Source organism: Cryptomeria japonica, chromosome 4, assembly GCF_030272615.1.
Source record: "Cryptomeria japonica chromosome 4, Sugi_1.0, whole genome shotgun sequence".
Lineage (NCBI taxonomy): Eukaryota > Viridiplantae > Streptophyta > Pinopsida > Cupressales > Cupressaceae > Cryptomeria > Cryptomeria japonica.
The window spans coordinates 367,059,989-367,124,388 of NC_081408.1; the positions used below are offsets into that span (position 1 = coordinate 367,059,989).

Here is a 64,400-nt window from a genome sequence, read left to right on the forward strand (position 1 = left end):
CAAGACACATTCTGGGAATGGAGATTGTAAGAGATAGACAAAACAAAAAGCTTTGGCTAGGCCAGAGTAAGTATGTTGGTACTATTCTGAGAAGATTTAATATGCAAGATTCTAGACCATTGAGTGTTCCTGTTACAATGGGAACAAAGCTTTCTAGTTCACAGTGTCCTACATCCCTATTGGAGATGGAAGAGATGAGTCGAGTACCATACCAAAGTGCTATTGGAAGTTTGATGTATGCTATGGTTTGTACAAGACCAGATATTGCCCAAGCAGTGGGAGTACTTTCTCGTTACATGTCTAATCCAGGAAGAGCACATTGGGATGTAGTAAAAAGAGTTTTTAGATACTTGCAGGGTACCTCAGAGTACTCTATATGTTTTCATGGAATAGGAAATGAACATTCCTTGGATATTAGAGGCTTTGTGGATTCAGACTGGGCAGGTGATGTTGATAGAAGAAGATCCACCAGTGCATATGTGTTTACATTATTTGGTGGTGCAATTAGTTGAATGAGCAAGCGACAGGCTGTGGTCGCTTTGTCCACTACAGAGGCAGAGTATATGGCAGCTACTCATGCTTGCAAAGAAGCCATTTGGCTTAAGAGATTGTGTTCAGATATAGAGTTTAAACAGCGTGCAGTGACAATTTATAGTGACAGTCAGAGTGCAATCTGCCTAGCGAAGAACCCAACTTTTCATGCCAGGACCAAACACATTGATGTACAATATCATTTTGTGAGAGATATGGTTGAGGATGGCAGGGTGAAGCTGGAGAAGGTAGAAACTTTGGTGAACGTTGTTGATTCATTAACTAAGCCCATGAGCACAGAGAAGTTTAGATGGTGTTCGGAGTCTATGGGCCTCTTGGCCCCTGACTATTGAGTCCATGATAATATGGATCCCCTGACTCTTGCAAGGTATTCGACAAGTGGGAGAATGTTGAGATACATGTGTCTCAGTCTTGCAATTTTTAGTAAATTGTTCCAAATATAGTTGGGAGGTTTCCCATGTGTCAGTGCCTTGGAAAAAGGTATATGAGTTATCAAAAGATTCCCTGTCCATAGTATAATATAAGAGGGCCATTTTTAGAGATTATATGACACATTTCATGTTAGTTATGAGGGTCAAAAATAGGGGATAAGAGTTTGGACGTGAGTAACTATATTTAACCTGGTTTTCTTATCTTGGAAAAACAAATGTCAAGGGTGGGCAACATGTGTCATGGAGGTTTTGCCCATGGTATTGTAAAACCACAAATGGTTTCCAGGCTATAAAATTCCTATATAATGAGGGCTTGGAGAGGAGTTTGCATGATGGAGTTTGATTTGCAAGGCTGGGTGCTAGAAGGATGCTAGTGAAGTCTCTCCAAGCTTGAGTTGAGGTGATGCTCTTGTAAGAACTTGCATTGCAAGTGTATTGTAATCTCTTGTTGATTTGTTAATATACTATGCAGGTTTTAGAGTGTGGGGTTTTTCACCCATATGGGTTTTCCCCACGATAATCACTGTGTTATGTGTTTCTCGTTTTATTTCTATTATATTTGCTTCTTGTGATCTTTGTGATAGTTAAGTTGAAATTTGCAAAATCATCCTCTCAAGATTAGCGTAGGAAGCGTTTCCGCACACCTTCACTTCCTTATAATCATTAGGGGTCATATGGTGTCTTGTGACACCATAGGACCCCTTAAGAAACCAAATCATGTCGTTAGGGGTCATATTTACACCATAGGACCCCTTAAGACACAATATGACCCCTTAGGACACAATATGACCCAAAGTGACCCAATATGGTGTCATTAGGGGTCATATGGTGTCCTAAGAGGTCATAAGGGTTCATGGGACAACATATGACCCCTATGGACACCATATGACCCCTAACGACACCATAGGACCCCTTAAGACACCAAATCATGTCGTTAGGGATCATATTGTGTCCTACGACCCCATAAAACATAATATGACCCCTAATGTTATGATTTGGTGTCTTAAGGGGTCCTATGGTGTCGTTAGGGGTCATATGGTTTCCATAGCGGTCATATGGTGTCTTGGGACACCATAGGACCCCTTAAGACACAATATGACCCCTTAGGACATAATATGACCCAAAGCGACCCAATATGGTGTCATTAGGGGTCATATGGTGTCCTAAGAGGTCATAAGGGTTCATGGGACACCATATGACCCCTATGGACACCATATGACCCCTAACGACACCATCGGGCCCCTTAAGACACCAAATCATGTCGTTAATGGTCATATTGTATCTTACGGGGTCGTAGGACACAATATGACCCCTAACGACATGATTTTGTGTCTTAAGGGGTCCTATGGTGTTGTTAGGGGTCATATGGTGTCCATAGGGGTCATATGGTGTCCCATGAACCCTTATGACCTCTTAGGACACCATATGACCCCTAATGACACCATATTGGGTCGCTTTCGATCATATTGTGTCCTAAGGGGTCATATTGTGTCTTAAGGGGTCCTATGCTGTAAATATGACCCCTAACGACATGATTTGGTGTCTTAAGGGGTCCTATGGTGTCACAAGACACCATATGACCCCTAACGACAACATAGGACCCCTTAAGACACCAAATCATGTCATTAGGGGTCATACTGTGTCTTACGGCGTCGTAGGACACAATATGACCCCTAACGACATGATTTGGTGTCGTTAGGTGTCATATGGTGTCCATAAGGGTCATACAGTGTCTTGGGACACCATAGGACCTCTTAAGACACAATATGACCCCTTAGGACACAATATGACCCAAAGCGACCCAATATGGTTCCATTAGGGGTCATATAGTGTCCTAAGAGGTCATAAGGGTTCATGGGACACCATATGACCCCTATGGACACCATATGACCCCTAACAACACCATCGGACCACTTAAGACACCAAATCATATCGTTAGGGGTCATATTATGTCCTACAACCCCGTAAGACACAATATGACCCCAAATGTTATAATTTGGTGTCTTAAGGAGTCCTATGGTGTCGTTAGGCTTCATATGGTGTCCATAGGGGTCATATGGTGTCTTGGGACACAATAGGACCCCTTAAGACACAATATGACCCCTTAGGACACAATATGACCCAAAGCGACCCAATATGGTGTCATTAGCGGTCATATGGTGTCCTAAGAGGTCATAAGGGTTCATGGGAGACCATATGACCCCTATGGACACCATATGACCCCTAACGACACCATCAGACCCCTTAAGACACTAAATCGTGTCGTTAGGGGTCATATTGTGTCTTATGGGGTCGTAGGACATAATATGACCCCTAACGACACAATTTGGTGTCATAAGGGGTCTTATGGTGTCAAAAGACACCATATGACCCCTAACGACACAATTTGGTGTCTTAAGGGGTCTTATGGTGTCACAAGACACCATATGACCCCTAACGACACCATAGGATCCCTTAAGACACCAAATCATAACATTAGGGGTCATATTATGTCTTATGGGGTCGTAGGACATAATATGACCCCTAACGACATGATTTGGTGTCTTAAGGGGTCTGATGGTGTCGTTAGGGGTCATATGGTGTCCATAGGGGTCATATGGTGTCCCATGAACCCTTTATGACCTCTAAGGACACCATCAAACCCCTTAAGACACCAAATCATGTCGTTAGGGGTCATATTATGTCCTAAGGGGTCATAATGTGTCTTAATGGGTCCTATGGTGTCCCAAGACACCATATGACCTCTATGGACACCATATGACCCCTAACGACACCATAGGATCCCTTAAGACACCAAATCATAACATCAGGGGTCATATTGTGTCTTACGAGGTCGTAGGACACAATTGACATGATTTGGAGTCTTAAGGGGTCCTATGGTGTCGTTAGGGGTCATATGGTGTCCATCGGGGTCATATGGTGTCCCATGAACCCTTATTACCTCTTAGGACACCATATGACCCCTAATGACACCATATTGGGTCACTTTGGGTCATATTATGTCCTAAGGGGTCATATTGTGTCTTAAGGGGTCCTATGGTGTAAATATGACCCCTAACGACATGATTTAGTGTCTTAAGGGGTCCTATGGTGTCACAAGACACCATATGACCCCTAACGACACCATAGGACCCCTTAAGACAACAAATCATGTCGTTAGGGGTCATATTGTGTCTTACGGGGTCATAGGACACAATATGACCCCTAACGACATGATTTGGTGTCGTTAGGGGTCATATGGTGTCTATAGGGGTCATATGGTGTCTTGGGACACCATAGGACCCCTTAAGACACAATATGACCCCTTAGGACACAATATGACCCAAAGCAACCCAATATGGTGTCATTAGGGGTCATATGGTGTCATAAGAGGTCATAAGGGTTCATGGGACACCATATGACCCCTTAATGACACCATATTGGGTCGCTTTGGGTCATATTGTGTCCTTAGGGGTCATATTGTGTCTTAAGGGGTCCTATGGTGTCCCAAGACACCATATGACCCCCATGGACACCATATGACCCCTAACGACGCCAAATCATGTCGTTAGGGGTCATATCATGTCCTATGACCCCGTAAGACACAATATGACCCCTAACGACATGATTTGGTGTCTTAAGGGGTCCTATGGTGTCGTTAGGGGTCATATGGTGTCTTGTGACACCATAGGCCCCCTTAAGACACTAAATCATGTCGTTAGGGGTCATATTTACACCATAGGACCCCTTAAGACACAATATGACCCCTTAGGACATAATATGACCCAAAGCGACCCAATATGGTGTCATTAGGGGTCATATGGTGTCCTAAGAGGTCATAAGAATTCATGGGACACCATATGACCCCTATGGACACCATATGACCCCTAACGACACCATAGGACCCCTTAGGACTCCAAATCATGTCGTTAAGGGTCATATTATGTCTTACGGGGTCATAGGACACAATATGACCCCTAACGACATGATTTGGTGTTGTTAGGGGTCATATGGTGTCTAAGGACACAATATGACCCAAAGCGACCCAATATGGTGTCATTAGGGGTCATATGGTGTCATAAGAGGTCATAAGGGTTCATGGGTCATATGGTGTCCCATGAACCCTTATGACCTCTTATGACACCATATGACCCCTAATGACACCATATTGGGTTGCTTTGGGTCATATTGTGTCCTAAGGGGTCATATTGTGTCTTAAGGGGTCCTATGGTGTGCCAAGACACCATATGACCCCTATGGACACCAAATCATGTCGTTAGGGGTCATATTGTGTCCTATGACCCCGTAAGACACAATATGACCCCTAACGACATGATTTGGAGTCTTAAGGGGTTCTATAGTGTCGTTAGGGGTCAGATGGTGTCCATAGGGGTCATATGGTGTCCCATGAACCCTTATGACCTCTTAGGACACCATATGACCCCTAATGACACCATATTGGGTCGCTTTGGGTCATATTATGTCCTAAGGGGTCATATTGTGTCTTAAGGGGTCCTATGGTGTAAATATGACCCCTAACAACATGATTTAGTGTCTTATGGGGTACTATGGTGTCACAAGACACCATATGACCCCTAACGACACCATAGGACCCCTTAAGACACCAAATCATTTTGTTAGGGGTCATATTGTGTCTTACAGGGTCATAGGGCACAATATGACCCCTAACGACATGATTTGGTGTCGTTAGGGGTCATATGGTGTCCATAGGGGTCATATGGTGTCTTGGGACACCATAAGACCCCTTAAGACACAATATGACCCCTTAGGACACAATATGACCCAAAGCGACCCAATATGGTGTCATTAGGGGTCATATGGTGTCATAAGAGGTCATAAGGGTTCATGGGTCATATTGTGTCTTACGGGGTCGTAGGACACAATATGACCCCTAACGACATGATTTGGTGTCTTAAGGGGTCTGATGGTGTCATTAGGGGTCATATGGTGTCCATAGGGGTCATATGGTGTCCCATGAACCCTTATGACCTCTTAGGACACCATATGACCCCTAATGACACCATATTGGGTTGCTTTGGGTCATATTGTGTCCTAAGGGGTCATATTGTGTCTTAAGAGGTCCTATGGTGTCCCAAGACACCATATGACCCCTATGGACACCATATGACCCCTAACGGCACCATACGATCCCTTAAGATACCAAATCATAACATTAGGGTTCATATTGTGTCTTACAGGGTCGTAGGACACAATATGACCCCTAACGACATGATTTGGACTCTTAAGGGGTCCTATGGTGTCGTTAGGGGTCATATGGTGTCCCATGAACCCTTATGACCTCTCAGGACACCATATGACCCCTAATGACACCATATTGGGTCGCTTTGGGTCATATTATGTCCTAAGGGGTCATATTATGTCTTAAGGGGTCATATGGTGTAAATATGACCCCTAACAACATGATTTAGTGTCTTAAGGTGTCCTATGGTGTCACACGACACCATATGACCCCTAACGACACCATAGGACCCCTTAAGACACCAAATCATGTCGTTAGGGGTCATATGGTGTCCATAGGGGTCATATGGTGTCTTGGGACACCATAGGACCCCTTAAGACACAATATGACCCCGTAGGACACAATATGACCCAAAGCGACCCAATATGGTGTCATTAGGGGTCATATGGTGTCATAAGAGGTCATAAGGGTTCATGGGACACCATATGACCCCTATGGACACCGTATGACCCCTAACGACACCATAGGACCCCTTAAGACACCAAATCATGTCGTTAGGGGTCATATTGTGTCCTACGACCTCGTAGGACACAATATGACCCCTAACGACATGATTTGGTGTCTTAAGGGGTCCTATGCTGTCGTTAGGGGTCATATGGTGTCCTGTGACACCATAGGACCCCTTAAGACACCAAATCATGTCTCTCTCTGTCTCCTCCTCTCTCTCTCTCTCTCTAAAATATGACCAATGAAATCCGATATCCGATTTAATCAGATATCGGATTTCTTCCATGTGGCAGTTTAGTTCATAAATGGCGGCAATGGGAATTTTTTGGGGGGACCACATATTTTTGTACAAAAATCGGATAAAATCCAATATTCGATTTTATCCGATATCCGATGTTAGTACTAAAAACCAAGAAAAAAAGGGTTTGTGGGCCATTCTGTAGATTCCAACGGCCGACAACTTGGGTCCTATGTTTTCTGTCGAGGATCACGGGGTTTCAGATAGCTAGAGACAAATTTGTGCTTTTGGGAGATTCTTAAAGTGAAAACTTACATTGTCAATCACGAAGGAGCATATGTGTGGAGGGAAATGGGGAGTAGTAGTCGTCGGAAGTCTAAATGCAAAAGAAAACTTTCAAATGACCAAGTTGAAGTGTATAGAGAAAGAGATAGAGAATGTCATAGGAGAAGAAGACAAGGTATGTTAAATATTGCTAATGTTACTTCAATTGAAGAGGATATTGAAATTGAAAATGTGCCACAAGTTATTGAAAATGAAAATGTAAATTTTGAAAATGTTGAAAGTGATAATGAAAATGCTCAACATGTGGAAAATTTTGACATAGGAGGTGAAAATGTGGAAAACTTTAACTTTGAAGGTGGAATTGCCTCACCAAGTGAACCATATGTAACACTTAATTACTTTAGAAATGAAGACCCTCTCATGGATGAAAGACAAATTCCAAATCCAAGACCTTCAAGAACCCCAAAATGGTTATTTGAAATCGATGAGAACATTGTTGTGAATCTTGAAGGCAAGAGGTCAACAAGAACCGTTCGGTTGTGGGCTACAGAACTTTTCAACCAAAATTTTAGCAATAAGACATTGACCGAGCAATACCAACTCTTTGTTCAATTGCTAAAGATGATAAAGATGAGACCATTGCTAAACAAATTGAATATTCGTATGAACAAGAAGACGGAGAGAAATTCTATTATTGCAAAAAATCTATTTGACGCTCTCAATTCTATTGGAAAGAATACCAAAGAAAGAGATAAGAGAGCTGCTCGAAGAGTGATTACAACCTCCTTAGTAAGCCATCAATTGAGGAAGGCTCGTCAAATGAGACAAACTTGTGTTGATTTTAACATAAACCGTAAAACTTTGGATAGAGCACTTGCACGAAGACAAAGACTTGACGATCCACTTCAACAAGATACATGGGCATTTGGTGGGAGGCTTCCACGTGTTGATAGAAAGTTGACTGACAATGTGAAGGAAGAGATTCAGCAATTTTGGCACTCTAATCCTAGAGTGTCACCCAATGTACAGGACGTTTTGAAATTAAGAATCGACAACCGAGACCACACACCGCATCCCAAACATTTCTTGGAATCAAGCCAAACAATGTTGTACAAAATTTTTTGTGAATTACATCCAACTTTGCAAATATCACAAAGGGCCTTTGAATCTTTGAAACCATTTTATTGTGTTCCTCTTAAGATTCACAATACCTGTTGTTGCAAGTACCATGTGGAGTTTTCAATGTGCCATGAACTTTTATGTCATATTCGTTCTACGATGCATACTAATGAGATGTTGCAGGAGTGTGGTGCAGTGTTATTTCTAAGATCATCAAGAGACTTGCAAGATCTATTTTTATGCCCTAGAGATGATGGTTGCTATTTCTATAGAAATGATTGTTTGAATGAGAAGTGCTCAGAATGCGGTGGGTTGTCAAAGTTTGTTTCATGTTTTCATGAGGGCAACGAACACGAGTTTGGAAATAATTATGTTGAGAAAAAAATATACGAGACAGTGAAATATAATTTGAAGAGTGGAGGTGAAGGTTCTAGATGCGAATTAGTCTCAAGAGAAGTGAGTATTGCTGATTTTATTTTGGATTTTACGGAAAATCTTTTCTACAAGTATGCAAGGCACACCCATAGGTCTCAGTGGTTGGATCAACAGTTCAGGATGTGTAAGAACTCTTTCCCGATTGGCACTATTGTATCGATGGTTGATTTTGCAGAGAACTATACATTGCAACCACATAATGAGGTACAATCTCAGTACTACAATTTAGTCCAAATTGCTAGTTTTGTTCACATTACATATAGACATGCTCCTAATAGTATAGAAGAGGATAGGAAGATAATCAGGGAGTATCATTTTTATATGAGTGATGATAGATCACACTCCTCTGAGTATGTGCAACATTCTTTCGAGAATTTTTTTGAGTTCTTGCATGAGAAAGATATTGCAATTGATCGACATATAATATGGTCAGATAACTGTACGAGTCAATTCAAGAATGCCCGTATGTTTTATTGGTTGAGTAGAATGCATGTGGAGAGGCGTATATCTCATATTTGGTGTTTTTTTGAGGCAGGGCATGGGAAGGGAGAGCATGATGGAGCAAGTGCATGTTTGAAGAGAGCTCTAGTTAAGGAGCAATTGAGGATTTCAGGTGCAAATTTCTCTGATGCACATTCTATTGTTGATTGGTGTAGTTCAACATTGTCACATGGAGGTACTCTTGATTCAGTAGTGAGCAGATTCTTTTGGTTGGTTGAGGAGGGAACAATGGGAGATAGATTGGATTGTCAAACAATTAAAGATTCTTCAAAGATGCATTCATTTCTCAGCTCAGATGCAAGTACATGGACCATTTGGACACAAGCGTTGGCTTGTTTTTGTCAGAGTTGTCTTCAGTGTGATTGGGATCAATGTGAGTCAAGTGAGTGGACTGATACGTGGGTTCCCCACTATCTAACTCCTTTATCTCAAACAATATCCTTGTCAAACGATGACATGGAAAGTTCACTTGAGTATGATCGTCTATCAGATCTTGTACAGCCAGGACATGTTTTTGCAGTTGTTGCACCACAAGGGAATGAAGAGAGATCAGAATATTGGTTGACACGATGTGTACAGGGAAAACAAAAGCTAACACAACTAGTGACAGATGATGATGGGTTCACATATCCTACAGGTTCAGTTGTTGTTGTGGGAACTTGGTTGCGAACATACATGATTAGAAAGAATGGCATACCTACATTTGAAGACTATGAGAGACACAAAACCATTATAATGTATTCACACCTTATTATAGCTACAAATGTCAAGTTGTTCAAGCATCAAGCAAAACCGAAGACCAAAGAGCTATGGACAGTGACTACTGTTGATCATGAAGCAATACTGGATACTCTTAAACAAAGAGATGACCCTTCAAGCACACTTGAGTAGTAGGTCTTTAATGGTGCCTTATTTTTTTATCATGCATTTCATTTCAAACAATGATCATTAAACCTTAAAGTTCAAGTTTGTTACATGTATATTAAGGATGTGTTCAAAATGCAGGTCTATTGATGAACGTTTTTTTTGGGTAACACGGTTTTTGCATGCACATAGCGAGTACACTCGATATAATTGGAAGGGACGTATTTTTGCAACACCACTTATGTTCATCCATGCAATTTATGTGTAGACTAACAATTCTTAAAAATACAGGTTCATGCTAGCTCATTTGTCGTTGACAAGGCCCTCTCTTGGTGATGGTACATATTCCTTTGTGCATTAATGAGATTAAATTGTGGGTCTTGTTGTGTTTATTATCATGAAGATGATTCAAATGCATGTGGCCAGGACACATCTACAGTGGATCAAATTGTCATGACAGATGATCTATTGAATCAAACATTTGACATTGACTAGTCAAGGTGGTCATCGAACTTTCACTCAGGTAACCTTGTCTATTTTTATTCATTAATGGTTTATAAAATAAAGTCAGTTAGATTTTGGCAATTGAATAACATTCTTTCATTTTCAGACGCTGACATCAGATGCACCTAATATTCTCTCCACAATGGAGCATGGTGTTCTCTAGCAGTAGCATCTTTGATGCTTTTGACAGTAGTATGAGTCAGATTATTAAATTTCTATTTTGAAGCTTGAATATGGTAAGTTGTATGCATCTTGAAGTTGAATATGATATGTTGTATACATTTTGAAGTTGAACTTTGATTAGACTTTGTCAGCATTTGATGAATCATAAATGTCATTTCATTATTAATCTTGTGAGTGTGAGGTGTAGGAATAATAACTAATTGAGAACATCAATTCAAATCCATAATATAGAGGATACTAATTTATTTATTGCAGTTTAGTGCAGAACTTATTTATTTTTTCTAATAATGAAATAGGTACAACTATATTGAGATAAAATGAAGCTTTTCTCTCATATGAAGATGTGACATTGGCAAATTGGTCTATATTATAATATGCAAGACGTAAGTAAAATCAAAACGCTCTCATCAAATCCTTCCAAATTCTTTGTTAACTTGTGACTCATTACTGTATGCTGGGAGAGGGAGAGTGTGTGGCTTCAGGGTACAGTTTTGGACTTGAACCATATTGCATAAATCTCAAGGCTTCAACTTGATTATCATTAAAGGTTTCTGATTGTTTACGAAATATCCTTTCATATCCCTGCATGGATGTCACATGCGTAGGGTATGACTCCAAGCGTTCGATCGAGTGGGGGGGGGGGCAAAATAGGAGCATGCGTAGGGTAATAATGCTTAACTGGACATGTCAGAGCTGACGGTTCGTCATCACAATGAGCAGAAGGAGAAATCGGCCACGCGACAACATTCCATTGAGTGAGACTGATGATTTTTTCACCAACTGAAAAATTGTTGCCCTAATAAAACCGTAGGGCAACTTGAAAAACCGAGATAGGCTTTTGTAGGGACCCCTCTCGTGGCCCCGTAGGTTCAAATGGATCGTTCACAGGTGCCACGAATTCTGAGTTAGGGTCCATCAAAGTTTGACAATTTTGAGCACTTAGGGCGCTCAAGGGATGACGCCGGTAGGGTATGACCCCGAGCGTTCGATCGAGTGGGGGGGAAAAATAGGAGCATGCGTAGGGTAATAATGCCTAACTAGACATGTCAGAGCCGACGGTTCGTCATCACGACGAGCAAAAGGAGAAATCGGCCACGCAACAACATTCCATTGAGTGAGACTGACGATTTTTTCACCAACCAAAACATTGCTGCCCTAATAAAACCGTAGGACAACTTAAAAAACCGAGATAGGCTTTCGTAGGGACCCCTCTCGTGGCCCCGTAGGTTCAAATGGATCATTTGCAGGTGCCACAGATTCCGAGTTAGGGCTTGTCAAAGTTTGACAATTTTGAGCATTTAGGGCGCTCAAGGGACGACGTCGGTAGGGTATGACCCCGAGCATTCAATCGAGTGGGGGGGCAAAATAGGAGCATGCGTAGGGTAATAATGCCTAACTGGACATATCAGAGCTAACAATTCATCATCGCGACGAGCATAACGAGAAATCGCCCACGCGACAACATTCCATTGAGTGAGACTGACAATTTTTTCACCAACCGAAAAATTGTTGCCCTAATAAAACCGTAGGGCAACTTGAAAAACCGAGATAGGCTTTTGTAGGGACCCCTCTCGTGGCCCCGTAGGTTTAAACAGAACGTTCACAAGTGCCATGGATTATGAGTTAGGACCTATCAAAGTTTGACAATTTTGAGCACTTAGGGCGCTCAAGGGACGACGTCGGTAGGGTATGACCCCGAGCGTTCGATCGAGTGGGGGGGCAAAATAGGAGCATGCGTAGGGTAATAATGCCTAACTGGACATGTCGGAGCCGATGGTTCGTCATCGCGACAAGCAGAACGAGAAATCGGCCACGCGACAACATTCCATTGAGTGAGACTGACGATTTTTTCGCCAACCGAAAAATTGCTGCCCTAATAAAACCGTAGGGCAACTTGAAAAACCGAGATAGGCTTTTGTAGGGACCCCTCTCGTGGCCCCGTAGGTTTAAATGAAACATTCACAGGTGCCACGGATTCTGAGTTAGTGCCCGTCAAAGTTTGATAATTTTGAGCACTTAGGGCGCTCAAGGGACGACGCCGGTAGGGTATGACCCCGAGCGTTCGATCGAGTGGGGGGGAAAAATAGGAGCATGCATAGGGTAATAATGCCTAACTGGACATGTTGGAGCCGATGGTTTGTCATCACAACGAGCAGAAGGAGAAATCAGCCACGCGACAACATTCTATTGAGTGAGACTGACGATTTTTTTGCCAACCAAAAAATTGTTGCCCTAATAAAACCGTAGGGCAACTTGAAAAACTGAGATAGGCTTTCGTAGGGATCCCTCTCGTGGCCCCGTAGGTTCAAATGGATCATTCGCAGGTGCCATGGATTCCGAGTTAGGGCCCGTCAAAGTTTGACAATTTTGAGCACTTAGGGCACTCAAGGGACGACGTCGGTAGGGTATGACCCTGAGCGTTCAATCGAGTGGGGGGGAAAAATAGGAGCATGCGTAGGGTAATAATGCCTAATTGGACATGTCGAAGCCGATGGTTCATCATCGCGACGAGCAGAACGAGAAATCGGCCACGCGACAACATTCCATTGAGTGAGACTTACGATTTTTTCGCCAACCGAAAAATTGCTGCCCTAATAAAACTCCGAGCATTCGATCAAGGGGGGGGGGAAAATAGGACCATGCATAGGGTGATAATGAATTGTATCAAGTATTGTTCATTAAATGAATTGTATTGTATTGTTGATTAAATGAATTGTATTGTTCACGAAATGTATTGTTCATTGAATGAATTGTATTGTATTGTTGATTAAATGAATTGTATTGTTCATAAATTGTATTGTTCATTAAATGAATTGTATTGTATTGTTCATTAAATGAATTCTATTGTTCATTATAAAAACAACACTTACGATGAAATGAATTGTATTGTTCATTAAAGAGCCATTATTAACCATTGTTAATTATTGGAATGAAGATTAAAGATTTCCATGATAACACCACGCACAGATGAGCAACAATTTATATGATCGAATATCAACTTCTGTATATATAAAAATGTCAAATGATTACAAATGTATGTCCATACACAAATATGGCATAAATGCCAAGTGAAACAAAATGTATGTCTAAATACGTGAATGTATGTCCATATACAAAATATACATGCCAACTAGACATGTAAGCATCCCAAAACTATCTATAACATCCTAAGCTGCTGATGGATCATCAGAATCGATCCTCTTCGCCGCATTGCTCGGCTCTAAAGGATCCCGCACAAGAAAAACAAACCACGATTAATATTAGTTATATTATATAATTCACATTCGAAAAGTTAACATAAAAATGAACTATAATTGAACTATTCATGTTTACCTCATCTTCACGTTTTCTCTTCAGCTTTGCAGGACTCTTGATGTATGTCTTCAGTAGAGGAGGTATGTTTTGAATATTTTCATAAACAACCTACATATGTTCAAAAACATGGCATTGATACAAGTTAGCATATAATTGTCACTGATAATAACAAATTATATCTACTAATCAAAAAATAAAATAAACACACATCTACTCGAGGCATCTCTTCTTCTTCTTCAGGTATACTGGGTGTAGTCATCAAGGATGTGAAGCCAAGAATTCTCTGTATATATACACAACAAGTATATGAAACTATCAATCTATGTCTAGACATGTATAATCACTATAAGTTATTTAAACTATTCATTCAATCATATTTGCATTCAATTACCTTTCCCTTGTCTCCAACTGCACTACCAGATCCTAAATCACACTGCCCCGCACTCATGCTGCTTGTGCCCTACAAGAGTAAAATAAGATACACATGCAAGTTACTACATAATCTAATTAATACCAATATAAATGATGAGCATGTATGTACAATAAAATACAAACGACTAGGTGCAATAATATATGTACCGTCAAGCTATCAAGGCCAAATGAAATGGCCGACAAGGTGCCCTCCTGAATCTGTCTCAACTCATCCTCGGTCATCAACTGTTAAATAGACCATGTAAATAAAAATTAGTACTTAATATTATCTAATTTATAAATATTTAATTAAAATATAACATGAACTGTGAAAATACAAATCTTACCACTACATCATCAATGTATGATGACGGTGCCTCCTCACCTCTAGCATGTGAGGACTCCCCAGGGTATCCTCCAGTCTGTGTAATAACATCTGGTGCATCATGCATCTCATACACCTCATAATCTGCACTGTCCACAGGATGTTCGACGGCTGTCCTACTGGACCCAAGCATATGTGCCCACACATGACACAACTATGGGGCATGCATATGTGTGGAGCCGAGGATGACGTGTCAACGCCATCGGATGCATCGCTACCATCAAGAGTAGGCTGAGCTACTGACGCAACCTGAGAAACCAAAAGGCTACTCAAAGAGTGAATAGCCAATATGGTTCGTGAAGCCGCCTCACGAATGATATCAGGATGTTGCACTGCAGGTGGGGGATCAACAGGAGGAGGGGGGACATACGGGCCCTGGACTACTTTGACTGCCCCAGGTCTATTTTGGGGCATACCTAAACCTACACCCTGGAAAGGTTGGATGTCAAAGTAGTTCACATGTTTGTGTAAAACAAACTCAACATACAATTTTTTCATAAAATAGAAGGGGATATCAAGATTGTTGTTGGGTGGTTTGTCGAAAACCATCCACCAACGATCCCAAAAGTTTTTCACAATCCCATCATTTGTGCACCATTTAATAGAAAGTTTTGTTTTTTTGGGATCTATAGGTTGACCAGTACGGGGATTGACAAACAATGAGGCGATTTCGGCTTTGGATATCTCAAGATCCTTGATATCCTTATACGACAAGCCATCTGCATATTTTTCCCTCATAGAATCTCGCCACAAAAGGGCGGCATCGTGCTCCTCAGTCATGGTTTCCATACTTTTTATGATCGACGTGAGAGGATCAAACATTGGGTTTAGACGAGGGATCCTACAATATACTTTTGCAATCCCCCTCAATTCATTCAAATTTTGTGCAATCAAATCCTGAATTGAGGGGGGGTTTGGCAAATGAGGGTTTGGCTGTTGCAGTTGTTATTCGTCAATGTTTTCATTATTATCCCCCATTTTTAACCTAATTGAATGTAAACAATTAAATTTAGTTAACAAACTTAAACAATTAGGTATTTGATTTAAAAAACCTAGTTTCCATTAAAAAAACCATATTTTCAATGAAAAATCAAATAAACATTAACAAAAAATGAATGAAAATGATTCAAAACGATAAAATTCTTACCTCTGAATCTATCTTTTAGCAATTTTTTGTCAAAAAATCAGATATCGGATGGAGCGGATATCGGATTGTGATGAAATCGCGCGGCCCGTGAGTTAAAAATGACTCACGGGCTGCCACTGTCAAAATATTAAAGTCTCAGAAAATCGGATATCCGATTTTTATACTTAAATTATTTTTAAATAACATATATATAATATAATATAATATAATATAATATAATACGTATTGTATCATATTATATAATATAATATAATATAATATTATAATATTATATTATATTATATTATAATATTATATTATATTATATTATAATATTATATTATAATATTATATTATATTATAATATTATATTATAATATTATATTATATTATAATATTATATTATAATATTATATATTATATTATATTATATTATATTATATTATATTATATTATAATATAATATAATATTATATTATATATAATATAATATAATATTATATTATATATAATATAATATAATATTATATTATATATAATATAATATAATATTATATTATATTATATTATATTATATATAATATAATATTATATTATATTATATTATATTATATATAATATAATATTACATTATTATGTTATATATAATATAATATTACATTATTATGTTATATATTATATTATATTATATTATATGTAACATGTAATATATTTTTAAAATTAAAATTACAAATAAAAATCAAAATGGAAATAATATAATATAATATAATATATTATATATAATATTATATAATATTATATTATATTATATTATATAATATTATATAATATAATATTACATTATTATGTTATATATAATATATTTTTAAAATTAAAATTACAAATAAAAATCAAAACGGATTTTCGCGTTTTTAGGCGAGTGAAGAAGGCTATTTTTTTCGCATCGCCACTTTTTGACCCCCCTTGATCCTGCACTAACCCGTTAGGTTAGAATTCAATTAGAATTAAGGTTCAATTAGGGTTAGGGTTTAGTTTAGGGTTAGGTTCAATTATGCTTAGATTAGCATTCAAGTTGTAGGTAGTGTTTAATTTTAGGGTTATAGTTAAGTTTAGGGTTAGGTTATAGTTAGGACTAAATTATGGTAAGATTAGGTTTAGAATAAAGGTTAGGCTACAATCAGGGTTGTTATTGTAGGATAATGCTTGGGATAAGGATTGGTGTTCAATTATAATTAATGTGAGGGTTAGTATTACAATTCAATTGCAGTTTAATTAGTGTTAGTATTGAAATAGGGTTAGGGTTTAATTTATAGGTAGTCTAGGTTTAGGTTTCAATTATGGTAAGATTAGGTTTAGGGTTAAGGTTTGGCTAAATATTATGTCCATAAGCAAAGCATGAGGCTAAATTATAGTAATGTAACTTTGATTTTTTTTCAATTTAGAAATATTATAATTTTTTGTTTAAAATTTTGAAATATAGAAGTTGTTTTTATTAGAAACTAAGATTTGTATGTTTTTTTAATCAAAGTATAGACAAATCACATTTAAATGAAAAATTATATAATCTATAAAGAGAGAAAATGTGATATAAAATACTAAATTGTTTTTTTGAAATATTTGTGTTATGCAACTTTGTTTTTTAAAATTTAGAAACATTATATATCTATATGTGCATGTAAATTTGAGTCTTTTTCAATGTAGAAATATTATAATTTTATGTTTAAAATTTTGAAATATGAAAGTTACTTTTTATTTTTCTAAATTAGAAATTAAGATTATTTATTTGTTTTTTATCAAATCAATGGTATGGATCAATACAACTATACATATCTATTCTAAAAATAATCAAAATTAATTTTGTTAAACTTCAGTTTTTAAAACTAATAGACATTTCAAGTTGTCTGTTTTGTAGCATAGTAATTGTAAGAATGTGAAGCAATTATAGAGTTCAAATATAGAAACATCAAAAATATGGTTGAGATTTAGTAAAAGATTACATATAATAGAAATAAATGTTATTTTATTTATTTATTTTAAAGTAGAAAGATATTTTTGATATAATCTCAATTTATTTTAGTAGGAAGAAATCTTAAAAGTATCACAAATTAAATTATTTAATAGAAACTTTCTAATTTAGACAAAGATTTAGATTTTTTTTTCATTTGTAAGTTTGGAATGTAAGACAAAGATTTAGCAAATAATTGTGTAAAATATTGATATTTGACTTGAATATAATAATGACCACAATCTAAATACATATAAAATATGAGAGTGGCTTTAATGTCTGCACAAATGTGGGGCTTTTTATCAATACAAATCATATTTGTTGTGGTAGTTGGCTTACTATGGTGAAAATAAATTAGCACAGATTTGATATAACATAAAAAACTGGTAAGATTTCGTATTAGTGTCAATCTCACTTGGGTGTTTGATACATTTATTTGGGATGTTATTAATAAATGGATGGAAGCTGAATTTCCATGTGCTTTGAAGAAGAGATGTATATATTGCAGTAGATTCTTCACTATAGCCACTACGAGAGAGAGCAAACATGGAGAAAGATGTGGACAAACATAAAGCCAAATACTATGGCGAGCAATCTTTAACAGTTGTATTTTCCCTATGATTATGCACATAAGTGACTCTTTTGAAAACAAATTTGTTTGTCAGTTATAATGATTGAAAGTTAGTTACTCAGTAATGGCGTTAGTAGATATCAGATATTTCAGATTGTAGAACACTTATTTGTTCCTCATGGAAGGCGGTATTGACGAATCAACGAGTGGTGTTTGAAAAAAGCCCTGATTTAGATCACTATATAGAAGAATTAAGACTTTGTCCCCTCTTCCATACCTTATGAAAGTCTTGGATCTTTATGTGAGAAGCATGTCTGAGTGTGCATGGAGGACAAATTACAGTTGCCTCACTTCAGGTGGTTACAGTATGGTTGGCTTGCAATGAAGAGTAATTATTATAGATGATAAAAGATGGTAGATGATTATGAAATTTGCAAGAGATGTAATGTCTTTTAAGAACAAATGAAAGATTTTGGATCAAAATGAACAAAAAATTTAATGAGGAGACAAAAATTTAGTGAAATATATTCATCTAAGTTCTAAAAGAAAAGCAATGAAAAGGCAAAAGAAACACACAGTTCTGCCATGGATGGTGTGCTTGTTCTGGTAAACCTTGTCATGAACCCTGTCAAGAATGCCCATGGTATCCTCCAATAAAAAGTTTTCCTTATTGAAATCCATTTCTAAGTTCTGCTTGTCATCGAGAATATCGGTACAATAGTGGGTTACACTTTTTTGCCAACTTTGACATTGTAATATTCATTTTCAGCTTCAAAAAAAAAAAAAAAAACTTCAGATTAAACACTTATTACATCTAAACCATAAGATGATTATAGATGATGTGAGCTAGTGATTTGTGTCATTTTGTATGTAGATTCTAAAAATATTTTTTTGATAATTTTTGGAATCAATTTGCTTCCATTTTTCTATCTCCCTCAAAAACAAGTTTTTTTCAAAAAACAACATTTTTAAAGAGTGATACTCACTCTATATAGAATAATTTATTTATTTTTATAATAGAAATGAACTTGATTATTTCGAATTTGGTTTTGTAACATCCATATTTAGTGTTTACAATTGGTTTTGTAACATTATCTTCAATATTTCATATTTTATTAAGATTTGAAGTCGAGTTAACTGTAATTTTGACATATGTCCATTTGATATTACATCACTTGTTGTATATGTAACAAAAATCAATTTATTTATTTTTGTTGGAAAGAAGACTTCAATGCCTAGTGCGTAAATATTTTTCAGAATTTTTTGGGTGACGTTTATTATTTTTCCATAAACATTGAACAAAGAAGTTCATGTTCGGTGAAAACCCTACATTCATAAGAAATAAAATAAAATTATATTAATGAAATTAAATATATTAAAAATTATACTATTTGGAAAGCTTATAATAAGGGCTAAATACTTTAAAAAATAAAACTTCTAAATGAATTCATTTGACCCCCCAAAAGCTAATGTAAAATTGTTTTTTTATCAGCATTTGATAGATGCAAAGGAGACTCCATTGCAAGTATGATTTTGAAGTAGAGAGGTTCTATCCAAGAAATTTTGATCTAAGAGCCTTTGATATAACTCTCTTCAATTAATTACTTTTAATGGGACCTCTTAAAGCTTAAATCATTATATTTTCTTAAAAATGTATGATTTCAACAAAAATCAAGATGTACGAAAAAGTGGGAACCAGCATTGTGAGCTCACCCATATATATATATATATATAAAGAAACCCCAACTTGATAGTTCAAGAAAACGCTTCATAGATTCTATCTTTCGTGCGAGCTTTCGATTTGAACAATGAAGATAACAAGATATATAAGAGAGAGCAACTTACCTCTGGTTTGGAATTGCTTCTTTCCCCAATGATCGCACTCAATTCAATCGATTTCCTCAACAAAACGAAGAACAAGAGCAGAGCAAAACAAAAGGGTTTTGTGTGGGACTATAACCCAAGAAGATGAGTAGAAAAATATAATGCAGGAAATCCAACAAGCCTTCGTTATCATGCGTAGAATTGTTATCCTGTATAATTCTTAAAAACTGTATTTTAAAGAATCGTTCTCATACAATGCAATTGTTATCATGCGTTTATCTTGAGAAGCGTTTTAAAGAACTTGCATGCGAAACGTTTTTTAGAATTGTTTTAAAGAAAAATACAATACAATTCTAGGAATGTTGTTTTATAATTTATTAATTTCATTTCATTAGTAACTAGAGGAATGCGATACAATTTTTTTTTTTTACACTGTTACAAATGGGTGGGTGGCATTGTAGGTTATGCCTCTCGACGTAATTATAAAAAATTCATATCATAACATTAATATAATATAAATAATAATATTAAAATAATTTTAAAAATATATAAAAAGAATAAATAATAATAGTATTATAAGGTTGGGACCTAGCTTGATTGGCGAGAGCTTCTTGTGGTGATGCACGAAGTCACGAGGTCTAGTCTCCCCCCACCCCATGTGGTACTGAAGGGCGTGTCGCGCTAGCGTCACCGGTCATGGTGCTATACCCGATTCCTGTAGTCTAAATAATAATAATAACAACAGTATTATAATAAAAATATAATAATGTAATGTAAACATAATATAAGATAAATAATTATTTTAGTGTAACATAAGCTTATCACTTAGAATTGAATGATGAAGGAGGAATGATACTGCAGAGGTGCGTTGGTAAGCTAGGGCCTATTTTTTGTGTGTTCTTTTGTCATGGCATGGGTAGGGTTGGTTGTGGGTCGCAGGGGGTTGTTGAGTGTGGTTCGTGGTTATTGCATTGTGTTAGGTTGGTTGTTTGCAATTGCGGTGGCTGTGATTTGCAACGTCTAGCAAATTGTCTAATTGGTGTGGGGTTTTGTGTGTTTGGGAGATTGTTGTTAGCAGGGTTTGAAGTATATTTTGCGCCATTGAGGGGGGAGTTCATTTTTCTTGGTTTGGTTTGAAGCGCTTTTTTAGAGAAGTGTTGATTGGTTGGTTGTTCTCTTTTGGCGTTTCTCTTTTGCATGCAAGGGGATTTGAAGTGGGGTTCATGTGTAAGCTCTATGTCTTTTTATTTTTCCTTTGGGAGCCTTGCATGACAATGTCTAGAGGAGTTTTGGGAAATGAGAGCCTCCCCTTCAAGGATGTTGTGTTAGGAGGAAGTATGACTACAATTATGCATGAAAATCCTATTTTTGGCTTGCGCAAGGATGGGATGGGAGTTGATTATTCACAAACTGAGTGATTTAGGCCTATGAAGGTAAATGGGTGTTGTTCTTGTGATCCAACCCAATTTTGTTGAGGAGATTACTAATTTGACTAATCATTCTTTGATCTATAAGTTCACGGGGATTCGGGTGTCTTTTCCCTTTTTGGAATCATGGGCGCACCACACATGGGATCCAAAGGGGAAAATGAAAGTGTTGTTGGCTGCCAATAGTTAATTTTTGGTAATTTTTGTGTGCATGTCAGACAAAAATAAGGATTTTGCAGAGGGGTCTTATTTCTGCAATCAATTTGGCATCTATATTAAGCCTTGGCATGTTGGGTTTAACCCTACAAAAGAACTTTTGTCAAGGGTTCCACTCTAGGTGAGGCTTCCGTGGTTTCCATTGGAGTTTTGAAGAAATTATCTCTTCAATTTAGTTGGGGCAACAAACTATGGTTAAGAAGGTAATCATTTATGTCTATGTTGAAATTGATTTAAGAGTAAGTCTGTTACATGATTCCATGGAAATTCGTCTTGGATCCAACTCATAGATTCAACAATTAGATTATGAAACTCTTCCTTTTCGATGCCACATTTGTCATGAATATGGTCATCTGCAATGAGTGTGTCTGAAATCTAACCATGCAGGGATTGCTAATAATGGGTCTTCATGCCCATTACCTAAGAAGGATAAAGGAAAGGCTCCCATGGTGAACGATAAATAAGAATTTATTTCTATTAAAGCACAAAACAAGAGAATAGGTCAAAAGAGAACCCTTAAAGATATGCAATCTGATGAGGTGTTCAATAGGCTTGATGTCCTAGAGAATTTGGAATAGGTTTTTGAAGTGCTTGCAAGTATGCCTATTGGTGTGGCAGCATAGGGAATGGACCCAGTTGATACTAAGAAGGATGCTACACTTCAATTAGGTACTCAAGATGAAAGTGAATATGTGCATATGGATATAGATAATTATTTGTTGTCTTTTGGTGAGATAGAAGGAAATGGAAGTGAGGAAGTAATTGTTTCTTTAGGTCCTACTAGTTTAGTGATTAGCCTAGAGAAAGAACCTCTAGATGGCAGTAAAAGTAAGGTAACCTCTCCTATATTGGTCTTGCAACAAAAGGTTATTAAAAAAGATACTCCTAACAGACCTCCTGCAATAAAAGTTAGGAAGAAAGATCAAGAAAAGGTAAAGTTAATTGGTGAGACTTTGGTAGAGTTTGGCTTTGCAAATACCATTGATTCTCATTTCTCCCTTTCTCAAAAGTGATTGTTCTTGTTATCACTAAGGTTTGCACCCTAGCTAATCCTAAACTTAGCTAATCTGTGACACATGGGACTACCTCTAGGTTTTGGGTACCCTATTGTGGAAGCAGACGTCCAGAGAGGGTTGGTTCCCTTTCAAATTTATAAAAAAAAAATGATTTTACCTGAGGTAAAGGATAAGAAAATGCTTTTGAAACTGAAATTACTGATTGTTAAGGTGATGCACCAAATTAGTTTTCAGACCTATACCACTATTTTGGACAAACAATATGACCAACAACTTAAACAATAACATACACAACTCAAAATCCATGTGTTATTGCAACATTGTTTCATAACCAGGCTCAATAGGTTAAGGTGGTACTTAGAAGGAAGAAGAAATGTCTTCACAACTCAAACTCTAACCTTAACTGGTTAAACACAAGTTATAACCTATAATAACACATATTTTCTTAATAGAGGCAATAAAATAGGACAGAAAATCAAAGGGAAAACAACTTCACCATAAGAATACATCAACCATTTTAAATAATTTCCACAGTAGACAGTAATGAGAAGGTAAAAAACTTGATTTTTTATTGATCAAAAGAGTGCCTTACAATTATTGTACATGCTTGAAAGTTGAGTTACAATGTTGCTCCTCAACCTGGAAGAGCTCTGAAAGCTACAATGCAAGATGGAAGGAAGAAAAGAACTCTCCAAAAAAAAAAAGAAGAGGAGAATTATAACAAAAGAAATCCAATTACTGCTCCTCAAAATCAGGCACTCGACTGATTGTGAATTTGAAAATCAATTTGTTGGGCGAGCAGGCTGGAAAACTCCACAAAAGAGGGGTTGGAACTGAGGTTTACTAGCTGATAATTGTCTCAAAACTCCCCTTGGGTGATGACTAACCCTTGGGGATATTCAAATCAGGGTTTTGATGGCAGATTTTGTCTCATAATCCCCCTCAAATCTAGCCGACCCCCTTTTTGGATTTGAATGTTTGAGCATGCATTGATGACAAATCTTAATTTGAATTTCAAGTTTGAAACCCCTTGGTTTTACATAATGACTGATTTGAATTTAAAAATCAGCTATTACCAGATAACTTCACTATGACTGCATAAATCATTATCTCTACCAAAGACTGTGATTATACAAGTCGAGTTGATCTATACCCCTAGACATCATAATGTTATTCCTTCATAATCTCCTATGGTCGTATAACCGCAAGACCTTGTCCATTATTTGATGAATGGACTGTATTATGACTATTTCAAGAGTATCATAACTGCTCCTTGCTACTAATAGGTTGATCTCAGAGCTAGATCATTACTGTTTTGTTGAAGATGACTACCTATACTACCCAGAACATTGTCTCAATGATTATTAGAACTACTCGTATATCATCCTTCATAACTGAGAGCTCGTGTATCTTTTGTCTTTTGGAAACTTGACTGCTTCTATGCTCTTCCACTATCACTGTGTCAAATTTTTCTTTGAGTCTTCAACCTATGTGATGACTGTGCTTACAACATTTACTTTGTCTCTTGGATCATTGTAGCTTACTTTTGATGAACCTATTCATTTCACTGTCATCCCTATTTGCAAAAGACAACAGCTTGCGCTCTTTTTTCCCTTGGTTAGGCCAAAATACAATGCTCTATTCTATGACTATCTTTGGACTAGATTGTGATACCTTTGAATCTGTCTTGAATATGTTGTTTTCATATTTCATAGTCATGAATATTATGACTGCTTTGGAGTCCTCTTCCATGCCTATATCTTTAAAACCCTGCTCAGTGTTAGGTGATTGTGATCACTGTGTGCTTGGAATGTAACTACCTTGGTTTTGATTGTTGCTCAATGGTTGTGTCATGATTGTAAACTGCCAAATGCCCCTTCCCATGGTGTGAAATCTCCATGTGTTATATAGCCTTTGTGATTATTTGGCATCTATTGACTATCACTACCTAGCTCACTATTCTGTGACTGAATTTGAGCAACTTTAGACTGTCCCTTGACTGTGTCTTGACCTCAGGGCAGAAAAGTGTCCACCAATCATGGATATAAGTTTTCCCCCTATAGGTGCGTCTCAGACCTTGCAATGATGATTGAATAACTGTGTAGTTGTCACTGGATGCCTTTATGATCTGCTATCTGCTCTAAGATCCTTATCTACTCGTAGGGTATCTTGAAAGCTCTCAATCATTCGTTCACTGTCAATAATATTTTTGACTGCCATAAGGGTTGTTCTAAATGATGTCCGACCTTTTAAAATTCAAGAACTTTCATAAGCTTATATTGCCATGGGTGAGTGATATATTTTGAGACATGACAATACACTACTCCTTTCTGCATTGTGATGTTTTCATGACTTCATTAGTCAAACCTTCCTTGACTGCACTTTTCATGACTAGGATTGTCATCTACAGTATTGGTGAGATGAAATTTGAAGTACCATTACTGCTCTTTCTATGTGCCTATACCAACAAGATGTTCATTATGCCTTTCCTCCTTTTGGCTGCTCTTAAAGCTACTCACTACCCGTAGGGTGCTTTGTGCATTCTTTTAACAGTCATGGGACTGCATTCTTGAGATGTTCTCGAGAACCTTTAAGGTTGCTACTCATTATTGGCTGTGGTACCGGTGTCTCTGATATCATGGTATTTGAGTGCATTCTATATTCACTACAGTCATGATGACCTTCCTCCTATATGTCTTACATGTTGTCCAATGTTTTGTTGTGACTGCGTTTTGGCAGTGATTGAGTCTGCTCTATCGCTCTTTTCCTCTGTTCCAGATCTGATTCGATAGTGAACTCACTATTGGTGCTTTCTTGTTGTAGGTCTCTGCAACTACTCTTGGGCGGTAATCTTTGTTATTATCACTATTATATCTGCTCTTTCTTCTTGACAGTGATCTTCATTTGTTACTCAAGCCTATCCTTGAATGGTCGAGACCAATATGTCACTTTCCATAACTTTTCAATGTTTCTCTTCATCGTTGGAATGATGAGATACTCTTTATTTACTGTGGCTGCATCTATAATCTGAGACTGGAAGCATGCTTTCTATCTCTGTTAAACAGTGCATTACCTCCAATGGAACAACAACACTACCCTTTTGACACTGAATACAATATATATAGCAAGAGAGCTCCCTCTCCATCAAAAGAAGATTTGGTTGAAAATTTGATCCTTCCACAAATGAACAATAAACTCTTTTGAAAGAACAACATGATGCTTTGAAAGTAAGGCAGGGGTGCTATGGAGGGGCTTAAGCTCTATTTTTAAGGAAGAGGCGGTCCCATGGAGATTTTTGGGGGGGCCTACAAGATTATCTGGATTCTGATCCTAATAAATAGAAGCTCCTACTTTTTAGGCTTCCATTTTTAAGCAGGTGAAAAATGGGGTGGGGCTAGAAATTGCCCCACCAGCTTAGGAATTGTATTTGCCACTTGGCAATCAGATAAGAGTTGAGATGAATTTCACCAAACATTTTAGAGGGAAAATAGAAAAAAATGAATTATTTCATTTTTCACTGTTGCTCATGGGACCACTAGCTTCCTTCAATTTAGGAGCTTAAATTTTTAAGCAGAACTGTGTTACACATTTCATGGGACCACCCACTTTAAAAAAATTTCTAAAAATTATTTGCAGCACCCGCTCTATTTTTTAGGAAGCCCCCTTCCATAAGACCCCAACTTAATAAACCCTTTTCATATAACACACAAATATCCATAGCACAACCAAGGCATTTGGGTTGAACTTGAAAACCCTACCTCGTTATGCATCTTGACTGGAAGCTCTCCTTCAAGCCACTATTTTTTCTGAAAACGTGGCCCTTTTCCACCATATGTGAAGCTCCTATTGACAAGAATGTTACTCAAACTGTTGTTCTCGCTATATTTCTACTTCTGAACTTGGAGTTTTCTCCTTTTTATCTGATACCTGACTGAAAGTTCTCCCTTGGCGGGCATAGGAAACAAAATGAGAAGTAGGGCTTCAAAAATCAGTTATTTCCTCTTCATTCACGGGTTAGGGCAAACATTGAACTTTTGAATAATAGAACTTGAATTCTCCATTTTAATCCTAAGAATCCACACAACTCCCTAATCAAAACCAACTTATGGAAAACCTTCTTCACAAATTACAAAAGAAAGCACATTTTGGCATTTTAAGATGACTCCAAAAATTAATGAGATAAACAACGTTTCCCTATTTGTTACCAAGGACAAATCCCACAACTATAAATTTGCCACAAAGATGCCAGCTACCTAAGATTTAAAACCTCCAAATGACTCCAAAAATGCAATTAAGGCATGAGGCCTAAATTGGATAACAATTCTATCTTGGAATGTAAAGGGATTGAAAAACATTTCTAGATAAAAGGTTTATGGTAATGCTAAATAAGGCACCCAAAATTTGGGCTCAAAGTCATTGTCAATGCATTAGGGCTCGGGGCAACTCAGGGGTATAGCTTGCCTTTAGGACGCACGTAAGATTGTGCCTCTTTGGTGGATTTCTAGTATGTCTTCTATATCTATGGTTGTTGTAAGTTGTGAATCTGGTGAGAACTGTTTACTCCCTATGGTGTGGTTTCTCAGACTACCAGAAGTAAATAGAAATTAACAAGTACATGAAATAATAATACAAATGATAACGCATACCAGATGCACCAGTAAAATATATCTTTATTCACAAATGCAATTATTACAGAGAAGAGACCAAAGATGGTTGGCCAAGGATTACAATAGACCCGATTATATTGTACTACTTTCCTTGGCAGTACACACCACATTTAAAGAACCCGACGGTTGCCAAGAGGAACAGAACTGTCAACCAACCGACACATTAACTACCTAAGAGTGACAACCCACTTAATACAAATAATTAATACATTGGTAGATAACAAATATTATCAAACATAACAATAGGCATAATATGCCGACTACAAGAACATCACTTTCACTAATGTTTATGCTCCAACGGATATTGGCGAAAATTTTATTCTTTGGTCTCATAGCAGATATACTTGATCTCATGCCCTTTTCTTCCCCTGGATCATTGCAGGGGATTTTAATACAATCTCAAGTTTGGATGAAAAAAGAGGTGGCAATGCTATGCTTGATCTTTCTATAGAACTTTTAATGGATAATATTGAGTTCTTGAGGGTTGTGGATGTTAAGCCTACTAGTGGATTATTCACTTGGAATAATAAAAGATTTGGAGAGGAAGCTATAGCTGAGAGATTAAATATATCTCTGGTCTCTTGTTATTTGAAGGGTGAAAATTGGGTAATTAGCTCTAAGATTTTAGATTGGAAAGGGTTTTCTCATTGGCCAATCAAATTTAATGCTTCTCACTTTCATGTCTCAAAATATCCTTCCTTTAAGTTTCAACTCATGTGGCTTCAAGATACTTCCCTTCAGGACTATATGATGGTTTGGTAGCAAGAGGGAAAGCCTGCTTATGGCACAATAATGTACGGATTTGTTCAACGACTTCAATTAATCAAATACAAGATAAAAAGGTGAAATAGGCAGTGCTTTGGAAATATTTTAATGGCAAAGGTTAAGGCTCAAGCTTGGGTGGATGCCATTACTCTACAAATCAAATATCAAGCTCTTTTAGAGGATTTGTATAGAGAGGAGTCTATTGCTATGAAAGAACTGGAGGAATGGGAGCTTTGGGAGGAAATTTACTAGAAAAAAAAGTCAAAAATTGATTGGCTCCAAGAAGGGGACAGGAACACAAAGTTCTTCCACAACTTTGTGAAGGATAGAAAACATGGTGATTTTATCACTTATCTCATTTCCTTTGAGGGTGTCCCTCTCTCTTCCTATAGAAAATTTTCTCGGGAGGTCGTTAGATTCTTTGGGGCCTTGTTTGTTGAAAATTACCCTCTTGTCAGTATGGAAGAAGGTTTAGTGCTTGATTGTATTCCTTCTATTGTTTCTATTGAAATGAATGAGAACCTTTGTAGACCTATTTCTCTTAATGAAATTGAAGAAGCGGTATTTGGAATGAGAAAAGGTAAATCCCATGGTCAAGATGGTTTTCCTATAGAATTTTATCAAGAATTTTGGGAGATAAATAAATTTGACCTCTTGCGGGTGGTGGAGGAATCTTTTAGAAAGAAGCAGATGTTGAGGGCTATGAATGCTACTTTCCTATCTCTCGACCCATTGCTTTGTGTAATGTGATTTATAAAATACTCACTAAATTGATTGTAGATAGGCTTAAGCCATGGCTAACTAAATTGATTTATGAGGAGCAGGGAGGTTTTGTAGTCGAGAGACAAATTCTTGATGGGTTTATCATAGCAACAAACGTTATACATTCAATGGCAACTTCTAAGGAAAAGGCTATGTTTATTAAATTATACATGGCCAAATCTTATGATAGAATCAAATAGAGTTTCCTTTGTAAATTTCTTAAAGATTTTGGTTTTAGTAGTGAGTGGATTAATTGGGTGATGAGTTGTATTACTACTTCTTTTTTTGTTTCCATCAATAATGAGAGTATTGAGTTGTTTGGGGCTTCTAGAGGCTTAAGGCAAGGTGATCCTCTATCCCCATACTTGTTTATCAAATCTTGGGTAAGGCAAGGATTTATTCATGGTTGGAACTAGGGTAATGGTTTTCCTCCTTCTTCTCATCTTCAATTTGTAGATGACACGACTCTAATGAGAATTGCAAAAATCCTTGAGGCGACCAACTTAAGAAAGTTCCTGGATATTTATCCAGCTACTTCTAGATAAAATATTAATAAGAATAAGTCATTTATCTTATTTTTTAATATCCCTTTAACTATCCAAGCCAGGATTGCAAGGAAAGGTTTTAAATTAGTGTTCTTCCTTTTGTTTATCTTGGAATTCTTTTATTTGTTCGCCCACTAGCTAGGGGGTTTTGGCAAGACATTTTGGATAAACTCTACAAGAAGGTGAGTCTTTGGACTTATAGATGGCTTTCAACAGTTGGGAGAGTGATTCTCTTCAATCTTGTGGTTCAGGCTATCCCTATATATAGATGTTTTGTGCAGACTGCTCCTGTAAGTTTTATTAAGGAATTTGATGCACTCTCCAGTCAGTTTTTGTGTACTTGTAATTTTCTTTCTTCAAAGTGGGGTTTGGTTAAATGTGACTCTGTTCGTAGGTCAATACAGGAGGGGGGTCTAGGATCATGTTAAGAAGGTATGAATGGTTGAGGTTTGGCTGGTAAGATTTTTTGGAAATGGTGTACCAGTCAAGATCTTGGGCTAAAATTCTCAACATAAAGTATTTGTGAATTGTAGGGATGTTTCAAGATGCAATATGATTGGAAAACGATCTATGACTTGGAATACTCTTAAAAGAGGAGCACATATTGTTAAGCAAGGACTCTTTTGGATTTGTAATAAAGGAGTTGAAGATTTGTTCTAGTATGATTCTTGGGATGGATTTCCTCCCATTCTCTCTCAATTTCCATAGTTGCAGTCTATTTGTGATAGCTTTCTTGAAGATGGTTGAAGTAGAGTCGAGGATTTTAAAGTTATTTCAAGATTGGGATCAGGGGAAGTGGCTAGATGGAAAGAGCCACATGAATGGCCTCCTAGAGGATCAATGGATGCTTGGGAGGAACTGGCTAGGATTTTGGTAGGAAGGATGCGCAATTCTATGAGGAGTCAAGATGTCCTTGCTTGGGGTCTTGAACTAAAGGGAAGATTTATGGTAGCCTCAAGATATATGGAGTTAGACAGATTGACATACGGATTGCGGTTGTTCCTTGTTGAAATCAGGTGTGGAATTGGTTCTCCTAGCCCAAGTATAATTTCTTCTTGTGGTTAGTGGTTCAGAATAGATGCCTTACTTGGGAGAATCTTCAAAAAAGAAGATTTCAAGGACCTCCAGTGTGTTTTTTGTGTAATAATAATGATGAAAGTACTCCACATCTCTTTTTTTAGTGTGTTTTTTTCTAGAAAAAAAATGGCATTTTTGGTGGGGCGCTTGGAAACATGTTTGTGTCCATGTAAATTCTCTATTAGATTTTTGGAGTAGTCTAGGCAGAGCCCCATCTAAAACTTTCTTTCTTTAGGTAGCTTAAGACATTGGCCCCTCCTTTATTTTTAGCAATTGTGGTTAGAAAAAAATCACAAGATTTTTCAAGATAGGTGGATGTTGGTGCAACAAGTGTCGTAGAGAATTGTTAATATGTTGCAAGAAACATTGAAGGCAAAGTGTGATCTCTCTATAAATGTGGATCAAGGTGACATGCCTATTATCCAAAATCTAAACATTTTGAGTGGGGATAATAGAGATCCCCTTTTGTGGAGTCAACAAATCAAGGGTCGACATGTTAAAAAGAAGGTTCAACAAGTTTGTAAGTGGTCTCTTCCACCCCCAGGAGTCCTTAAGATTAATACTAATGGCTCTTCTTGAGGGAATTTGGGACATATAGGAATTGGAGGTATTGGAAGAGATAGTTTGGGAAATGTGATTTTCCTTTTTTTTTGTTTATAAGGGCGAGCTTTCTAGTAACCTTATGGAGGCTTTGGTTGTTTGTTATGCGCTTGAGTGGGGACGTGCTCTTGGTTGGAGCAAGGTCATTTGTGAATCTAACTCTCAAGTTGTTGTGGACATGTTAAATAAGCAAAGATTGGAGGATGTTAATTGGAATTTGGCAATGGTGGTTAGACAGATTCTAAGTTTGAAGAACTTTGTTGAGTCAATTAATTTTTGTTATGCTCCTAAGGAGTGGAATAAGGTGATTGACTATTTGGCAAAGTGAGTTTCTAAGAATATGGTTGGCTAGAATATTGGGGGAAGGGGTGATTTACCCCAAGATTGTGCTCAATCTTTTGATAAGATTTTTAAGGATGATATGGCGGGATAGTTGAGGACCTTTCTGGATCTCCTTTTGAATGGTGCTTCTTGATATTGTTTTGTTATTTCTGATTTAATAAATTTTTACCCCTTTTTCAAAATAAAATCTTATCACTTAGAATTTGGTATAATTATTAAAAAAAACTATTTTGATTAAGGATTATATATATCATTATTTCTACTAAATGATTAAAAAAAAATCAGTAAACAAATTTTACTTGTTTAATATTAATTATGGATAAAAAGATAATGAATTATTTAATCGTACTATGCAGTTGGATAATTCAACCTATGTCAATTTTCTTCTTTATAACTCCATCCCCATCTATTGCATAAAATATTAATATAGTAAAGTAAAGATATTTTACATAATATTTATTACTTATACATTTACAATTTATTTATAATATTAAAATAGGTTGTAAATATATTTAGGTGATCTAAACAATAATATATCCAAGGAAATAATTGAGAATTGTTTGGAATAGTTCTGTCTTACAAAAAGAGGTCAAACGTGACCATGCAATATTGCAATGTGTAGTAGTAGTGCAGTGATATAATAGATAGTACATGTGATCTTGATTGAATTCCATCTGTAACCTTAACTTAATAAGTAACATTAATTGAACCATAACTCAAAACTAACACTAATTGAACCATAACTCATACTTCGATTGCAATTGGTAGAAGCTAATCTCCACACAAAATGGCACTCCAACAAACCTCCCAAATTTGTAAAACACAACATTTTTCGTCAATTTTTTTGTGGTTTAACAATAATGGGGTTACAAAGCAAGAAGGTTTAACTCCTAAAATTTTGCAAAAATCTATTGTGTTTTGCAATTTTTGAAAATTGTACAGTGTGTTGTTTTGTGTGGAGTTTAGCCACTTCCATTAAAATTTTAGATGAACCCTACCACTAATACAACTTTATTCTTAACTAAAAACTAACTCTAATTTGATCGTAACCATAACTTTTATTCAAACACTAGTTCTAATTGAACACTAACCATAAATTTTAAAACTAACATTAATTGTAACTTAAAATGTGATCCTACTCTAATTCTTAATAAAATCCTAACCCTATATTAAGTTATCTCTCAATATACTTCACATATATTTCTTTAAAGATATTTATACCAGTAAATAGACTTTTGCAAGATTAAAAAGATGGTCCTTGATATCAATAGAAAGCAAATGTGATTGGTTTTCTACTACCCTATTACATAAATGGATGGAGGCTTTTGTAGAAGTAGATACGAAATTATGAATTATTTTTCCTTACCCATAGAAGGCCCAAATTTTCGCATGATTGGTTTTCCCACCAAACTTTTATCGAATTAAAAATAAATTGGAGTCTTTCCAACAATCATGGACAAAAAAATTTGTTGTTCATCATCTTCCTAGTGAGATTTGTAACAAATTGGAGAATATTTCTTCACATTTTGGCTGGAAACTTTCTCTATGTGAATTCTTCCAAGGATTGGTAGAATCCTTGTTAGTTCCTGCCTGCAGGGACTATAGCTGAGGCCTCAGTTAGTGATTAATGCTATGCTCATGAACCAATCAAAAATCATTGTTCTCAAATATTTTTACATTTACTAATGTTCAGCACCCGTGAACTTGCTTATTAGTTAAGCAAAATATTATGGATAAATTTTATGGCGTTTAACTATTGGTGTTGTTTGCGGTGTGCAGGGCTTCGCACAGTTCTCAACAGGAGAGAACGCACGACTCCAGAAGTAGGTGCAGGGCCGCCAAAATGGAACTTTGACAGAGCGCATAGAAAAACATGGATGACAAAAAGTGATTGCGGAGTGAAAGTAACAGTTGGCAAAATTACAAGACAAATTGCAGAGTATGGATTCGAATCACCTAGCTGTCGATAAGGGTTTTCATTCGGAAATGACGTGTTAGCTCACAGGCCTGGTATGATGGTTTCTGCTATGGATTTGTAGTCGCATTACTAAAATTTTCATCTCTGCTAAACTTTATTTCAGTTTTGCATATAGAAATGATGATATGATTGAGCTTTCCATTTTTTAAGGCTGCCAGCGGAGCATGGATACATGGCGATTAGGGTTTCAGTTTTGGCATTATTAAATTCCATAGGCTGCGATTATTATATTTTTTGGGAGCCTTAAATTTTGCCCTTGTTTGTGAACAATCAGCAGCCCTGTGATCTGCAATTTCTATTGTCATTACCTAGAGAATTGCAGTGATTTGCTAGGCGTTGGAGAATTTTTATGGTTTATGTGGAGGATTAGTTTATTGCCATCTTATCTTGTTTTGGGAATTGCTCATCTTCCTCTCCTGCTAAATTGTTATGGCAATTGGTCCGTGTGTTCTGATATTTTCATCATTGCCATCCATTAGACAGCCAAAACAATGCTTAATCCGAAAGTCTTCACTCCATTATTTTGTTTTACTCACTATAGACTGAAAGTCTGCAAGTCCATCCCCCAAAAGTGTCTTTAATTAGAATGCATCTATCATTGTATCCTCTGATTCTTTGCTTCATTTTCCAAAATTCACGAAGCCTCTAAAAGAATATGCGAAAAAATAAGGATTAAGAATCTGTGCTTCACCCTATTCCTTTTTAACGATTTTCAGTTGATTTGCTGAAATGTGTGCAGGAAACACAACTATATTGCTGTACGCATAAGGTTCCTGTATGTGGAGATTGCATCTGCTTTCCTGAACACAGTGCTTGTGAGGTGATCTCAGTTCATAATCTCAATTTTTTGGGTTTCTTGTCTTGGAAAATAATATATAGAGATATTCAGTACTCGTTCTCTGTTACCATTTAAACCCAAATTTGAGATTTGATAAATATAACCTAAACTACATGCAGTCACCATTGAGTATCCTCTGTTCGTTTCTGTAATACAATGCATAATTTAGGGGTGTGGGTTTGTTTCTGGCTTTCTCCCGGAGACATTCTTAAGATGTTATGTATTATTGTATATGGGTGGATAATAGGTGACGACATATGCAGAGTGGATGGTTGATTCCAGTTGCAGTTTCCTACCAAAATGTAGCTTTTGCTTGCAGATACTGACTCATTCAAGTCGCTCTGTCACTCAGCTCGGCTGCTTACGTATGTTTTTCCTTGAACTTCACTAAGGTTGATTTTACACGAATGAGATTATTTATTAGCATAGGACAAGGCTAATCCTGGAAGGATTGTGCTCAGATGTTTTGCATAATTCGTGCTTGCTTCTACTTTTGAAAGGATCTTCATCTCCAACTGGTTACACATGTCCTTCATGCAAATCACAAGTAAGCTTCTATGTCTGCTTGTGTCTTTTGCTGCTAATATACTAGCACCCAGTTTAGTTTGTTTCAGAGCAAATGATACAGAGCTCTGTTTTGGTTTGAATTCTTGCGAAGAAAAATGTGTTCTATTTTAGCTCAATGCATGAACCATTTTAGTTTCAATAAAGTGTATGTTGTTGTCTTCAGTCTTAGATCAATAAGCTAGAAAGTTAGGAAGACATGTTTGTGTTTGTCATTTTCACACTAAAGCATTCTTTTTGGAAACTGTAATTAATAGTAAAGCCAAGTAAGTCAAGATTAATTTATAAAATATTATATTCTTGCATATTGCATGAAGATTTTGGATCTAAATTGGTAATAGCACTTCGGGTTTAGTTCAACTACTATTTTAATCCAGGCTCCCATTCAACAATAGAGTTCTTGCAAACTGTTACATCTAGCACAGAGTATGGTCATTTTTCTGATAGTATGAAATTTTCTTTGTAGATATGGTTCTTCCCTTGCCTATCAATTGGAGGAATTATTTGCGAAGGTATCGACTGCACACATCAGTCTCACAGATCTATTATCTCTGATCTGCATATGCTTGATTTTATGTTTCTCAATTACATAATGTTGCTGAACCAAATCATTCAGATCCACATATTTGAAATATATAAAATTAGATCTTTTCGAGATCATATTATCATCACACAGAGAAACTAGTGAAAATAAATGCATTGCAGTGGCATCTGAGATAATTGCATGCATTTTATTAATCAAAAACGATTCTTTTCTTGCAGAGCCATATTTTTATGTTGGACAAGAATTCTCTATTGCCATTAGCTTCTGAACTATTATCAAATTTCTCTGAGCAAGGATTCTCACAGCCACGTTCTGAGATTCAATCAACAGTTTTTAGTTTGTCATCACCTCTTGCTGAAATGTACACAGATCCGAAGAGTCAAAAGGCACAGCAGAGCTATATTCCTAAAGATCAAAATGTATTAGAGAGTGGGGAAACATTTAAATCACCAAGAAAGACGATAAATATTGAAACTCCAAAGTCTTGTTCACCTGAGATTGATAAGCTTTTTGTACATTCCCATGTCATGGACGTAGAATAACTGATTTCTATTTTAACTAATCTTCATATTGTTAATTTTGCAAGGTCCTGAATGCAAAAGCTGAGAACAGCCAGCAAATCCGGGAAAGGATCAATAGCAAGCAAGGCCACTGACACAAAAATGAAATCACACAATTTATTACCATTGTACTAGTTTTGCAGTTTTGCACAACATCGTTAATAGGCAGCCGACATTTGGCAAACATATGTAAATATATATCTCTTTCTTTCACTCTGTATTGTTGTGCTGATGTTAAACCGGTTGACAATGTGATACGTCTCTTCTCGTCTCTTCTCTCCCCATGACTTTGATAATTGAATTTATAATTATCTGAAATATGTTGTTGATTAAATCAAAACAATAATAATAAAATAGATTTCATCTTGCTATTGCGTTGCCACAAAAAACAATCACATTTCCTACTGCCTGTGCTTGGCAGGAACTACGCTGCTTGCAGCTCTTGTTTTTATAGATTCCCTTTGACAAGAAAAAAATTTTGTTCTATTTTTTAGTGAAGGAACTCCTCTCGTTCGTTTCTTACCCTCCATATGAATTACACTTAAAATATTTGCTTTTCAGTCATTTTTGAGAAATGAATTCCACTCCATTATAAAAAATCATGAGTGATTACCAAATTTTAAAACTAATTACACCGAGAGGCGTATTAGGCTCACAAACAAATCTGTAAGATTCTCCGTTGATAAATTTTCCATCCTCCACCAGATAAGATTAGACAATAAATAGTATCAATAGTTGCATGTTTATTTGCATTCACAATATATTGTGAAGAAAATAAATTTATATACCATTTGTGGTTTTTTATTAAATAGTATCAATATTTGCATTCACAATATATTGTGAAGAAAATAAATTTATATACCATTTGTGGTTTTTTATTAATTGGTTGTTTTGTTTTGTGTCTGTTTTTTCTATAATTCAGATCTTATTGAAATAATTTTGACAACATTAAAAGAATATCAAGTTGATTTGAGGTAAGGCTTAGTTATGATTATGGTTTGAATATTATTAGGGTTGATATTAGAAAGGCTTAGTTATGATTATGGTTTGAATATTATTAGGGTTGATATTAGATTAGTAAGGTTAGGGTTAGTGTAGTGTTAGATTAGGGTTCAATAAAAGTTAGAGCTAGGGTTCAATTAGGGTTACGGTAAAACTATGGTTATAAGAAAAGTGTTTGACTTAGGGTTAAATTATGGTTAGGGTTTATATAGGGTGAAGGTTAGAGATTAATTATGGTTAAGATTAATGTTAGATTAGGGTTTAAACAAGGTTAGTATCATGGGTAAATTAGGGTTAGATTCAATGTTAAATTAGGGTTGATGTTAGGTTTAGAATTGGAATTAAAGATAGGGTTATAGTTAAGGATGAATTAGCATTAGTATCAATGTTAATGTATTGAACTTTTTCACATCAATCTCATTACAATCAACTCTTTACTATTATTTTTTAATATTAAACATTTTTAAATTTGATATCTCTCGACGTACTTTACTTAGATTTTTTAAAATATAGATATGCTAATACTTAACATGCCTCTAGATCTAGTTAATATCAATAAGATTTTAAATAGATAGGAATATTATTATATCTCCATATTATAATGCAAAATAAATTCAAGTTAGTCATCAAATACTATTATAAAGTGTGAGGAGTATCGACTATCTTGGATCTCACCCATCAACTTCCTACCATAAATGAACCCTCAATAATTTAAGTATATAAGAACTATTATGAAGCTTTACTATGGAAAGAATTTGCAATTCTCAATCAATCTATTATAGTTGAACCATACTTGGGAAAGTTTGTTGTCTTTAAAATATCTTTAAAGAGTTATATAATACAAAACGGGTTAGTTTTAAGTTAAAATGATATATCATAGCCAAGTGTTAGTTGTGGCTACTATGGGATAAATTAATTGCATTTAATTCTACATTTTTGTCTCCAACTTAGTAGGTTTAAAGTCATTTAATTTTTAGTTATGCTAGAACTTACATAGGTGTTTATTAGCTAGAGAAATTATAAGTCTTAATTAATCTATTTCTATCACTCAAGCATAGGAAATTTAAAGAATTTTGAAAATACTGATTTTAAAATATAATATGTTACTAGTTATGAAATTAAGTTTTATTCTTGCCAATGCCTTTGTCAAGGTTTCGCTTCAATTGCTAGATTAATACCTAGAAGTAATAGCTACTCATGACAACGTTTTTGGATCCTTCTAATTTTAAAATGTATTTTTGATAATAAGAATTTGATAGGTATCTCAAAAAATCAAAATATGGAATTAACCTTGTCAAAGAGAAATCAAAATGTTATCAAAATGTTACAGTTAGATTTGATGGCAAAAGAGATAATGAAAGAAAACAAAATTTGAAGGTTTGTTTGATTGCTAATATAAATTAGAAAAGGAATTATACTTTGGGAACAAGATTTAAGAAGGCCTCATGATGTGTCTCAAGTGAGTGTTCCTTCCACGACACTATGTACTTTCTCTACACCTTTGATGTTCCTGGTTCTTCGTCATGCAGTTCTTGTTGGCCGTTCTTTTTAGTGTACTTGTCCCTCTCCCTTTTCATCATTATGGTGAGGTTTGTCCTATTGTTCTAATGCTTCATTGGTTCAATTGATCAGCTCTTCAGGCTTTGGTGTTTCATGCCATCTGTATCTTGAATTCAGTTGTTTGTCTTTATTTTCCATCGGATTCGAGTAGTATCATTTGAGGGCACTCATGCACAGTACAGTCTTCTCTACTTGGTCATGTTCTATTTCAATGAAGGTTCTTCAGATCAACAATTACTCTTTGACAGTGTTTGCGACTATTTCATGCTTCAGTGGTGTTCTTCATGATCTTCCTTTGTTCCTATTTTTTGGGACATTCTCTTGTTTGGAGGCTTCTTCTGACCTTCACTAGTCTTCATTTCTTTTTGGAGTAGAGTTTTTTTCCCATGTGATTTTCTCTATTTATCCACCTTACAAAGACTCTTTTGTACTTGGGTACCTCATCAGGCCTAGTTGTCGGGACCCATTGTTACTTTCATGTTGTTTTAGTCCTTGGTTTTTAGCTACTCCCTAAGTTCATCTTAAGGGGGGTGTTAGAGTTATCTTTTATTAGCTAATAATTATTTATTTAATTATTAGTCTATTATACTCTATGCTTAAGCTAAACTTAGGAATCTTATAATTCTTCAAGGTTTTCACCTTTAGGGTTTCGAGTATCCTCTTATAAGGATTCTCTCTTTGTATTTTCATAACAACTGTAATTATTGAATTGCATTCTTGTTGCACAATCAATATGACTCCTCTTTTCTGGATCTCTGAATTCTGGCCTACATAGCTTTTTTGCTTCTCTCCTTTTGTGACAGGTTTGCATGCAGGTGATCTTTGGGAGCTATAGAGTTGATTTTTCCTCAACTCCAATAGGTTTTGGATTGTTGAGAGATAATAAAAGTAAGTGATTCTCTAATACTTTAATTTCAATTCAACTCATTTCATGATGTAGCATAATAAATTATATTCTTTTATAATTTCAAACTCACTTTGAACCCGATTTGGTGGTTGTGCCTAATGTGTACGGGTTTGTGTCTAATTATACTTAGTTTTAGGATTGTTTTCGTTTACATGGTGCAATCCCCTAAGTATAATCTTTTTCTTGGCCCAAACTGTCAGAACTAGTGTGCCCAACACCCCTATCCTAGAATAGGGTTCCCAACACCCCAATTTAAGTAGTTTGGCCCCAAATTTGAATTACAAATGTCATCTTTGCAAGTAGCAGGAAATTTCCCTTCAATATTGGGCTTCCCCAAATACTAAATTCCAAAAGGTGTAAATTGCATTTAAATACAATTACCTCTGTTATTTCAAATATTAACTATAAAGGACCTTCGTGATTTAATTCCTATTGATCACACTCAAGGAATTTGAGCACAAATATGTAATCAAGAAGACAAGAATTTGATTCTACATCTTTGTTTGAGAAATCATGATCAATTATGATGTCTTCTTCCATGAAGAAGGTGTGTATTAACATCATTAAAGAAACATCAAGCCTTTTTGAGACTTTAAGACAATGGTTTCATGTCTAAGGTAATATTTGTCAACTCGAGAATTTGCATTAAGGTTTTGGCCTCTTTCCTTCCCGAGGAAAAGCTCTCTTTCAATCAAACGTTGTTATAATGTAGGTGGGAACACCAACATGAGGTTTCACTTAGGCAAGCCCCTATATTACACAATATTGTTTTTCACTTTTGTGTGTGTACATTCAGCTATGACAACAAAGAGTTCTACCAATATGCAGAGAAGAAAACAACAAGTAATCCCAAATTTTAAATAAGAAAAAAACCTAGACTATGGTGCCCTCCAATAGTGTCGAACACTTTTGGGATTAATTTCGAAGAGAGGGACCTACAAGACCTCCTAATTGTAGATTTGTAACTTTTTGTGTGCATAGGCACTCTCAAATTGGGGCACCCTCGAATTGTGTTTAACATTTTCAAGTTCAAAATACAACTATAGGTTCCTCTTCGTCTCCTCTTTCTATATTTGAGCTACTATGTTGGTTTCTTGTTCTCCATTTCACTATTATTGCTAAAAGTTGTTAATTTTTTATCATTTTACCTAGATCTCAAACATACAATTCATAATTTCAATAGCATTACAACAAAAGAAACATAAATGCAATTTTTTAGCTCTCCTATAGGGACTATAGTTGAAACTATTTATGTTTCCCGTGAAATGCCAAGGAAATTTGAAAACTTAGTTTGCATTCTTAGGATAGGATCCCAATTTTTACCATTTAAAATTTTGGTGAACAACGCATGTCTTATGCTTTCATAACTTTTGTTTTCATTTTCAAATATGTTTCACATATATTTAATCAGTTGATGTCTGCATTCATTTTTTAATTCTATTGCTTATGCACTTAAAATTGCATACATTTGGAGAGCTAGTTCATTGACCATTTCATTTTGGTGAATCCATCAAATCTTATGCTTGCATAAATTTTTATGTAGATTTTCAAATCTAAGTTATTTTCACAAACTATCAAATTTAGATACAATTATTTATGAAATTTATTGCTTATGTACTTGCATTAATTAATAACTCATAATATTATTGTGATGTGGGGAAAAGTGAATGATGGAGAGATCAAGAGGAAAGTTTTTCTTCCCTCCGAGGAGAGATGAAAGTTTCACTGCAGATTTCCCTTCAAACACTTTATCCAAATTACATTTAAAGAGGGGGGAAATTCACTAGATCCAATCTCTTAGTGAAGAGATTGAATACTAAATGATTGATAATGGTGTGAAAATGACAAGCTAACCCCTCTTTTAGAATGTAAAATGGTTGAATTATGTATTTTGAGACTAAGTGTAAAAGTAGCAAAGAACTGATTGTAACTTGAAATAAAAGCGTGGGATGAAGTTGTGCACCTGGTTCTGGCTATCATATGTCAAAAGAAAGCCGCCCTACGAATTTGAGGAGAAGTTGTCAGGACCGTGTTGAAAGTGCACACGGTCCTCCAAAAAATTCGTGAAATGAAAAGGGTTTTCCTGTCTCTACAAATGGAGTCCAAATCTGTAAACACAGTTGCGCACCTGCAACCTACACACAGAAAAGGGAGGAAAAGGGGTTGGGATTGGGGGTTTGCCTTCAGGTCAAACCCCAGTTTTGGAATTAACCAAATGATGAAAGAAAGTAGTTGCAAGTAAATGTAAATGAAAGATTGAAATGTAATTCACCTCAAGAGAGGTTGTGATAGAATTGCTTGTGTGAAATTGAATGTTGAAAGGAATCTCCTCTTCAATGGTTGAATCCTTGACTTGAATGCAACACCTAGCCCTGAAGGGAGACTTGAGAATGCTCAATGTTCGAAAGGAATGCTTGAATGCTTGAATACTCTTGAATGCTTGATTTCTTGAACTTGTGATTGATGAAAACTTCCAACTTCTGACCTGTGAAAATGGGAAGGTAAATGCAACTTATATATTCATCAATTAGGGTTAATTGACTGATTTTTAATCATAGGCCGACACAGGGAAAGTTTTCCCACTTTAAGTGCAAAGATAGGGCAAAGGGGGCCCTAAAATAGGGCAGGGACAAGGGCACCACGCCCCCGTCATGCCCTTATCTCAGGATAGGAAGCAGGTTCAGGCAGTGCAGAGAGCAGAAAACGTGTAGTTTTCGGGGATGAGAAAGTATCGAGTCTCCGATCAGGCTTGGGGATTCAAATCGCCAACATGAAGACCCTAATGTGGTCACAAATTGCAGGGGTTGTAATTTTATAACACTACATTTAAACCCCACTTTAGCGGGAGTATAAGCGTACGCCAATAATGTTGGTAAAGTACAAGGAAACAAGATTGAAAGACTTTTACCACATCAAGGAGGCAAGATGAACCAAGCCCCCAATGGACTAAGGATCTTACGATATCGATTGACAAAGTAGAAGGGAAGATCAAGAAGGGAAAACCGTGACTGTAAGTAGCAAGGTTCCCCTCACTATGAGTCACGAAAAGATACCAAAATTATAAAGCAAAGTCGAGTTCACTAAATAACTCTAATTATCAAGAAGAAAAATATGAGCGGAGTCTATGCTCCCACGTTAAAGTGATTGTGCACGCCTTATCGAGAGATATTTCTTTAAGGTAGGATACACTCAAGAGAGAAAAACGAAAGGGAGAACGTTACCACAAGGATCTAGCCCCCATTTGAGGAGTAAACCCAAGGATAATGAACACAAAAGACGAGGTAGTTTCACTTTCCTCAGGGTCAGTATGTTGTATGATAACTCATGTATATCATATATGTATATGTGCATATAACAATCGTCATTCCCCAAAGAAAGGGCACTACCTTGGAAGAAAGGGAATAGAGGATGTCTTTCGAGTCAACATGAAAGAGACCAAAAGAGATCTCAATGCTTTGCATCATCCTCAAGTAGACATTGAGGGAAAAATAGAACAGGGATACACATAGAAGAATAGTCACAAAGAGCAAGAGAGGAGAGAGGGAGAAGATTTGCAGTGATAATATTGCTAATCTAGCACGACATCCGCCTCCCGGTCTTGTTGATCACTATTTCAAGAAGGAAAGAAACACGCCAAAGGAGCGCCATCGAGCACAACAGATGGAGCTAATATAAGATCCAAACAAGGACTATGCTCATGGGCTAAGTCACTTTGTTCGATTCTAGGAGCTACGATTAGGGTTTTTGAAAATTTAGTTGATAAGTGCTTGTCCACATCAACATATTCATAGTCACTATCAGAAGCATTATGAGTTGTATTGCCATCATGAATAACATTTTCACTCATTTATTCATCTAGATTTATAGAGAGAGGAGTATGAACACGAATAGGAGTAAAACCATCACATGTTTTTTGCAATTTATGATTTGGAGATGTAGGTTCAACATCTTGCTTAGGAGAAAAGGGAATCATGTCAACTGTTGGAGTCTTGGGAGATTGAATAGTTTGAGGAACATCTTCATGAACTCAAGCATGACGCCTTCATCGGCGGTCTCTCGCACAACAATTTTGTTTACTCTTAGTGGAAAGATGGGTAGAAGGAAGAACATTTGTTGAAGGAGGAATAATCTCCTCTTTGATAGTTGAAGGTTTAGGTTGAGGTCTTTTAGGTTGGACAAGAGGAGAGGCGAGACTCTTCTCTCTATAAGAGCAAGGAGGTGGAACTACACCATATAAAGGAGCAATATTACGTGTAGGAAGGAGACCAGGTCCATCATGGGGAGGCAGTACAGGTCTAACCTTAGAAGAAATATTGTTCTTCTTCTTAGGAGAAGGCATAGTTACATCCATAGGAATAGGTTGAGGATCTTCCTTAGGAGGAAGATTAGTCCTATCCGTTAGGGGAAGGATTTCATCTTCAAGAAGGATGGGGATATCAATTGTTGGGGATCTAGGTTGACTTAAGGATAAGATCATATCTTTCTTCCATTTTTGATAAGATTGGAAAAGAGCATCACTCCTTTTTGGAAGAGATTGAAATTGCTTAGGCCAAAAGAGATCAATAGGAACACCTGGGCTTCTTTCGGATGGCCGAAATATGCTATGGTTAACAGTTATGATTTCTCCGTTGTGGGGAAATTTTAATCACTTATGAATTCGAGAAGCAACAGCCTTCGTGGAAGATAGCCAAGTGTAGATAAACTTCACACGGAACTACTCGGAAGAAGGAATGATAACAAAGTTGACATCCATAGATTTAGTGTGAACTTCAACAGGAAGGGTGATAGAACCAATGGTAGGACAAGAGAATCCATCAAATAACTTCACAAGAACATTAGTCTCATCATAGATCATTTTATGCAATCATAGAGTGAAAAGATACTCCTCAGTGATGAAATTAACCATGCAAGAGGGATCAATAAGAGCACCACGACAAGGTATGTCCTTAACCTTCGCAACTATGTATAAAGGGCCATTGCATGCTTTAATGGTCTCACTAGGGTCAAATGTAATACAAGGGTCCTTAGGTATCACTTGTTTCTCTACCATATTCACTAAATTTGGAATTGTGGTAGTAAGATCAGAAAGAGAGAAAGAGCTATGTTCAGTCTCAATCACGTTAGAGGTATGAGAAGGCAAAGGATCAATAAAAATCTTAAGATTTTGATTAGGAGGAGCTACTGATTTGTTTCCCTTATCATTCACACCTGCCACGGATATAGTATTAGTATTATTATCAATCAAATCTTGAATCCTACTTTTCAATGCAAAACATTTCTCAGTATCATGACCAGGTTGGCGATGAAATTGACAAAAGGAATTGCTATCAAAATAAGGGGATGCAAGCTTAGATGGGTCCATTGGTTTTATAGGAGGAAGTTTGATAGCATTTCTTTGTAACAACTGAGACATAATACTATGTAAAGATTCATTCAAAGGAGTAATTTGTCTTTCTCTTTTAAAGAATTTAGAAAGAGGAGGCACACCTGTTGTAGCATTCACATTGTTGTTGTTGATTATATCATTGAACTTGATGAATCTTTTTATTGGTTTGAACTTCGCAAACAGTTGTTGAACACTTTCCCCCTTATCACTCGGAGCCATAGGAGTAGATTGCTCCATTTGACTCACAGCCAGTCGATAATTATGGAGTGTTGTGCACAACTGCGGAAAGGAAGTAAACTTACACAAAAGAAGATTTTCCCTAATATCTTTTTGCAAATTAGAAATGAAAATTCTTTGAATATCATTATCAGGTACAAGAAAAAGAAATTTGAGCACACAAATGCTTACATCTACCAATGAAATCAGTCACTTTTTCTTTAACACCTTGTTTACAATGCATTAAATCAGTCAAAGTGATTGTAGGACCAATGTTGTTTTGAAATTGTTGAATGAAAGCATTTGCTAATTGTTGAAAAGAAGTGATAGAATAAGAAGGCAAAGATAAATAGCATTGTAAAACCTTATCTCTTAGTGTTCTTGTAAACAACTTTGCAAGCAATCTTTGATCATAAGCAAAATCAGTACACAAGTATATAAATGTTTTAACATGCGTTAGAGGATCACCTTTTCCATTATAGAGTTCCAATTGAGGGACCTCGACATGCTTAGGTGGCACGAATTTAACAATATCAAGGGAAAGTGTGCTCGCAACATAAAATGTGGGCACACTAAACTTGGATTAACTCATGGAAGCAATTTGTTGTTGTAAGGAAGACACAGTTTGAGCAAGATTGTTAATGGTCGCTTCGGTAGAAGAATTGATGTTAGACATGGTTGATTGAGAAGGTGGTGTAATATTATTGAAGAAAGGAATTGAATAAGGTGGTGGGACATTACGATAAGTAGGCATAGGTGATGATTGAGTAGGAAATGGGACACTTAAAGGAGGAATAAAATTGTTGAATGAATTGCCCCCTTGTGTCACATTGATTGGTTGAGGGATAATAGGAATACTTATTGAAGACATAGGTAAAGATGGAGGATTAAATGAAGAAGAGGGATTGCCCCCATGAATAATGGTTGTAGGAATGAAATTTTGAGTTAAAGTAGCCATGATGTTTGAGGTAAAAGTAGGAACACTAGTCATAAGAGTATTCAAAGGAATAGAAGAATTGACTTGTGTAGGAGGTTGTGAATAACCTAGGGTTTCGGAACAACTCTCTATAGGAATGACATTAGAATCAACAATATGAGAAAAGCCACACAATTTATCAATTCCATTCTTATCACTTTGAATCATTTGTTTAAGGCCCTCAATTAATGGAAGAGCTTCACTATTAGGGTACTCTTGGGACATCCATTGTTGAAAGTTATCAAATTGATTGTCCAATTTTGAAAGTTGATCTATGGAAACTCTAGTCAAATCTTCTTCGTGTTCATCATGGGATTCATCAATTGGATAGATAGGGACATGATTAGGATGGGATGAATTAGCATTATCCTCATTAAAGAAGTCACCCAAATTATGCTCCATCTCCTTGGTAATTAAACCTTGGGAAGCCTTAATTATAATGGTTCGTCTAACGAGGATAGTGTAGGTAGGACTAATAATGGTAAAACTCATGCACTAGAGGGGAAATTTGAAATTTTGGATTTGAGTTTTGAATAATAGGAACAAAGTGCACAAAAATTGAATACTGCAAAATTTGGAAAAATAATGATTAAACAATTTGAACTTTGTTGAAAGAAGAAAATGACACAATTTCCAACAATAATTTTATGATAAATGAAAGGGAATTGGAATTTAAAATTACCGCCAATGGGATACCACTTAATTTTAAAATTGACAAAATTAGAATTTTTAAAATCAGGGCAGATTATAATTAACCACTCAATTTTTTTTAAAAATCTTGAAATTTTAAATGTTGAATTTTGAAGGTATTTTTGATTTTAGAGGAATCAAAAATTGACAAAATCAACCACTTTTATGGATTTAAGCTATTAAATACAGTCATAACAGTCTCCCGAAATTTCAGGAAAAAAGTCGGGGACCGTGTTGAAAGTGCACATGGTCTGGCCAACTTTTTTTGAAATTTTTAGGGATGAAAGTTACAATGATTTTAAAGCTAACCCCAAAATATTGGTGGATTTTACGATCTCTAGATAGGCGAAATGAAGGTTTGAATATGAAAATAGGACCCTATTAGGGTTTTGAGAAAAAAGAGGAATTGAATTGCAAATTTGAAAAGGGTCAAACCTAATGGATAGGGACACCTTGAAAAATGTTTAGAAAACTGAAATTGACTGAAATTGATTGAAATTTACACAAAATCCAATTAAATTTTAAAATTAGGGTTTTAGGACCTAACCAATTAATTTTTGAATTTTTGAAAGGGGAGGGAAATTGAAAATTTGAATTTTAGGAAAGAGGATAAGTCTGAAAACAATCACAAATCTAAAAATTAAATGGAAATTCAATTTTTGCACAATTTCAAGATGGATTTTGAAAACTAGGGTTTTGACAATTAACCTCTTAATTTTGTGAATTTGATTTGCACATTGATTTGGACAATGAAGAAATTGAATTTGACAAACAAAGCAATTTTTAGATCTAAGACAATAGCAAGCAATTTTTACAAGACACAAGTTCAATTTTAATTTTAAAAACTAGGGTTTTGAATGAATTAACCACTAAGTTTGCAGAAGAATTAAACTTGTAAATAAAAAATATGCAATGATATTGAGAATAAAGCATGTAAGACGTCGGGTTCACCAAAATGTGATGTGGGGAAAAGTGAATGATGGGGAGATCAAGAGGAAAGTTTTTCTTCCCTCCGAGACGAGATGAAAGTTTCACTGTGGATTTCCCTGCAAACACTTTATCCACATTACATTAAAAGAGGGGGGAAATTCACTAGATCCAATCTCTGAGGGAAGAAATTGAATACTAAATGAATTGATAATGGTGTGAAAATGACAAGCTAACCCCTCTTTTAGAATGTAAAATGGTTGAATTATGTGTTTTCAGACTAAGTGTAAAAGTAGCAAAGAAATGATTGTAACTCGAAATAGAAGCATGAGATGAAGTTGTGCACCTAGATCTAGCTATAATATGTCGAGAGAAATCCGCCTTGTGAATTTGAGGAAACGTTGTCAGGACCGTGTTGAAAGTGCACACGGTCCTCCGAAAAATCCTCGAAACAAAAAGGGTTTTTCTGTCTTTGCAAATGGAGTCCAAATCTACAAACACATCTGTGCACCTGCAACCTAAACATAGAAAAGAGAGGAAAAGGGGTTAGGATTGGGGGTTTGCCTTCAGGTCAAACCCTAGTTTTGGAATTAACCAAATGATGAAAGAAAGTACTTGCAAGTAAATGTAAATGAAAGATTGAAATGTAATTCACCTCAAGAGAGGTTGTGATAGAATGCTTGTGTGAAATTGAATGTTGAAAGGAATCTCCTCTTCAATGGTTGAATCCTTGAATTGAATGCAACACCTAGCCTTGAAGGGAGACTTGAGAATGCTCAATGCGAGAACAGAATGCTTGAATGCTCTTGAATGCTTGATTGCTTCAACTTGTGATCGATGAAAACTTCTAACTTCTGACCTATACAAATGGGAAGGTAAATGCAACTTATATATTCATAAATTAGGGTTAATTGACTGATTTTTCATCATAGGTCGGTACAGAGAAATTTTTCCCGCTTTAAGTGCAAAGCTAAGTGCAAAGATAGGACATATGAGGCCCCAAAATAGGGCAGGGAAAGGGGTACCATGCCCCTCTCCTAGGAGAACAGGGGCACCACACACCTGTTTTGCCCTTATCTCAGGACAATAAGCAGGTTCAGGCAGTGCGAAGGGCAAAAAAAGCGCAGTTTTTGGGGATGAGCAAGTCGTGGGTCTCTGATTAGGCTTGGGGATACAAATCGCCAACGTGAAGACCCTAATATGGTCACAAATTACAGGGGTTGCAATTTTATGACACTACAATTATGATCTCATATTGCTTATTTAGTTGGCTAATTGATGACAACATTGTTATTTCACAAATTCTAATCAATTACATTAGTGCTATCATTACATATCACTTAATTAATTGGTCAGTCTATTGCATCATTGTTACTTCAATTTATATTTGTAATATTTTTTAGAAGATAAACCAAGTTATCCTTTATTTCTTTCTAGGAACAAGTGTGTGTTCTTGATACTTATACTTGTTTATGAGTCTCATAACACATTGTTTCAAATACAATATTCCTATTAGAATAAGTTGTCGTGTGTGGTGGCATTAAAGTTGGTTGTTGGGACTATTGTTGTGGCTGCAGGAAACCTGATGACTGGTTTGCCCATTGTTGTCCTCCCCTCTATTGTGGTGATTGTTGCTAGTTACCTTAAGGTGGAGACCAATTCCCTTGTGGTTGTTGCCATTGAGATGAGGAATTATGATAATTAGGCCAAGGATTCTGAGATTTATTCCAAGACTGGGGAATATAATTTCCAAAATTTTGGGAATATGGTGGTTGCCACTGATTGTTTTGTGCATTGAATTTCATATAAGGATTAAAAAATGACAATGGATCATGTGGCATACCTTTTCTTGGAGACCAAGGCCTTCGTTGTGAAACATAAAAAATTTGTTCATCATCTCCGTAAAAAGGCTTGAAATCTGGGGAACTCTGTTGGCTATCAATTTTAGCTAACATTTTGCATCTACAGTCCTTCTTCTTTTGTCGACAATGAGGACAAAATTCAGCAAGCATAGCCTCTGCCTCCCCATGCTTCTTCTTTTCCTGTAGTGTATCCAATTGGGTAGCCATATTATTAATTATATCTTCTTCAAAATCCTTCAACATATGAGTTATTTTCATTCTTGAGACTGTTGAAGATGACTTGGCAATTGAAGAACCAGGCCTATAGTGTCTTCCCCTTTTTGTTGCAGCTCTTGAATACTTTTGACAAATTTGTCTGATATCATCCCATTGAACTTGATTAATATCTCCTCCTCCCATTAGATCTAAGGATTCAACACAGTCATCATTGATGCCCCTCAGAAAAATCAACTTCATAGAATCTTCACTTAGATTACTATGTTTGGATTTGCTGACACTAAATAAAAACCTTTCCAAATAGTCATCCAAACTCTCATCTTCTTTTTGTGTCATTCTGAATATATCATCACCATGTCGGTTCATTCCCTTGCAATAGTCTTTATACTTATCCAAGAAGTTTGTTTTCATTCCCTCCCAGGTAGTGATTACATTTCTTCCTAAACTCATAAACCATCTCAAGGCAACTTATTTCAAAGTGGCAGGGAATAACTTGAGTTTATGAGCATCAGTGGTATAATCATAACTTCTGCAAAGGATATCAAATTCAAACAAAAAGGTGTCTGGATCTTTTGTTACCAATCCATGAAATTTTGGAAGTGGAGAGGCTGGTATGTTTTTCAAATTTGCATTATCATGCAGGTCAGGAATGGGGAACTCAAATGTTGGATTTACAGGTGGAGGTGGAGGATTTGCTGCCATTGGTCCCTGATAAATGACTAGAGGTAAAATGTTTTGTCTAGGGGGTTCGTTTAGGAAGTCTAGGTCTCCTTCTAACAAATTAAAGACACCACTATTCAACACATAAGTTTCTGCAAAAGGGTTTACTTCAGGTGCTTGATCTGATCTTATATCTTGAGTAGAATGCGAGGGAAGAAATCTTCCTAATGCATCTCTTCTCCTCCTATGCATGCAGATTAATGAAGGAAATTCAAAGAGCTAATTAAGAAAACTTAAAACTAATGGTTTACAACAGATTCTTAGCTTGGCACCATTCCCCGACAACGATGCCAAAAATGTTGGTCCTCACAACTGGAATGGTAACTAGGTAATAAATCACAATTCAGAGATTGAATATTCTTAAATAGCTAACTTTTTCTATGGCAAAGGATCATTTAGTTATCAACCAGGGACGTAAACTTGAAACGGGCCAACATTGTATGTGCACCAAGTTCATATTGCAACCATCCTATATTACTGTAGGAAAGAAAATTCTTCTTAAAGTAAACACACATAATCTCAAATGAACTAATACTGTAATCTTACAAATAGAAATTACTTTAAACAACTACTATAAAATGATAAAGTTATGGTGGGCAACAGGAACTACTTTGCTGTTGTGGCTTCAGGAACAGACACTGGAACTATTTCCTATGGCTGCAGGAGCAGACAACTGCAGAAACAACTACTACAGAAGTACGAATTAACTGAAACATACAAAGGATTACTCACCAAGTGGGCCCCCTTGAGTGAGTATCTCAAGAACTTCAAGTTACAATTATCTAATCATTCAAAATCACATTGATTTCTTTATTTCATCTTAACTGGAAAATACATAAATGGTATCAAAAGACTGTGTATTACAAGATACTATGGTTGTTCTCTACTATCCCCTAGAGGAGAGAGATCCCTTTATTTAAAGGAAAACTTATAACAAACTTTTAACTGATCAACCACATTCCTATAGAATAGGTGAACAAGATTTATTAACAAGAGAAGAAGTCAGCACAGGACAACAAAATAATATTTGTCCTGCAGTTGAGAAAATATAGCATGACTAGCCTCCTAGGTCTATGCTCCACAAAGAACAGTTGTAAATGTTTATAAATCAATCTGCTAAAGAACCGGTCAAGTGGTTCTAATCATTACTGCATTTCTCTGACTGGGTCTGTATTGCGGTTATACATTTGATGATCTTTTGAACCGTCATTTGTCTTTACTTCACCTTTGTTGACCCTGCATCATGATATTAATGCACAACAAGCATGTGTATATACTAATGCTAACATGATATAATGCAAACCATATTTATAATTATTTTCAGATATTTGCATAGATAGATCATTATATGACATCCTTAGGTATAGGTTAAACTAGTTTCAAAAACACTTAAAAGGTATCAACTTAAAAGAGTTATAATCCAAATGTCATCTAATCATAAGACCTAGGCAGGAGTATTATATCAAAAATCTATCAAGATAGAGCCATTATTTAGGCTCATCAGTGTGTGTGAAGTAGGATACGTGCAACTGCAACACAAACACTCAATAGAACATTACAAGCATGGTTAGCAAATTGAAATTAAACGAAAGATAAACCATGACAAAGCGACCTATGGCCTCCTAAGAGATGTGAGCATGAATTTCCTCTCAGAGCTAGATGAGAAATCTCAGTGACTTGACTACACCTAGATGGAGGATTTAAAAGGATGTGATATGCAAGATAGATGAGTGTATGATTATGCTAGATTGATCCAAGAAGCTTATTAAGCTAATGAGACGCATGATTAAGCTAAATGAGAGATTGATTATGCTAGAATATGATCAAATTAAGCTAGATCTAAGATGCAAAACATGATAACAATGCTAAACTAGAATGCTAGAATAGATGTACCTATAATAACAATGCTCTAAAATGACATGAGATAGATGTGCCTATAATAACAATGCATAAGATGAAAAGGATATCGAATCCTTTGTGCTCTGAAATGGGGGATATTTATAAGATTTCCAAGTCCAGGGGTGAGGTGGCAGGAATCAATGGTTAAGATTGAGTCTGAAGATATCAAGGGTCAAATTGGAGGAGGTTGGAGAAGGGGTTGGAGGGAGGGACAATTTTCATCTCTGTGGTGACAAGTGTCAAGGAGCCTTGCTCATAAGAGGGCAAGTGTCCAAGGGAGGAAACATGTGGCATAAGTGCCATGTGTCTCAAGGGGAGAATATCCACCCCATAGGAGGTTAGGATGTGCAAGATAGGATAGGGTTAGTTAAACCCAGGCTTATGTGGAATGGGTTAGGTTAGGGGGATGGTTAGGTTAGGTGGTATGTCGGTAATTTGAATTTAAAAATTCAAACAATAGGAAAAGGCTAATTAACTTTCAACAACTCATAAATCGATTTGTTTTAATTAATTAGGGGATTAGAAGAAATGAATTAAATGGGAGGATTAATTAATTTGGATTAATTAATCAAAGAGGACTATTGAAATGAACCTGTTAAATAAATCCTTAGATTTATTAATAAGTAGATGAATGGGTGAATTTAATCAAATTGTTAATGAATTCAATTAAATTGAGAAGGGGGATTAATTAAATAATTGCTTATTTAATTAATTATCTTCAGACCATTTTTAGGTGTATACATTTTGCCCCTCTTTGAAGCGAGGTGTGATAACGTGTTGATTCAAAGAATAATCTCATTGTGATGATGTTGATATGATATTGGTTTGATAGGATGCCCCTAACATTGATTGATAAATTGCGATATGATGATGCCCCCTCGGAAGATCAAATGAAATAATTGACCTTTGGAGTGTTTGAATATTTGCGAAATTGATTTCTCGATTAGAAATGATTTGATTTCTGCAACGTTGATTAATGAAAGTGTGGGTTCTTTGATCACTGTGATGTGGTTCTGGATGTGATGATTGATAAAGCTTCATTGAATTGATAAGATTTATTAGATTGATAAGATTGATATCTATTATGGTTTCAGGAATGACACTTCCTATATAAGACAAAGATGATCAAAGCATTTGGTTTCAGGAACGATATATCTTATATAAGACATGATCAAAACGGCTGGTTCCAGGAAAGATACATCTTGTATAAGACATGATAGAATAGATCAGATAAGATCGATTGATAGAATTGATAAGATTGATGAGATAAAGAACTGACATTTTGTTGATATCCTATTGCGGGAAGATTTAGATGTGTTGATGTTGGTACATTTGAGGGAATCGCAAAAGATTCGCATTGGGTTGACAACATCTGGAGAGAGATGAGTCATCAATATAATTGTGTATACACCTATGATGATACATTGATGATTCTTGTGATAGAATTTTCCTTGGAGAAGATGAGCTTTTGGGATCCTATGCAAGAATGAAATGCAATGTTGTGATCGGACCAGTCACTGGGTTATTGCTTTGTGTCATCATTGAGCTTTTTAAAATGTGGGAAGTGAGTGCAAACATCGATGGTATAATTGAACCATGATGACCTGAGCACTAATTTCCTAGATTTTGATTTTGCAAGTTAGCACAAGCATCGAGGTATAATTGAACCAAGATGACTTGAGTGTTGCTTGCGTAAAACGGGCAATATTAACCATTTCTATACGCAATCAAATATGTCTTCAATGATACTCCGATGATCATGTCCTGAGAAAAATTTGCACATATTAATGATTAATTTAAAGACAGGAGACAAGAAAAATATCATGTTCCTTCCTTGTTCCTCTAGTCAAAGACATCATGGAGTCACTCAAAAATCATGATAGCAAAAATCAAGATATAAAAGTTGAACCAAAGTTTTAAAATTATTATCCAAAAGATATCAGTCATTGATATGTGTGTGATATACTTAGACTGACATGTGATAGGTTGATGGTTGATAATTTGATCTCATGTTCAATGTTGGATGTATCCCAGTTTCACTTGACAAGAGTTGTCTAACTATTGTTTTACCTATTTGATGAAGCTCAAAATGATCAAAAAATTTGCCCCTAGCTAGGTGCAGGATTTTGCCCCAAGCCTAGAAACAAACTTATTGTGATATACCCAATGGTCCAAACCATCGCGAGAAATCAACTGCGATGCCTCCGTATGTACAAAGGCCTTATTATGGATATGAACAATGCTGATGGGAAATGAAATGCAAGCGGAAGGATGCATGAACTAATAGATGGAAGAGATAGCTGACAGATAGCGCCTGTTGCTAGGTTTTCACCATTTGTTATTATTGCACTTTTTCTAATATTTGGTTTTTGTTTTCTCTATTTTCGTTGTTTTCACAGTTTTTGTATTTTCTGATTTTTTACTATTTTGGGATTTTTCTACTTTTTCATTGTTTTGGGATTTTTTGCTTTTTCACTATTTTTGGATTTTTCTTCTTTTTCAATATTTTTTATTTTTTTTAGATTAGATATCATAAAAACCATTACATAGCATTAGAAAAAAACTGAGTTCAGCAGTATCAAGGGCACCAAGGGAAGGTGCATGCACAAAATACACAGTTATCGAGCACCTCCACTATAACAAGGATGATTACATCAGATATACATATTTGTAAATGAAAATATCAACAACAGTCTATGTAAGAAACATATGCATTAGTTTAGGAAAATGAGATTTCAACATCCGGTGAAGTGTTGTTTCCCAGTGGGGGGATCCAAGCCACCCACCTCAAGTTTCCATCCTGCCACACTTCCACCTGACCATCAAGTATGTCTTGTTTATGGGGGTGGGAGGTGTGCTCACGAATCAGGTCAGCTTCCTCTTGAGTAATCTCCATGTGTATTTGCCTACGCTTCAGGTGCCTCATAAAAGCCATCAGTGCTTGCTCAAATCCAGCATTGCTCGATTCATCCCTCTCCCAACTGAATCAGTGTGATAATTCACGGATGTAAATAGTGGTAGCCCCCTCCTTGATCCACCTATCAAGCTTGTCTAAGTCCAGCTTAAGTATAACAGTAACTTGGATAGAAATAGAGTAAACAATGAGTCTCCTAAGAGACTCAGTGAGGTGCCTAGTATTGCTATTAAAAATGTCATCATTGCGATACTTCCATATAAGCCAAAGAACCTCCAAAGAAAAACAAGACCAAAATATATTTGCAATTCTCCTACAGCCCTTGATATAGCTTAGAATAACATCTGTGTATTCAAAAGAAACAAATTCCAAGTTAAAACCAAACAATCTCCATATTTCTTTTGCAAAATGGCATTCAAAAAATATATGTTTCACAGTTTCAGGGACTCTACATATGTTACAACTTAAGAAAGTACCCTCATTATCTTTTATGGGGAGTTTATTTAATAGCAGGCGCTAGCCAAAGAATTTCTTTTTTAGTTCATTATGAGCCATCCAAAATTTACAAAGACTATCTTTCCAGGCCTTTGGTTCCTAGTTTAAACCTCAGCAAGGGTATTAGCCTCGGTGAGTGAAGAGTAAATGTATTTGGCTTTAAGGGAAGGGAGAGGTGTGTAATCAATCTAGCAAAGTGCAGAAATGGGAGGGGGCAGAGGAGAGGGGGGTGAGAGGGGGGGAGAGCAGAGGATAAGGCCATTTTAAGTATGTTATAGGTCATGCTCTGGGATGTTGGGATAGAGAAGGTAAGTGACAGTTCCTCCCACGATCTCAATTGGTCATTTTCAAACAGATGCTCAAAGTATTTAATACCTATATTATGCCATTTCAATGCAGAACAGCCTTGGAGAGTGGCTAAAGGTTTTCCATTATGGAATAGATTCCACCATATTGATCTGTTATCAGCAATATGCCCCTGTACAGTGCCATTTACTTTGATATGTACCAAGTGTTTCACATATTCTCAAGCCTTCCATAGGGACTTAAAGATATCAGATCCAGTTGGAGATACCTCAAACTGTCCAATAAGAAGGTCAAGAATGGGGAGATCTTTCCATTTCTTGGCCTTTTTAGGGACCGAGCATATAATATTATTTCTTATAAGAGCTTTCCATGGCTCATTACCTTCCATGGCCTCAAGAATCCACTTGGAGGCGAGGGCAATGCCTTGTAGTTTCAAGTCCTTCAACCCCATCCCACCAAATAGTTTATGCATAGTGCACCACTCCCATTTCACTGCATGTTGCTTCCTAGTACCCTTGCCATCTGACCATAGGAATTCCCTAATCTGCTTTTGAACATGATTAAATTTGGTAATTCCTAAAGAGCCAAGCTGATGAGAAATAAATATTATATGAGGTCAATATTTTCTGACACGCTTGGAATCTTCCAGCCAAGGAGAGAAAGTTCTTGTTCCACTTGGAAAGTTTCTTATCAATCTTATTCCTTACCCATTCCCACATTTCTTTTAGATTTGGAAGAACAGAAAAGGGAATACCTAGATATCTTACAATCTGTGTTGGGCCCAACCATTTAAGAGAGAATTTTGAGACCCAGCCCAGGGGGCTGTCATCCCAACCAAGGAGATTGGATTTGTGCATAGCAATCTTACTGCCAGATGTTAGACAGAAGAGTTCCATATTTTTCAGCAAAGCAGCAAGGTTATCTTCCTCAAGCTTAATTAAAATTGCAGTGTCATCAGCAAATTGAACATTACAGATTTCCTCCTTGTTAAGTAGGGAGATACCCCTAACAGGAGGAGTAATAGAGGAGTCCTTAAGAAAGTAGAATATTGCATCAGCAGCTAGGACAAATAAGGCAGGGGCCAGAGGACATCCCTGTCTGATGGATCTAGTTAGTGCAAAATTGGAGGACCTTATCCCATTTACTTCAATAGAAGCATTGACATCACATAACAAAGTTCTGACCATATTACAAAATCTAGGGGGGAATCCTAATGACTGAAGCATCTGAATGATATAACCCCATTCTATTCTATCATAGGCTTTCTCAGAATCTATGAGCAACATGGCTCCATTTTGTCCTGATTCCTTAGCCCAGTGGAGCGACTCCCAATAGGTAATTAGGTTTTCTAGTATATAACGTCCTTTAACAAACCCTGTTTGAGTAGTACTGATAATCTTAGGCAAGATTTTCTCCAATCTGCATGCAATCAACTTAGCTAAGATTTTGTATGATAGATTCAACAGTGTGATAGGCCTCCATTTTTTAAGTAGGGTTTTGTCACCTTCTTTAGGAATAAGCTTGATTAGACCTTGGTTAATATTTTTGCCCAAGGAACCATTGTGTATCGCCTCAGTGTATAGGGAGTGAAGATCATCAACAATCCATCCAATATTTTCCTTATAAAATTCTACTGGAAACTCATCAGGGCCAGGGGATTTATCATTACTAAGAGCCAAGATAGCTTTCATGATTTCTTCTTTTGAAATAGTCATTTCAAGTAGCCTATTATCCTCCTTATCAATAAGTTTGGGGACCAACGACAGGAAAATCTTTCTGGCATTTTCCCGTTCCTCCCTAACTGGTTCAACAAAGAACAAATCCTTGTAAAACTGAGCAAAGCACTCAAGAATCTCAGCTGGTTCAGAGAGGTTCTTATTCTGCTCCTAGATGGTGTCAATTTTCTCTCTAGTTTGTTTCATCTTAAGAAGCTGGAAGAAGAGTTTAGATCCTCGATCTCTAATATCCAACCAATTTAATTTAGCCCTAGTTCTCCACCCTTTGATTTTCTGATTCTACAATCTTCTAAGATCAGTCTTGGCCCTAATAAGCTAGTTGGTGAGTGATACATTCTCAAGATCCCCTTGAAGTTCTAGCTCAGCCACTTGGAGGGCATTATTCAGTTGTAACTCAAAGGCTCTGGCATCCTTAGCCTTCTTTTTACCCACAGCCTGGCAGAGTGAGGTCCAAGTTTTAACATTCTGGTTCCATCTGTCAATGTTGGACATTTGGCAATTACCATATTTATTAAACATTCTGACGATGTTTTTTATTTTTCTACTTTTTCACTGTTTTTTATTTTTCTGCTTTTTCACTGCTTTTTATTTTTCTACTTTTTCAGACATAAAACTTCTTCAGATGCATGCTATTGATGGGTTCCTCGAGCTGATCCCCATCCTATGTTAATAAATGATATTCTCCTGATCCAAATATTGTTGTGATCACAAACAGACCTAACCAGTTTGGTTTAAACTTCCCTTTCTTTTCTCAAGTTGCTTGGTTGCGTGGATTTTCCTTTAGTACTAGTTCTCCAGCTTGAAATGCTCTCGGTTTGACCTTGTGATTGTAATTGTGGCACATTCTTTGTTGATACACCTTCAAATGATCAAAGGCATTTTGTCTTCGTTCATGGATCAATTCTAACTCTTGCAATCTTGATACTCGTTGTTCTTTATCTGGGATAAGACTTGTTAATAATACACGTAGAGAAGGTATCTCTACTTCTATTTGCAGTATTGCTTCTGATCCATAGACAAGAGAGAAAGGTGTGGCACCTGTTGGTGTGCGGATACTGGTACGGTAGGCCCATAGAGTAGGGTTCAATTGAATATGCCAATCTTTGTCAGTATCATTCACTGTCTTTTTGAGGATTTTCATAATAGTTTTGTTTGATGCTTCCGCTTGCCCATTCCCTTGTGGGTAGTACGGTGTGGAAAATCTGTGTTGGATCTTGAATTTCTCACATAGCTCTTGTACATCCTGATTCTTGAACGGTCACCCATTATAAGTGATAATGGTCATGGGTATGCCATAGCGACATATGATGTAGTTCAAGATAAATGCAGCAATTTGTTTTCCTGTAATATTGATGAGAGGTACTCCATCAATCCATTTTGTGAAATATTTTGTAGCTACAAGGATGAATTTGTGACCATTGGATGGAGGATTTATCTTTCCTACTAGATCAAGACCCCATTGGCAAAATGGCCGAGATTTTGCCAAAGCATGAAGTTCTTGTGTTGGTGCATAAATTAAATTTCCATGGATCTAACATTATTTGCATGTTTTAGCTATTTGAAAAGAATTGTGTTCCATAGTTGGCCAATAATAGCCCAAGTGTATGAGTTTTTTTGAAAGGGTAAGACCACTTGAATGAGTGTCACAAATTTTGTTATAGACTTCATTTAAGGCCTTCTCATATTCTTCTTGCTTGAGACATCTTAAGAGAGTATCGTCCAAACCTCGTTTAAAAAGGGTATCCACGACAAGATTATAATGGGAAGACTGGCGAATAAACTTTCTCTTTTGGTTCTTTGACAAGTCAGGAGGGAGGATATTATCTTTCACGTATGTATAAGTTTGGCCATAGCGAGATGAATCATGCCCAACAAGGTGACAGATAGTTTTGGAATCAAGACAATTATGTGTAGGGTAAAACAACTTTGTACCAGGAATTCATAACACTCTTGATTTTCCTGTGTAATGTAGATAAGCAAGTGTTTCCATGGCATCTGCTACTTTGTTGTCATTCCTCGGAATCTGCTGAAAAGTTATTTCGACAAAGTATTTCTTGACATAATCAAGGATCTTCTTTAAGGCATTAGCTTTTCATCCTTTGTTTGATAATTATCATTGACTTGATTGATGATGAGTTGAGAATCTCCAAACACTTGAAGTTGTGTAATGTTCCATTCTATATCCATGTTTATTCTTGTGACCAAAGCTTCATATTCTGCTCTATTGTTGGTGCATAAAAAACTTAATTTGTACGCCTTTGGAATTGTATGACCTTGTGGTGTGATAAATAGAATGCTTTCTCGTGATCCATGTTGTGTTCCACTATTGATGCCTGCTCCCGATCCATGTTGTGTTCCATTATTAATGCTTGCTCCTGAACTGATATTCGGGTGATGTATTATAAGATCCGGATCTAACCCTGGAATGTCTGCATATGACCAGGCAAAATTGATTTACCATCTTTTGAAGAGTTCCAAATATTTTTTCCTTTCTTTTTCTGATAGAGAGGTTGTTGGATGCAAATCGGTTGTGCCAATGTTAACTGCCTCTATTGGTTCTATCAGGATATATGACCTCTCTTGATAGTATTCAAGTAAGGTGTCAAATCTCCCATCTTCCAGTGCCTCAAGGAGGTTTTCATCATTAGATGCATCCTTTCTTTTTACTTTTTTGCGGTCTAATGTTGCCAATAACTGGTTTTCAGCAGTAGACCGATTTTTTTTTTCTTATTTTCACTTTTGCGACTAGGAGATTTGGCCCCCACTTGACTCGAAGATACGTTAGTGAAATCCCCGGTGGAAGTTGTTGTGGGTTTGATTGCATTAAGATATAAGGATATGGCATGGTCATTAGGAAAGGTATCAATGGTGGTATGCCTTTCACTTTCCTAGTCCATAAGTTCGGGATGGATTAAGGGTAAAGGATCCTCCAGTTGAATTATTTCAAAGATATTAGGGGTCATGATAGAGATGTAAGAGCTTTCAATATGCATTTCAATGTCTAGAATGGTACTCTCATCAGAATGACCTCTTGCAAGTATCTCCTGATCGTCCTCGATTAAGTCCAAGTCAACCGAATATGATCTTGATTCAAGTGGGCTAGTTCCTAATGTTTGTCCCGCATATGCATGAACTACATCGAAACCTACATCTTCTTCTTCCCTTTCAATTTCAAGTTGCTCTTGTTTGTTTTTCCATGATAGTGAATATTCTCTGTTCCCTCGATCTCTTAGCTGAATTTGTTTTTCCATGCTTGACAAAATTGAGGCAAATGATATTTTCCTAGATTGTGTGCTTGAAGATGATGTCTCTCTGTTATGTGGAAAAATAACCTCTTGAGCCAGTTTCAAATTACTACAAAACTGTAATGGATTTGAGTCTACTAAGATCGTGATTTCCTGCCCATTGTACAGAAACTTCAGACACTGATGATATGTTGATGGAATAGCTTGTATGTCATGTATCCATGGTTTTCCCAAGAGTATGTTGTATGATAAATCCAAGTCTAGAACTTGGCATGCTATGTCTTTCTGCAAAGGTCTTACTCTGATGGGTTATATCACAATTCCTTTAGAGAAACGCTCTTCTTCATCATATGCTTTGAATGTGATCTTTTTTCGGGGATCAACTGCATCTTCAGAATAACCTAGAGCACAAACAAGACTCAATGAGCAAATTTTTAAGCCAACTCCCCCATCTATTAGGACACGTTTAACGAGTGTTCTATGAATGAGGACTTCAATTTGCAAGGAAGTGTTATGGGGATGTTGCCATAAATCAATACTTGGATATGAAGGAGATGGGCTTTGAATAGGATCCTCTGAAATAGGTTTGATGGTCATTATGGATATCCCTTGGGGAACTTCATCCTTCGGTGTATTGTTTGGTAAGGATGTTATGGAAGGTTCTTGCAAGTTTTCAAGAGATGTAGGAATAGATGCCTTTGGAGAGTCAATTTTCTTATGGGGGGATGAGCCATTTCTAGACATAGGTGCGCGATTTTGATCTTCCTCAGCAAAATCCCTTAGGGGATCCTTTAAGAGTTGCATAAAAGAGCCACCTTTCTTTGGAGATGTATTTGAATCCTTGTGAGGTTTTGACATAGTTGGCTTTTCATTTTGGACTTGTTTGATTTCTCTATTATGTTGACATGTTATGTCTTCTTCTTGTATTTTTATTTGGTATTCCATGTTTCTATGATCTTCAACTATTTCGAATGTTTCGATTTCCGTTTCTATGATATTTTGTCTCTGTGCTCTAGTTAAAATGGGCATACACGTGTGTTGAATATTGTAAAAGGATTCAATTGTCTAAAAGGTATTTCGATAAGTGACCAACTATCAATGTAGATATGATAGAGTGATATGACATGAAAAGATAATTCAAGTATTTGTAGATTTGTAAGTTTTTCGATCTCAGTTTGGAGTGCAATGATGATGATTTTGATAAGACCAAATCCAATAGGAATGATATATCCTACAATATGGGACAAGGTTATCCTGACCAAACGTTGTATTTTCGTGATAGAGGATGATAGATCCTGATGAGAAACTATGTTTTGAGTGATCAGTTTATCAAAGAAGGTGATGATGCACTTTGAGATGTTAGATCGTGAACTTGTTGAAGATGAATACTTGAAAATATTAAGGTGTTTAGTTCTAGAATCCGATTTGATAGAAGATAACTTGACCGAGTGAACCAAGAAGACAACCTAAGCACAGAATGACAGATATCATGTGTTTACGCTCACTGTAAATTGACCAAGTAAACATGACAGATCTAGAAAAGATGTGCAAGAAGATAGCTCTGGACTGACAGAGACAAAAATTTGTACGACAGTTTACACAGTCCCAGATGACAATTTAGACAGACCCATACGATAAAATAGGAATCTCGTACGACAATTCCCACAAAACTAGATGACAACTAATAACAAAAACCCTCTGCTAATCTGACTCATACGAAAATCCCCACAGAACCAGACGATAAACTAGCCTTCTCGTACGACAAACTAGAAAGCTTGTACGACTAAGGACAAAGCAGAGACAAATTTTTTACTTTGACAAATTTTTGACCAAAAATGTTTGATGTTTTGATTTTGTTTTCCAATTTTAGATGTTTGAGTTTTTGTTTTAGGGATGAAAACACAGCCAACACGTGATATGATAAGCGACCTCAAGCGCAGCACACTAAATCCTAAGGAAGTTGGCTGAGAGAGAAAACCTTTGCTTGCAAACTTAGGTACACACCCAATAGCTATCAAAATACGGTCGTTGAATCTCACGCAATGGATTCTCAACGTCATATTATCCGACTCCAAATGCTAATGGGGGCACGATATGGAAAGTGTCTTGGGAGAGTTACTATCTCTTTTGCACAAAGATGATCCCCTTTCAGAGGTGAATCAGGTAGATTCTATCTTAGGGTTCGTACTAAGGATTTTTGTTTGGAATTACCCCTTGTAGTTGCGCAAGCACGATTGACGCCCATAGCCCAACAAGGTACCAAAACAAGAAGTAGTCACGCAAGCGTGATTGAGACCGCGAGGCCCTACTAAATGTACAATATGAGAGATCTCAAAAGAGAAAACTCAAATAATCCCATCCTCTGAGACTTTAATCTCGAGATGCCTATTTTTTAGAGTGATTCAGAAATCTTAGGTCTAGTTGTACTCACTTGGGTCATTCTCACAGGGTGATTACTTTTTCCCACTATGACATGCCCGCTAAAGGTATTCAAATCTCAAACATAGAAGTGCTTTAAGGGTCAGGATTTATGATTGTCCAAATGGACAAGAGCATACTCTCCTACCTTTTAGACAACTTCTCAAGCATAGAAAACAAGATGTTCATTAACCATTAGCAAATTTAAGTGTGCCTAGAAAACTTTAAGAAGACACAAAGTTTGGTTGAGTTTTATTAGGCAACCTGCAAAACAAATACGTTAGTCATCATGTTGTTTTGAGAAATTGAATCTTTGGCAAGCATAATCTTCGACAATTGTCCTGCAAAAACCAGTTAGGCTACTAGAAAACTCACAAACAGACCAGGATTAGCATTAGTGATATCAAATTTCAAGCACAAAAAACCCTAAAATGCAAACTGTTTTGAAAACACATAAGCAAAAATTTGTACGAGTATTATCACCTGATCGTACGAGTATTCTCCCATACCCGTACGAGTGCACAAAGAAACTCGTACGGTACTATAAAGGTACTCGTACGAGATTCTG

The 64,400-nt window shown here is 36.4% G+C and overlaps 1 long non-coding RNA gene across 5 annotated transcripts; it reads left to right on the plus strand.

The window, feature by feature from the left end:
* Positions 1-33,287: 33,287 nt before the first annotated feature.
* On the plus strand, positions 33,288-36,570 carry LOC131047107 (uncharacterized). Of its 5 annotated transcripts, none has more exons than XR_009372328.1 (6): positions 33,288-33,489; positions 33,653-33,883; positions 34,591-34,671; positions 34,937-35,236; positions 35,720-35,765; positions 36,016-36,570. It is a non-coding gene; the product is annotated as an uncharacterized LOC131047107 (long non-coding RNA). The 5 variants fall into 5 exon arrangements; XR_009372329.1 differs by lacking the exon at positions 33,288-33,489 and adding an exon at positions 33,569-33,587; XR_009372327.1 differs by lacking the exon at positions 33,288-33,489 and having other exon boundaries at positions 33,594-33,883; positions 34,937-35,054; positions 35,151-35,236.
* Positions 36,571-64,400: the final 27,830 nt, after the last annotated feature.